Source organism: Nicotiana sylvestris, chromosome 4, assembly GCF_000393655.2.
Source record: "Nicotiana sylvestris chromosome 4, ASM39365v2, whole genome shotgun sequence".
Lineage (NCBI taxonomy): Eukaryota > Viridiplantae > Streptophyta > Magnoliopsida > Solanales > Solanaceae > Nicotiana > Nicotiana sylvestris.
Genome location: NC_091060.1, coordinates 156228304 through 156300392, shown reverse-complemented (window position 1 = coordinate 156300392; position 72089 = coordinate 156228304). Strand labels below are relative to the sequence as shown.

General features: G+C 36.8%; 2 protein-coding genes and 1 long non-coding RNA gene across 3 annotated transcripts; all 3 read left to right on the top strand.

Annotated features, from left to right (window-relative positions):
* The first annotated feature begins 25874 nt into the window (after positions 1–25874).
* On the top strand, positions 25875–26539 carry LOC104215901 (protein MAIN-LIKE 2-like). The gene is made up of 2 exons (XM_009765836.1): positions 25875–26264; positions 26369–26539. The coding sequence occupies exons 1-2, from the start codon at positions 25875–25877 to the stop codon at positions 26537–26539; spliced, it is 561 nt and encodes a 186-aa protein (XP_009764138.1).
* A 20303-nt stretch (positions 26540–46842) lies between these two features.
* LOC104242374 (transcription factor MYB44-like) lies at positions 46843–48410 on the top strand. The gene has a single exon (XM_009797417.2). It carries the CDS (start codon positions 46993–46995, stop codon positions 47989–47991), a length of 999 nt encoding a protein of 332 aa, XP_009795719.1. The 5' UTR covers positions 46843–46992; the 3' UTR covers positions 47992–48410.
* Positions 48411–61033: 12623 nt separating this feature from the next.
* On the top strand, positions 61034–66914 carry LOC138889074 (uncharacterized). The gene is made up of 2 exons (XR_011406640.1): positions 61034–61804; positions 66619–66914. It is a non-coding gene; the product is annotated as an uncharacterized lncRNA (long non-coding RNA).
* The last annotated feature ends 5175 nt before the right edge of the window (positions 66915–72089 follow it).

The following is a 72089-nucleotide window of genomic DNA, read 5'->3' as shown; positions in this document are numbered from 1 at the left end:
CAAGAAGAGGGGAGCTGGAGGAAAAGACGAATTGTTAATGGCTTACTTCAGTCAGAGTTTGAGTGGATCAGCATTGGAATGGTATACCCGCCAAGACCATGGGAGATGGTACACAAGGGATGATCTGGCGCAAGCATTTGCTTGTGACTTCCAATATAATCTTGAGATCATTCCAGATCGACTGTCCTTGACTAAACTTAAGAAGAAGCACAGTGAAAGCTTCAGAGAATATAGTTTTCGATGGAGGGAGCAAGCAGCAAGAGTAGACCCCCCAATGAAGGAAAGTGAGATGGTAGATTACTTCCTACAGGCTTTGGAACCTACTTACTATGGCCATTTGGTCTCAGCTGTGGGAAAGTCATTCAACGAAGTAGTAAAGATGGGGGGCATGGTAGAAGAAGGCCTCAAGTTGAATAAAATCATGAGCTATTCGGCTATCAAAGCGACTACTCAGGCTATTCAGGGCGGCATAGGAGGGATTGGGAATAAGAAAAGAGAGGAAGCGGCAATGTTTGATTCAGGAACTTGGTCCGAATCCAGAGGTTCACCTTACCACTATAATCAACCTCGACCCCACCAACAAACTTATCACCACAATCCACCCCAACACTACTATCCCCCACCAGAACCTCATTTTTCCATCCACTATGCACAAGCATACAACGAACCTCCTGCCCATGTTCAATGGCGTGCTCATGTCATACCAAATACTTATCCACATCCACGAGCCTACCAAAATACTCCCGGACCAAGTTTCAGGCCGAGTCAAGCACTCAAAAGTGAAAGGTTGCAGAAAAAGAAAACCTTTACTCCGTTGGGAGAATCATACACTAGTCTGTTCCATAGGCTAAAACAGCTAGATATACTAAGGCCGATACAGTCCAAACTGCCAAATCCTCCTCCAAAGAATCTTGACTATACTGTCAGCTATGAGTATTGTTCTGGTACTCCGGGTCATGATACAGAAAGGTGCTGGCACTTGAAAAATATGATACATAAGCTTATTGATACCAATAGAATTGAAGTTCAAGCACCCGAGGCGCCCAATATTAACAAGAATCCAATGCCAACCCACCAGAAGGCAAATATGATCGAAATAGTGCATGCGGAGGGAGAACCCAAGAATCCATCACAGACCGTCATGATGATTCGGTCTAGTGGAGTCAAGATAGATGAACAATAAGCAGATGAGAAGTTGGTGCTCAAGCAGAGCAAAAAGAGTGTTGAGCCATATGTGGCAGTAGAGAAGGGGTCTTTAAAAAAAGTTGCAACGAAACAGGAAGGGGTAAAGGTGATTGTACCGGGGGCGGCCAGCAAACCCATCATAATCGTAGAAGGAGCCCGCGCAGATCGGGTTATTATTAAGCCAGTAACCCAGTTACCAGTAATCAACAGCAAGGCTATTCCATGGAATTACGAACGGGTAACGGTGATGTACAAAGGGAAGGAAGTCAAAGAAGAAATCTGTGAAGTACAAGGTTTGACTCGCTCGGGAAGGTGTTTTACTCCCGAGGAGTTAAGAAGAGCTAAAAATAATCCAGCACTAATAAAGAAAGTCGTAACTGGAGAAGAAGCAGAAGAATTCTTGAGGAAGATGAAGTTGCATGACTACTCTATCGTGGAACAATTAAGAAAGACGCCCGCTCAAATTTCCCAATTGTCATTATTGATCCATTCAGACAAGCACCGTCAAGCTTTAATGAAGATCTTGAATGAGGCGCACGTTCCCGATAAGATCTCCGGGAACCACTTGGAAAAAATAGCCAACAAAATCTTTGAAGTAAACAGAGTCACATTTTCCGATGATGAATTGTCTATAGAAGTTACTGAGCACAACAGAGCTCTTTACCTCACATTAAAATGTGAAAACTTTGTGGTGACCCGGGTATTGGTTGACAACGGGTCAAGCGCAAACATCTGTCCTCTCTCCACTCTAAGCAAGTTGAAAATAGAAGATGAGAGGATCCATAAGAACAGTATTTGTGTGCGAGGATTTGACGGCGGAGGTAAAGATTTGGTTGGGGACATAATGTTGGAGTTGACGATAGGGCCAGTCGAGTTCACAATGGAGTTTCAGGTGCTAGATATAGTTGTTTCCTATAACTTACTGTTGGGTTGACCATGGATCCACGCCGCTAAAGCAGTCCCATCAACACTACACCAGGTAGTCAAATTTGAATGGGATAGACAAGAAATAGTTGTGCATGGGGAAGACAGTTTATGTGCTTGCAGCAATGCCATTGTACCAGTCATTGAAGTGGAAGATGAACAGGGACCGTGGGTCTAACAGGTTTCGGACACGATGTTGGTAGAGAAAGTTCCGGAGGGGAAATACATTCCAAATCCAAAGATAACTGCCACATCAGTTATGGTAGCCTATGAGATGTTGAAGAATGGTTTTGTACTAGGTAAAGGTTTGGGCTCATTTTTGCAAGGCATCATACAACCGGTGTCTCTTCCCGAAAACTTGGGAATATTTGGTTTGGGATTCAAGCCCACTGCCGCAGACATAAGAAAGGCCAAAAAGCTAAAACAGAAGCCATGGGTCCTTCCAAATCCAGTCCCACATCTTTCCAAATCATTTGTCAAGTCCGGTACCAAAAGTCGCCCGGTAACAACAATTCCAAGTTCTATGATTAATCCTGACGAGGAGTTAATTGAAAATTTTGAAAAGTTATTTGATGGTGTGAACATGGTGGAAAGTGGTGAAGGTCCTAGCAACGCAGAAATTCAATTCGTTGGGCCAGAAACAAAGCTTAATAATTGGAAAGTCACTCCTCTCCCCATTCGAAAGGAGTCTTGTTCTTTTTTACGCTGGCTCTAGTGATATGGCATGCATGAGAAATCCTCAGCCCAGTCTTAAAAATCAATCTGATTCCGAAATAATAGTTCAAGAAGTAGGTTGTGATTACGAATCAGAATACGATGAGGATGAGGCCTTCGAAGAGATTAGTAAGGAGTTAATTCACTTCGAAGAAAAACACAAACCCAACCTGAATGATACAGAAGCCGTCAATTTAGGAGACACAGATAATATCCGAGAGACTAAAATAAGTGTCCATCTCGAGCCAAAGATCCAGGAAGAGTTAATCAAAGCACTCATCGAATTCAAAGATGTTTTTGCATGGTCATATGACGACATGCCGGGCTTGAGCACTAATATAGTGGTCCACAAATTGCCCACCGATCCAGTATTTCCTCCCGTCAAGCAAAAGTTGAGGAAATTCAAAACTAATATGAGTGTGAAGATTAAAGAAGAAATCACCAAACGGTTAGATGCAAAGGTCATTCGGGTCACTCGATATCCTATTTGGTTGGCTAATGTCGTACCTGTGCCAAAGAAGGACGGCAAGATCAGAGTATGCGTCGATTACCGCAATCTCAACAAAGCTAGTTCGAAGGACAACTTCCCACTACCAAATATCCACATTTTGATCGATAATTGTGCCAAACATGAGATAGGATATTTTGTGGATTGCTATGCCGGGTATCATTAGATTCTAATGGATGAAGAAGATGCAGAAAAGACGGCATTCATCACACCGTGGGGAACTTATTGCTACTGGGTAATGCCATTTAGTTTGAAGAACGTCCGGGCAACTTACATGAGAGCAATAACTACGGTGTTTCATGATATGATACATAAGGATATTGAGGTATACGTGGATGATGTAATCATAAAATCAAAGCATCAGGCTGACCACATTGGAGATTTGAGGAAATTCTTCTTGAGACTTCGCAGGTACAACCTCAAGCTTAACCCTGCCAAGTGCGCATTTGGTGTTCCATACGGAAAGCTGTTAGGATTCATAGTAAGCCGGCAAGGCATAGAGTTGGACCTATCAAAGATCAAAGCCATCCAAGAATTGCCACCTCCGAGGAACAAGACTGAAGTGATGAGTCTGTTAGGGATGTTGAACTACATCAGCAGGTTTATTGCTCAGTCCACGACAACTTATGAGCCTATCTTCAAATTGCTGAAGAAGGATGTTGCGGCAAGTGGACTGATGAGTGTCAAGAAGCATTTGATAAGATAAAAGGATACTTGTCAAACCCACCCGTGCTGGTTCCGCCAGAACCAGGAAGACCTTTGATTTTTTACTTGACAGTCTTGGAAAATTCATTTGGCTGTGTACTGGGGCAGCATGACATCACCGGTAGAAAGGAACAGGCCATCTATTATCTTAGCAAGAAGTTCACGGCTTATGAGGTTAAGTACACTCATCTGGAAAGGACATGTTGTGCCCTAACTTGGGTGGCTCAGAAATTGAAACATTATTTGTCATCCTCCACTACTTACCTCATTTCGCGCTTGGATCCATTGAAGTATATCTTTCAAAAGCCTATGCCGACAGGGAGAGTTGCGAAGTGGCAGATATTGCTCACAGAGTTTGACATCATCTATGTAACTCAGACTGCGATAAAAGCCCAAGCATTGGCCGATCATTTGGCCGAAAACCCGGTCGATGAAGATTACGAGCCATTGAGAACTTATTTTCCCGATGAAGAAGTGATGCATATCGATGAACTGGAGCAAATTGAAAAACCAGGATGGAAACTTTTCTTTGATAGGGCTGCCAACATGAAAGGAGTCGGGATAGGAGGTATGATTATTTCTGAAACAGGGCATCACTATCCTGTTACGGCTCAGCTTCAGTTTTATTGCACCAACAATATGGCTGAGTATGAAGCCTGTACTTTGGGTCTAAGGCTAGCTGCAGACATGGATATCCAGGAAATCTTGGTCTTGGGAGACTCGGATCTTCTGGTACATCAAATTCAAGGAGAATGGGAAACGCGAGACTTGAAGCTCATACCGTACCGACAATGTTTACACGATCTTTGTAAACGGTTTCGATCAGTGGAGTTCAGGCATATTCCAAGGGTCCATAATGAGGTCGTCGATGCTTTGGCTACCCTGGCATCAATGTTGCACCATCCGAACAAAGCTTATGTCGATCCTCTGCATATTCAAGTCCGAGATCAGCATGCTTACTGTAACATGATTGAAGAAGAACTTGATGGTGAACCATGGTTCCACGATATCAAGGAGTACATCAGAATGGGGATATTCCAGTGCAAGCCACGGGGGATCAAAAGAGAACAATTCAACGGTTGGCAAATGGATTCTTCTTAAGTGGAGGAGTTTTGTATAAGAGAACACCAGATCTTGGATTATTAAGATGCATAGATGCTAGCCAAGCTACGGATGTCATGTCCGAAGTACATTCAGGAGTCTGCGGATCACATATGAGCGGATATGTGTTGGCAAAGAAAATTCTCCGAGCAGGCTACTATTGGATTACCATGGAGTGAGATTGTATCAATTTTGTGCGCAAATGTCATTAGTGCCAGATACACGGAGATTTGATTCATTCTCCACCATCTGAATTGCACAATGCACAACTGACGGCACCATGGCCCTTCGTTGCATGGGGCATGGATGTCATTGGACCAATTGAGCCAGCAGCATCCAACGGGCACAGGTTCATTCTGGTAGCCATTGATTATTTTACCAAGTGGGTTAAGGCCAAAACTTTCAAATCGGTGACCAAGAAAGCAGTGGTCGGTTTTGTTCACTCACATATCATCTATCTATTCGGAATCCCAAAGGTAATCATCACAGATAATGGTTCTAATCTTAACAGTAACTTGATGGAAGAGGTATGTCAATAGTTTAAGATTACACATCGCAATTCTACCCCATATCGTCCCAAGGCGAATAGAGCAGTCGAGGCAGCCAACAAAAACATAAAGAAGATACTTCGAAAAATGGTAGAAGGTTCGAGGCAATGGCACGAAAAATTACCATTTGTGTTGTTGGATATCGCACTACTGTTCGTACTTCGGTAGGTGCAACTCCTTATTTATTAGTATATGGCACTGAATCAGTAATACCTGCAGAAGTTGAAATCTCTTCCCTTCAGATTGTCGCTGAGGCTAAGATTGATGATGATGAGTGGGTCAAAACCCGTTTGGAGCAGTTGAACTTGATTGATGAAAAAAGATTAGCAGCAGTATGTCATGGCCAGTTATATCAAAAGAGAATGGCAAGAGCATACAACAAAAGGGTGCGTCCTCGAAAGTTTGAAGTGGGTCAGCAAGTGTTGAAACGTATCCTTCCACATCAGGTTGAAGCAAAAGGCAAGTTCGCCCCGAATTGGCAAGGGCCATTTATTGTAACCAGAGTATTGTCCAATGGTGCTCTATGTTTAACAGATATCGAAGGAAAATGCATAGACATGACCATCAATTCCGATGCAGTCAAGAGATATTATGTATGATTTCTTTGTTATAATTGTTGATTGTTTGTACCGGGCATTGTTTCGAAGATTGAAATAACGAAGGCAATTCGTTCTGCTATCTAAACACTTTACCGTTTGTTCCCCCTTTTGATCTTTATTTATTTCTTTCATACCCCTCTTTTGGAATCAATAACGAAAAAGAAAGAGAAGAAAGAAAAAGAGAAAAGAAAAGAAGTGAAAAGAGAAAGTATAACAACAAGGAAATTCAAGTGTGAACTACGTTTGACTTGATTCCTGTTAAGGATACGTAGGCAGCCTCATGGCTCGGTCATAGTAAAATAAAATATCAAAAGATCCCCAAGCAAGAAACTGGGGCAGAAGTTGTACTTGTAATAAGAAATGTGATTCCAAGAGTTGTAACTTTAAACCCATGTCAAATTGTTTTGAGCCTTTGATACCCTTTCTTTCTAACCCCATCCAAAAAGCCCACATTACGGTCCAAAGAAAGACCTTTCGATCAGTCTTCGAGAGATGCCAAGTTGAGCAAATAGAGGTGATTCATATCAGGATAACACTCTGGTCCAAGCAGGAAAAGTAATGAAAATGAGAAAAGCTTATTGGTGAAAACCCTCATGGGCACCATGAGGCGACGAAAGCTGAGAGAAAGTAAAAATGAGAGAGTCTTATTGGTGAAAACACTCATGGGCACCATGAGGCGAAAGCTGAGAGAAAGTAAATATGAGAGAGTCTTATCGATGAAAACCTTTACGGGCACCATGAGGCGACGAAAGCTGAGAGAAAGTAAAAATAAGAGAGTTTTATCGGTGAAAACCTTCACAGGCACCACAAGGCAACAAGGAATTGAGGAACAAACGAATGAGAGAGGTTTGTCGGTAAAAACCCTTCAGGGCACTGCAAGTCAAACAAGGTCCGTAAGTTGGCGGAAAGTAAAATTGGGTTGTGGAAATCTTGGAGAACAAAGTAAAATAATTGGAAAGGAGATTGGTTAAATAGACTGGGCTGATTAATCCAAAATGCATACCATGATCATTGGTACCAGTGACTCCACTCAGATAAGTTCCTTTTTCCTATCTCCTACAGTCATCCAAATTTGGATTTTCTTCTTAATTCTCAAAATCGTCGCATTTCATTGCTGTTAATCTTTACTCCTCTAAAGCTCTTCCAAGGTTAGCCTTGTTCCAACAAATAAGAAGGAATGTCAAATGGTACTACCAGATTCAAAATTGCACAAAGCAAAATACGGTTAAAACATGCTGAAGATAATATGACGAAAAATGAGACATAGGGTGTAAGCAAAAGTTGAATCGGTGGAATGGTTCAGTAATGTCATGGGATATATACGAGTTCAGACAGAAGGGTCAGAAGTGAAAACAACAATTGGGGATCCTGCAGTTGAGGATCAGTCATGAGGTCAGAACAGTCCTTTCGACCAGTTCAAGGCAGTCTGTTGAAACAAAGCAGGGCAAAGAGAAAACCCTCCCCAGCAGGAATGCCACAACTAACTACCACATTTTAAGCTGACAAGATTTTCTTTGATTTGAAATAGGGGAAAAGATGGCATTTGTTTCAGGAAGCACCCTGTGAGGGAAGCAAGTACCATGCAGGTTTGATTGTATAAATTTTCAGGACCCTCCTGGAAAATGGGACACAGTTTAAAAATCAAAACAATCATAAGTAGCAAAATCTAGCATAAATATACCCCAAGGAATATAAGTTGATTTCAAAGTTTGCATGTTTAAGATAAAATTCAATTAGAAGTTTTCAGGACCCTCCTGAATAATGGGACCTAGCTTTAAGATTTTCATTAGATAACAAGATTTAGCATAAGTTCTGTTATAGGGTAATATAATTTAGCCTTTAAATTATCGTTAATTAAGAGTTGTCAGGACCCTCCTAGATAATGGGACATAGTTTAAAACTGGCTTAGATAACAAGATTTAGCAGAAGTCATGCCTTTAAAAGATATAGCTTAGATTTAAAATTGTCGTTTAGTTAAGAGTTGTCAGGACCCCTGGATAATGGGACTTAGCTTTCAAATTCTTATCAATATTTGGTAATATGCTTCAGTTTAACACTCACAAATGCGCCAAGCTACCAAACTGGTGCAGAAATTTTCTTTTGTTTTGGCTATTTTGTTGAAATCAGGCGTCCACCTGGAGAACAAGGAACAACAGTTGAAGTATCAGCAATCAGGCGTCCACCTGGAGAACAAGGAAGAACTGTTGAAGTATCAGCAATCAGGCATCCACTTGGAGAACAAGGAACAATCGTTAAAGATTCAGTAATCAGTCGTCCACCTGAAGAACAAGGAACAACAATTCAAGTTTTAGCAATCAGGCGCCCACCTGGAGAACAAGGGAGTACAATTCAAGTTTCCGCTTTCAAGTTCTTACTGATGTTTGGTAACATGATTTAGTTTACACTCATATATATACCCAGCTACCAAACTGGGGCAGAAATGTTCTTTGCTTTTGTCTATTTTGTTGAAATCAGGAGCCCACCTGGAGAACAAGGGAATACAGCTCAAGTTTCAACAATCCGGAGCCCACCTGGAGAACAAGGGAATATATTTCGAATCTCAGCAATCAGGAGCCCACCTGGAGAACAAGGGAGTACAATTCAAATTTGAAGTAGTCAGGAGCCCGCCTGGAGAACGAAGGGAGGAAGCAATTCAAATTTCAAATAATCAGGAGCCCGCCTGGAGAACAGAGGAAAGGAAATAATAGTCAAAGGAAGACATTTAAAGGGGTTCAGCAGTCAGGTGCCCGCCTGGAGAAGAAGGGAAAGCATTTCAAAGAATACCATTCAAGTCAGCCACAAAGGAACTTCTGAGGAAAATACAAGTCAACGAGGCAACATCAGTCACAAGATCAAGTTTGAAAATAAATCTTTGTAAACATAGATTATAGCTTAGTCTAGCTTCTTCATTTTTGTCATGGTGTAACAAGGAGGTCAGTAGGCAGTATCAGCAACAGCAATAGCAGTAACAGTAAAACCGCAGCTTCATAGTAATCCCAGCTACCAAACTTCCCGAACTACATTGACCTGATTCCTTTATAGCCAAGGATATGTATGAAACCTTTGAAGCAGAGGTTCGGTCAAATCTTTCAAAAAAATGCTTCCCACGGAGTGTTCAAACAGGCAAAAATCGCTCGTATCCGCTCACTTTATCTTTGCACGAAAACTCTTCGTGTTTCCGGACAAAGAGGGCAGCTGTGAGCACGTGATTTTTGCCTCACACAAATTACTCCAAAAGAATTCCCAAAATTAGGTCTTTTCTTTAATTATATGTTATTCTAGGAATTACTGTGTGATTTCCTGATTGTTTGCATGTTTTTATGTGTATGCTTAATTTTATTAATGCATTAAAAATATACAAAAATATAGCATATGCACTTAGGATTTGATTTTTTATATTTTTCGGGTTAATTTAGTAAATTGTTGTTTTACAAAATGAAAAATCACAAAAAATAACGTATTTTTGCATTTTAGTGTTTAATGTCAAAATTTTGTGATTTTCTTTTAGTTTGGTATTTAATTATTTGTGATAATTACTACTTAGAGTTAGTTAGTATTTTTAGGATAATTTGGGAATTGAACATCAATGAATGAATAGGGGCTACTAACAAATCATAGTGGTGCACTAGCTATTTAGATAAAAGCACTAAATTAATGGACAATTAAAGAATGGAAAGGATAAGTTGGTAGTGGAAATAACACTAATTAGTGCCCTTTAAAGGGCTGATCATCAGAGCTTAAAAGGGGGGACATGCGTTTAAAAAAAAATCGCTCCTTGCTCCACCAGTCGCTGGAGCCTTTGCTAATTTTGCTACTTCTCTATTGCTGAATGCTAGCTCCTTCCGTTGCTTCATTTTCCTTATCTTCACATACCAGGTACAACTCAACCTAAAAAATTGTAATCTAGACATGGATTATTGCAAATTAGTGGTGGAATGTTTGTTTGCGTGAAATAAAAAATGATCCTATGTTTTCTTTTATATATTTTATTTTTCATGTCTTGCAAACTCACGGATTCTGTCACCTTAAGGCTAAAATTCTTGGCTGGAAATTACAGTAATGGTGCACGTTTTTTTAAGTTAATTGTCGTATGGATATAGTATCGCGTTTGATATTTTAGCCTTAACCTTTAGAGTTAGTGTTTGGGAGTTGTTTATGTTCTGGTCCTTGGGATCGAGTTCACTGTTTCTTCTATAAGCCCGTAAAAAAAAATTTAACATAGCAAATCCCGTTTCTCTATACTGAGGGGTGATAATGATACAAACTGATTTTGTGTAGTTAATTTGATTTTACATGTTAGTTCGTACTCTCTGTAATGCGTGGATTAATTGGAGGTTGAGTGTAATTATTTTGTTGAAGGATTTAGATCATGGCATCGTCTTCTTTTTAATTTAATTGTTATAGTGTCCATTTGGTTAGTCTTTGTCATATTAATAGTGAACACTTAATTACTAATGTGCAAAATATAGAATTTAGTGATTGCAAGATGTTGAGACATTCATTGATTTTTGGTTGTATAATGAGAGTTACTATTCCCAGATATGATTTGTTTATTTTCTCGTCTTTATATAAGCTCTATCCCTTGAATCAGTAGATTTACTTAATTGAACTCATGTGAAAAATATTTGTTCTTATCATTTTTTCCACAAATCAATGTTCATAAGTTAGGGCCTCTCAATAATCTTAAAGTAGTTTAGGAGACAATCTTGAATAGTCGTGGTTTGTTTTAGTCGAGCAAAGCCCTTTAGAATAATTTCAGGCATGCCATGCCAAACAAAATTTATAATTCATGGCACTCGTAAGATTAGATTAAGAACTAACACTTATAAAAAATATTTGAGGTGTGTCATAAATAAATTAAATCATCCATGGACCTCACAAATATTGCTTTTAAAAATTTGAACAATCGTAATTTGCTTTAGGCCCGATTTAGATTAGTATTGCGATTATATATACTTTCGCGTAATATGATTGCAAATTTAACTCTTAAAAGACTTGAGGGATGCGTTCGCGCACCTTCAACCAAATTTTCCTAATGAATCAATGAAGCGTTATTAATTGTGGACACGTTCGCGTGACATGATTTTTGACGTGCCAAAGGAAAAGAGTATACGTACGCGTAACTCAATTCTTTAATTATGAATAAATCAAGTAATTTAAATGTGGTAAAAAGATAATTGCACATAGGTTCTAAAATAAGTAATTAGACAATTTAAGTCGAGTATAAATTGGTAAGCGACCGTGCTAGAACCACGGAACCCGGGAATGCCTAACACCTTCTCCCGGGTTAATAGAATTCATTACTTAGAATTTCTGGTTCGCAGACTTCAAAAAGGAAAGTTGAAATTTCCTCGATTTGGGATTTAAAATAAACCGGTGACTTGGGACACCATTTAAAATATTCCAAGTAGCGACTCTAGAATTAATAAATAATCTCATTTTAAATAATGTCACTTAAATTGGAAAAACTCCCTTATACCCCTCAGGTGTGTAAAAAGGAGGTGTGACACTCACCTGTAAGAGGCTTGCATCCATATTTCTCATAGAAGGACGACCATGTGCGGACCCCCAACGTATGAGGAAGGATGGCGTTCACCCACTCGCAGATACCATCAACAGGTGCAAGGGGTAGTTTCGTGGCTGTAAAAATATAAACAGTTTAGTACTACCCAAAGGAAAGCAATCGGACACCATTCCGACCAAAAGTATAGAAACTTACGTGCGAAGTTCTTTTTCTTAGGGAACCTCGTAGGATCCGCCACAAGGTGCTCGGTCTGCACATAAAAGTAATTCTTGTAGAAGCGACGGTTGGCTCTATCGTCCATCTTTACCACTAGGCTCTTTGACCCTTGATAGAGCATGTGAATCATCGTGCCATGAATGAGTTGAGGGGCGAAGATATTGTGCATGTGCCCCAAAGTGATCTCACGACCGGCAAGCTCCGCAAACTTGAGCAGCATGAGGAACAATTTATACAGGTACGGTGAAAGTTGATCCTGACATACCTCGTAAAAGTGGCAAAAATCTACTACCAAGAAAGGTAGAGGAAACATGTACCCAACAATAAAAGGGGTAGGCGTAGAACGCGCAATACCCTGGGCGGTCAAAATGGACTATGTCGTTCCCCACCGCGGGCAGCATATCAACGTAGTAAGGGATTCCCCACCTTGCCTTCAATTATGCGATCCCCTCCTCATTTATGATAGAGGAAGTAGGTTTCGGCTCCTCCCCGGCGGGGCGAGGCAAGATCTCAGCCACCAACGAGACCTCCTCATCTTCTACCACTTCTACTCCTCCAGTGGCAAGAACATCGCTTTTCAGCACCGGAATTATGGCAGGAAGGTCAGCGCGAGAAGAATCACTGGCCATTTGTATCAATTTGGTAAAGCAAAAGGATAAAGAAAAGGAAAGACGAAAGTTCCTGGCTAATCGGAGAAAAATCAAAAATCCGAAGTATCAGGAGAAAAGAAGATTCGCAAAGTTCTTTCAAGTAAAGGCAAGGAAGTGTGTTAATCGAATGGTGCATTCATTCTATTTATAAGAGACATAAATTCCCCAAGCACGAAATCCAAGAGTCGCCAATCGCAGTTGATGAGGCATGAAATGATTCAATCCCCTAGGAATGTGTGTAATAATAGCGGCAACCACGAACAACGTTTCAAGTTAAACGATGTTTCGGTTCCAAAACAGCCGCAACGATTCAAGGATATCAAAAGGGCGTCGTTATGTTACTTGAATCTAAATATTATACCCAAGGGGTAGGTATTTAGATTTCTCTTAGATATGTAACAATCATAATCCGTCTACCAGGCCCGACAAGAGACGACCCCGGCAAACAGAGGGACTAACTGTACTGGTCAAAATCTGACAGTTGCGGTCGACCCAACTGAGATCTCGTCCAAGCGACGAGATAGTGGAAGATGACATGATTCGTTCCAAATCCTGTACTCACAATACCCACCAAGTCAAAGAACAATACTCAGGGAACGACGAAAGCGGATGTGGTATGAAAGTGCATTGACCCAAGAACATAGTAAGGATTCCATAACTATATATAGGGAGGGAACCTTCCTAGAAAGGGGGCTTTTCTCTCTTTTTCCTCTCCTTTGTAATCTTCTTCGCAGAGAAGAAAAGAAACAAGTATCTCCATCGATTGGTAAGAGAAAAAATGAAAAACTTCAATAAGATTGATCGCCCTTATTTCATCTTATGCATCATTTTGTGATTTATTTATAGATCTGGAGTTTATTATGTTTGACAAAGATTTACCTCTTCATCTTCATTAATTGATTTAATAAAAAAGGTTTCAATATTCTTTTGGTCAAACAGTACGAATAAGAACACAATAAATTTGGCTTGAAAAAACATGAACGAAGAACACAAAATGAAGGCTTAAAACACGTGTAAAACGCTTGCTTAAAAGCAATATTTGCTTCCTTTTTTTCCTTCATGAGATTGCTTTAATTTTCTATGCAAGTAGCTTTACTGTATATGACAAGTCTTTCATATTTCTTCACTAAACAAGTAGTAAAGAAATTCATATTAGAAAAGCAAGAACTTGAACTTTGTTTTGGAGAATGGCTGTAAATAAAGAAACTTTCTTTATAAAAGGGATGTCTAAAATTAAAAGAAGTTGAATACAAATAATAAATTGTTACGTGCTCACTGAAGAACACAATTAGTGCAGTCCTAAAGGATTGGGGATGATGAACAATCCTTGAATATATATGCACAATCGAACTGAGGAATAAGAATTGACGAAGAAGAATATGACTTATTGGTAGAACACACAATTTCTCTGAGATGATTACAATCAATGCCCCCTTCCTATATTTAACCTCTGATCCCCTTCTCTAACTAATGCTAACAGATTAGCAAGCTGACTCCTAACAACTTTAACAACTATAACCGACTATTAATTACATTTATAGTGAAAAGACTACTATGCTCTTAGGCTAATACCCCTACAGCTATAGCTCATAACAAATTACCCCCACTGAAAGAGTCCTTGTCCTCAAGGACAGAAATGAGGGAACTGCTGAGAGAGTGAATGAGTATCCATCCAAGTATTGTCTTCCTCTGGACAATTGAACCATTTGATCAATACTTGGTCAACTTGTTTCCTTCTAGATTGGACTGATCTCCTATTTAGAATAGTTTCAGGCTCCAAGGGCCATGAGTTGATAATGAGACTGGTAAGTCTAGAACAGCAGGCACGTTCCCAATGTATTTTTTTAGGTGTGACACATGGAAAATATGGTGGATTTTGGCCTGGGGTGGAAGTTCCAATTGACAGACAATTATGACCACTTTCTGCAGAACTTTGAATGGTCCAATGTATTTAAGATTGAGCTTGTGATAAGAGTGTCCTTTTAGGGATATTTGCATGTAAAGTTGTAGTTTGAATAAGACCAAATCCCTTATCTCAAAAGTTTTTTGGGAGATCTCTTCTTGTCAACCTGGGATTTCATCCTACATTGTGCTAGTTGCAGGTGATGCTTGAGCAGCCTGATAGTCGATTCTCTAGCTTGCAAACTCCTATCCACTTGATCAGCCATGGAATGATGAGCTACATAGGGTAAGTAAAGTGGTGGTTTTTGTCCATACACTACTTCAAATGGAGTCATTTTGATAGCAGTATGATAGTTGGTATTATAGCACTATTTCGCAAGGGATAACCATTGTACCCGCTCCTTTGCCCTTTCACTGCACTTACACTTGAGATAACCTTCTAGGCATTTGTTCACAACTTCTATTTCCCCATCTGATTGAGGGTGATAGGTAGTGGAATGATGTAGTTGAACTCTTTGCTCTTCAAATTAGGCTTGACAAAACTTGCTTAGGAATATAACATCCTGATAACTGACTATAGTTTGAGGTAGACCATGGAGTTTATAGACATTGTCTAAGTAAGCTTGAGCCACTATATGGGCTTTATATGGGTGTACCGATGCAATAAAATGAGCATATTTGCTCAACCTGTCTATTACTACCAAGATCACAGATTTGTTATGTGCCTTGGGAAGGCCTTCTATAAATCCAAACTAATGTCTTGCCAAATTGTTTTAGGAATAGAGAGTGGATGTAGTAGGCATGGGTATTTAACATTCTCCTATTGCACTTTTGACAAGTTTCACAACTCTTGATATGATTATAAATGTCCTGCTTCATCTTCTTCCTATAGTATAGTTGACCAACCTTGAAGATAGTGGCAGTTATACCTGAATGACTCCAAACCGCTAAGTTATGCAAATATTGTAGAACCTCATCCTTGAGAATAGGGTCAGGACCAATGACAATCCTTCCCTTCCTGTACAAGACCCCAGCATGTAATAGGTATATTGGATTAGACAAAGGCTATGCTTGTTGTTGAGTTAGCAGCTTCTGTATATGGGGATCCATGTATATGACTGTTTGACCCTTAGAAAAAAATCAGAAGTAATAGTAGTTAGCATCTGCAGCTGAACTTGTACAACAGAGCATCTTGGTAAGTCATCAACTGCTATGTTGTCCTTCCTTTTTTTTTTATAAAGTATAGTATAGTCATACCCCATTAGCTTGGCCGACCAATGTTGGCTAGAGTTGAAATCCTTTATTCTAATAAGTATTTGAGGCTCTGATTATTTGTCCTGATGACAAAATGCCTCCCAATTAAGTAAGGCCTCCATTTGTCAATGACAGTTATAATGACCAGCATTTCCTTTTCATAGACTGATAGTTGTTGAGGTTTTGGACTCAAAGCTTTGCTCATGTAAGTTAAGGGATGTTCGGCCTGCATTAACACTGGCCCAATACCCATCCCACATGCATCAGTCTCAATCACAAACTCAAGAGAAAAGTCTGGCATTGCAGGGCAATACTCATAGCTTGTTTCAATTTCTGGAAAGCTTTAGCAGCTTCTTCTGGCCAACCAAACTTATTTTTCTTTAGCAATTTAGTTAGAGGTTTGTCCTGTATTCCATAGCTCTTGACAAATCTCCTATAATAACCCGTTAGCCCTAAGAACCCCCTGAGTTCCTTAAGGTTTTGTGGGATAGGCCAGTCCCTCATCACCTGTACCTTGCCAGGATCAACGGTCACTCCCTGCTGTGTGATAATGTGACCCAAATACTCCATCCCAGGTTTTTTGAAGGAACACTTACCGAGCTTCATAAATAGGTTATGTTCTTGCAGGACATCAAAGGCGTTTTGTAGATGAACTAAGTGTTCAGACCATGAGGGACTATAAATGAGAATATCATCAAAGAATACTAAGATGAACGTTCTTAGATAGGAATGAAAGTTCTTATTCATAAGGCTTTGGAAGGTTGAAGGAGCATTACTGAGGCCAAATGGCACTATTACAAACTCATAATGGCCATTATGGGATCTAAAGGTTGTCTTCTTAATATCCCTCTCATCCATTCTAATTAGATGATAGCCAGATCTAAGATCCCATTTTGAAAAATATTCTGATCCCTCTAACTCATCTAGCAGTTCTTCTATCACTGGAATAGGGAACTTATCTTTTACTATGCAGTCATTTAACTTTCTATAATCAATACAAAGCCTCTATGTACCATCTTTCTTTTTAACCATAATAATAGGAGAAGAGACTGGGCTTACATTGGGTCTGATGATACCAGATTCCAGCATCTCAGCCATCATCTTCTCAATTTCATCCTTTTGGCTTGCAAGGTATCTATATGTCTTCACATTGATGGGTGAGACTCCTTCCATCAAAATAATCTTGTGGTCATGAGCTCGATGGGGTGGCAGAACTATTGGGTTCACAAAAAGGGGTGCATATTGTTGAAACACCTTCTGCAGATCCTCTGAACTCTGCACTTCTTGAGAATTTGATGTTACCCTTGCTTCTTGCACTGGATTTACTTCCTGAGAGGGTTAAATAAACACCATCGACATCATGTGAATTTGACTAGGCTTATTAAGTACCTTTTACATTCGAATATCAGCTACTACTTAAAGCTCCAGGTTGACTACCTCTCAATGACACTTTCCTTCCTCCAATCTGGAACTTCATCTTCAACTGTTTGAAGTTCCACCTTATATCTCCTAAAGTGATGAGATATTGAATGCTTAATACTACATCAGCTCCTCCCAATGTAATAACCAACATATTAGCTTTGAAATCCACTCCTTGCATCTTCCAAGTGACCCATGTAGTCATCACAGAACTGTAAACCTTACTGCCAACTGCTACAAATATAGAAAGGAAGGGAATGGTTTTCAGTCTACAAACTAACTTTTTGGCTACTGCAAGGTCCATGAAATTATGTGTGGACCTTGAATAGATTAGAACATGAACCATTTTTCCTTTAACAACTCCCTTTACTCTCATTGTTCTATAGTCACTAGTTCCATCAAGGTCATGAATAGAAACTTGAGGATTTAAGGTTGATTCCTCAGAGTTTTCATTCTTCTCTAGCTCATCTTACCAAAGAGACTCCTCTATTTCCTCATCCAATTCTAGGATAAAGAATTGCTTCCTTCGACTAAAATTGTGCTCTGGTGTATACTTTTCATTGCAGTAATAACAAAGGCCATTTGCTCTTTTATCATCTATCTCCTTAGCTGATAACCTCTTTGATCCTTGAAATGCTGGTTTACTGTCAATCTTGTTGAATTTTCTAGGCCCTGAAGTCCTACTTCCTTCACGACTTTGATTAAAATTGGAACCTCTAGAACTTGACCCCACGTACTGCTAGGTGTAGTCAGCAATGACCTTGAATTTCTCACTAATGCTTGGGTATGACCATGCTGTAATTTTAAAGATTGTTCTGCCAATATTGCTTGGATATAAGCTTTCATCAATGTTCTTGTTCCCAACATCCTTACTTGGACCTCAACATCATGTTTTAAATTGGCTAAAAAAATGCTGATGGAGTGCTCTTCCGTCAGCTCCACTTGGGATCAGTAATTCATCGAATTTGTCAAGAAATTCTTGAACACTCCTATTCTATTTGAAAGCCACCAATTCAGCCATGGGATCTGCATGTTCAACATCTCCAAATCTCAAATACACTGCCCTAATATAAGCTTCCTAATTTGGGAATCTCCCCATTCTGGCTTCATGTACATCTTGTGCCATTGAAGGGTCTTGCCTTCCATGTTGATAGAAGTAGTTTGAACCCTATTTTCCTTCAGAATACGCTCGTAATCAAAGAATTGCTCTACCTTATACAACCAATCATTAATATCTTCCACATTAAATTTGGAAAAATCGGACCTTTGATATCGATCCGCCTGATTAGGGTTTTGACCTCGAACATGGTTTTCCCTAATTTCAGTTGTTTCTGGAGCCGCTTGGACCGCCGGAGCTCCGTTGTAAGTCGTCATTGCAATTAATATTTTTTTAATTACCCCCAACGCATCACCTTGAATATGCACTTGTTCGCGTAACTCCTCCATTTCGCGCCTCACCTCTCCGTTTATGGTGTTAGATTCCGACACAATTTCCGGCCTAGAATCGTCTCGCTCTAATACCAATATTACGTGCTCACTGAAGAACACAATTAGTGCAGTCCTAAAGGATCGGAGATGATGAACAATCCTTGAACAGATATGCACAATCAAAATGAGGAATAAGAATTGAAGAAGAAGAAGAATATGATTTATTGGTAGAATACACAATTTCTCTAAGATGATTACAATCAATGCCTCATTCCTGTATTTAACCTCCTATCCCCTTCTCTAACTAATGCTAACTGATTAACAAGCTCACTCCTAACAACTTCAACAATTATAACCGACTATTAACTACTTTTATAGTGAAAAGACTACTATGCCCTTAGGCTAATACCCCTATAGCTATAGCTCATAACATAAACTATTTATAATTTCATACAAGAAAATAATGAAAAGACTCCCTTTCAATTAAAAAAAACACCTTCTATTTAAATATATCTAATTTTATTTAAACAACTAGTGAATTTGACCGCGCTTCGCGCGGTAATAAAAGACCTTAATAGATTTAATATTAATTTTTAAATAGTATTGGAGTAATACAAATATTTTATAATTTAAACATTTGAAATACTATTTTCAATTCAAATAAATTAGATTAACAGTTAATTTGTGTTTTTCTCAATTTTGATTTTTGTATAATAGTATAGGTGAAGCTAATTTTTTCTTAAAAATCATATATGTGAATATATAAATTTCAATTAAAATTGATCTCTATATGGGTAATGTGTAAATTTTACATGTCTATAAGTATTTAACTTTTTCTTTTCCATTATAGAGTCAAATTTTATTATTTTCATAATTTTCTCCATGTTTAAAATCAAGAAGAAAAAATAAGAAAGATGAATTAAAGGAAGGGAAACTATCACAAATCTACGAAAATCAAATGAATTTCTTTCCTCCCCGTTATTTCTATTTTAACGTTTTTCCTTTTGTATTTTCTTCTTTTCCAACTTTCATACTTTTCTGCCCATTTATTTTCAATAAAAAAAATGTCCATACTCTACTTCATTTTTCTTATCATTTTCGTAACATCCCAAAATCAATCACTCTTACATTATAGTATTATGTCTTTTTACCCTCAATACCATCAAATTATTTCAGATTGTGCAAAATTAAAAAAAAAATATGTTCTTTTTTATTGAAAGTTCTCCTATAAATTCAATATAGAACTTCATAAAAATGGAATGGTCAGGAAAAAGGAATCCACAAGAGCTTAAACTGAAAATCCAACCACTGGTCTCTTCTAAAAACAAATGAAAGGGTTATACATGAGAAAGTGAGGAAATGTAGATTCTGCGTGAGTTACATTTTTGAATAATTTGTATCCTATGCATAAGTTATATTTGTGAATAATTTGTATTCTATGTCCATATAAGTTGTTTGTGAATAATTAATATCCTATATTCATATAAAATGAGTTTTTACTCTCTATGGTTCCAGTGGCTAAAGAAAAAGGTTTTGTTGGCTGTGCATCTACATTAAAGGAGAAAAATGTCCAAAAATGAGAAAGAAATACCCGATCTCATTTGAAAATCCTTAAAAGAGCAAGCAAAATAGTAAAGAAATATTGAAGCCTACAAGCAACACTTGCATCAATTTCTCATTGCAAGTCTGCTTTTTGCTAAGAACTTTCATACAATCATATAAACCTTTACTTCTAATTATAAATAAATTCTGAAAAGAAAAAGTTGCAAGAGAAATAAAAGACATCATGCAAAATTTTACCTAGCCTTATAATCATTAACTAAACCTTTTACAATACCATATTAAGAGTAATGAAATTTGCTTAATATCCTGATCCGGGCTTCCTTCTTGTCCTCATGTGTTTAACCTGAAGTTTTATGGTGTATCTGTAATTAAAGAAATAGTAAAATAGTTAGTACAAATACGAAAAATACTAATCATATTGATTCTCTTTTGTTGCAAACTTTTCTATTCACAACAACAGAAAATGGGATAATTTAAACTCAACATGAGAATATTATGTAAATATAATTTCTTGTCCAACAATATAGCTTTAAGTTAGATAGAACTACCACCTAAAAAAATCTCTCGTAATTTATTAACATCTCTTATGCTAATAAACCAAGTCAAATGTGGACATAGGCAAGAATGATGCACTGAGACGTAAAATACTAAATCCAAACAAAGATTGAAATGGAAGAAGACGAACAAAGAAAAAGAAAGTGAAAACAACATGTACACTTTAAAATGTATCGATGATAGAGTAGGGTCTTTAAATATTTCAATGCCTTTTCTATACAAAACGTAACCTCTGTAGAAGAAGAGAAAGAGTGGGAGGTATAATTAGAAAAATTTAATTAGAGAATAGAAACGGCTTTAGACTCCTCTAATACCACATTGAAAGCATAAAAGAATATGAAATTGGAAAAGAATAAGTAAAATTCAAAAAAAGAATAAAATAGATAAATAGGATCATTGGCCAAAAAGAAGTGTCAACTCATCTTTTATTTTCCCTACGTTATATATATAGAGAGAGATATCTAACAGCCAATTAGATAATTTTAGGCATCCAATGATGTGGTATAGCTATAGATGAGCTCTAATAATCTCTACAAGTGCCAAATATGATTATTGGTACAGATGCCTACAAACAATTTGCGATCCAAATCATGATATTTTGTCCACAGTGATTCCTTGTGGTCCAAACGGTACATTGATCACATTTGAGTATTTAATAAGAATTCTGTCCAGGGTATTATTATATGGAATGAGTGTACTTTAGGGGAAGAAAAGTATCTCCCCCCTTATCTTTTGCTTTATTACTATTATTATTATGGAGTTGCTATGTCCTAGTTGACATCAATTTAAGAGAATCTTTTTGTTTTCAAATTCTTGTTATACGTTACTAGAAATTTTTATTGAATTTTTCTTTCGGCAAAATCCATAAATTGGGAATAGGACACATCCTTGGTTCCTTCTTGCAGTACTGAGTAATTTAATTCTGAGAAATCATTTAATTTTGGGGACAAAGGACGACCACCCAATTAATGAGTGTGTTCTTGCTAGTCCAGTAAAAAAAAAAAATCTGAGGCGTTTGTTTGAAATTGCAAAAATTCGGAATATAGTGGCCAATAAAATATGGATTTCAGTATGAACATAAGAATAGAAGGGAACCTTGGAGCAATGGTAAAATTATCTCCATGTGACCTATAAGTCAATAGTTCGAGTCGTGGAAGCAGCCACCAATATAAGCATTAGGTTAGGCTATCTACATCACATTCTCTTATGGTGCGACCCTTCCCCGAATCCTGCGTGAACACGGGTCTAAGAATGTCTCAGTTGTCTCCATGTGACTTATAAGTCAGGGGTTCAAGCCGTGGAAGTAGCTACCGGTGCAAGCATTAGGGTAGGTTGTCTATATCACACCCCTTAATCCTTCTGATGCGTCACTTTCCCCGATCCTGTATGAATGCGGGATGCCTTGTACACCGAACTGCATTTTTTGTAAATCTAAGAATGTCTTAGTGTTTTCAAATAAATATTACTCATATATATTTTGAAATTTCAGTGAAGTGTATTTTCTTCATATTATAATTGAAAACACTTAAAGTCGTAATTAAAACTTACTTATTTCGTCAAATAAAAATAACTACATATAATACTCCGGGAAAGTATATTTATTTAAAATGAGCTAGGAGTAGTTTGTTTTTGTTTCATGACTTTTGAAGTTGAAAGAGATGGTATTGTGGAAAATTGTTCCTTTCTTGTGGTACGGGGCTAAAAGCAGAGCCAATTGGCAGGTTAAAAGCGAGACGCCTAACTTGCTTGAGCGTTACAGTTAGGATGCAGAGGATAGAGACCTACTTTTCAAGTTTTTATTAAAGTAGGAATCAACACTTTGGTCGCACAAAAGTTACACATTCCTCAAGCAAAGCATGCCGAATCTGAAACTTAAATAGTGCCCTTTTGGGCAAAAATTATTTTTCTACTATTAATAAAAAAGTTACATAAGTACATAAAACGCAATATAATACTGTGTTTTACTTTAACGAAAGCTTAGTCGTTAAAGTTAAACGCATTACTATACTGTGATTTATTATAAAAAATAATTTTTTTTAAGGAAAACGCAGTACAATATTGCGTTTCCCTTAAACACAGTATTGTACTGCGTTTCCCTAATAAAATTGGGCGCACCTTATAACTCTGCCATAAATGCCTATATTTAATTAAAGAAAAACGCAGTACAATACTGCATTTAAGGGAAACGCAGTATCGTACTGCGTTTAAGGAAAACGCACTATTGTACTGCGTTTTTCTTTAATAAAATATAGGGCCTCTTCTTCTTCCCCAAGACAACGACTCCATTAAAAAACTCCCCCCTCCTCACTGCTGGTCCCTCCCCCCCTCAAATTAAAAATAAAATAAAATTTGGGCTCCACCCCTCACCCAAAAAGCAAAGAGTGTAGGTCCCGGACACAACACAAGCTTTGGATTCCTTCTTTCGGGTTCAAAAATTCAATTTGAATCTATTTCAAAAAACTTAAATCGAGATATTTCGATTTTGTTTATGTCGAAACTCATATAGTACATGCATATTTGTATTGTTGAATGTGTTTCCATGTTAATTTGTGTTATGTTTGTGTTTAAATTTGTATCTTATTTATACCCGGATTGATTTATTAGCTTTGGGACAAAAAATAGTTAAAACTTGATAAATAATTTTTATTGTTAATGCTATGTTTTTATTTGCTTAAATAATAAATAAATATTATTTATTTAGTTTGTTGTTCATATGTATGTTATGTTTGTTGTTTTTATATGTAATAGTGGCCTTTTAGCGGTAGTAAATATAGAGCCTTTTAGCGTAGTAAAATATAGAGTTTTTTAGCGTAGTAAAATATATAACCTTTTAGCGTAGTAAAATATAGAGCTTTTTAGCGTAGAATCTTTGTAGTTTAAGTATGTAGTAACTGGAACTCATAGATAATTACTCAGTCCAATTCAATAATTAATTATTTAATTTATTAAATTAACAAAATTGTAAAAATGTTGAAATTGACACGCATAATAATTAAGGATAACTTGGTGCTACCGGGCCTCAAATATCGAGCCTGGAACCCATACATAATTATTCAGTCCAATTCAATAATTTTTAATTTAATTCCTTAAACTAACAAAATTTTAAAAATGTTGAAATTGACACGCATAATAATTATGGATAACTTAGTGCTACCGGACCTCAAATATCGAGCCTGGAACCCATAGATAATTACTCAGTCCAATTTTAAAAATAATTATTTAATTTATTAAACTAACAAAATTCTAAAAATGTTGAAATTGACACACATAATAATTAAGGATAACTTGGTGCTACCGGACCTCAAATATCGAGCCTGGAACCCATAGATAATTACTCAGTCCAATTTTAAAAATAATTATTTAATTTATTAAACTAACAAAATTCTAAAAATGTTAAAATTGACACACATAATAATTAAGGATAACTTGGTGCTACCGGGCCTCAAATATCGAGCTTGGAACCCATAGATAATTACTCAGTCCAATTTTAAAAATAATTATTTAATTTATTAAACTAACAAAATTCTAAAAATGTTGAAATTGACACACATAATAATTAAGGATAACTTGGTGCTACCGGGCTTCAAATATCGAGCTTGGAACCCATAGATAATTACTCAGTCCAATTTTAAATATAATTATTTAATTTATTAAACTAACAAAATTCTAAAAATGTTGAAATTGACACACATAATAATTAAGGATAACTTAGTGCTACCGGACCTCAAATATCGAGCCTTAGACCCATAGATAATTACTCAGTCCAACTTTAAAAATAATTATTTAATTTATTAAACTAACAAAATTCTAAAAATGTTGAAATTGACACACATAATAATTAAGGATAATTTAGTGCTACCGGGCCTCAAATATCGAGCCTGGAACCCATAGATAATTACTCGGTTCAATTTTAAAAATAATTATTTAATTTATTAAACTAACAAAATTCTAAAAATGTTGAAATTGACACACATAATAATTAAGGATAACTTATTGCTACTGGGCTTCAAATATCGAGCTTGGAACCCATAGATAATTATTCAGTCCAATTTTAAATATAATTATTTAATTTATTAAACTAACAAAATTCTAAAAATGTTGAAATTGACACACATAATAATTAAGGATAACTTGGTGCTACCGGGCCTCAAATATCGAGCCTGGAACCCATAGATAATTACTCAGTCCAACTTTAAAAATAATTATTTAATTTAATTAACTAACAAAATTCTAAAAATGTTGAAATTGACACACATAATAATTAAGGATAATTTGGTGCTACCGGGACTCAAATATCGAGCCTGGAACCCATAGATAATTACTTGGTTCAATTTTAAAAATAATTATTTAATTTATTAAACTAACAAAATTCTAAAAATATTGAAATTGACACACATAATAATTAAGGATAAATTGGTGTTACCGGGCCTCAAATATCGAGCCTGGAACCCATAGATAATTACTCAGTCCAATTTTAAAAATAATTCTTTAATTTATTAAACTAACAAAATTCTAAAAATGTTGAAATTGACACACATAATAATTAAGGATAACTTGGTGCTACCGGACCTCAAATATCGAGCCTGGAACCCATAGATAATTACTCAGTCCAATTTTAAAAATAATTATTTAATTTATTAAACTAACACACACAATTAATCTTCTTTAAATTGTAGTAGACGACATGGACTTTCCGTCTGCGCATCTTGGACCAGCCGAGGATCAGCTATTAGTGTTGCAGGGCGACCATAGGTCCTCCTTTGTATGGGAGGGACATCTATCGGATCAACCTCTCCGCGCCAGGAGACCTGACGATTTGTGGGACTTCATGGCGCAGCATCATTTCCATGCCCGCGTAGTCGAGCGCCTACAGGCTACGGGCTTCTATACGATTTTTTGGTTTGGGTGGATGCAGCTTGATTGGTCTCTCATCACGACCTTGGTAAAGCGGTGGCGACCGGAGACGCACACTTTTCACTTGCCCACTAGAGAGGCTACCATTACGCTGGAGGATGTTCAGGTTTTGTACGGGCTGCGATAGATGGACGGACCGTTGCACTGCCCCAGTACATTAGATCCATGACGCGTCGACAGTATTTAGATATGATGGGGCAGTATACTGGTTACAGACCTCAGGGTGACGCTGTAAAGAGAGGGGGCAGTCGCATTGCTTTGTCAACCATCAGAGATCATATGGCATTTTTGCACCCAGACATTACCAGCGAGACGGAGGATCTCCATATTGAGTGGTACATGAGGTTGGCGCTGCTCCTTCTTTTCGGGGGTGTCTTGTTCCCGAACACTTCGGGAAGTCTAGTGAGTATACGCTTTCTCCATCATCTGCGGCAGCTACATGATTTACCCCTATACAGCTGGGGTGCTGCTGTTCTCGCATACCTGTATAGGAGCATGTGCCGGGCGAGCATGCTTTGCCAGGTGGACATATGTGGTTTTCTTCCCCTTCTACAGGTAACAACATTTTTGAATACTTTGTTCATTACTCCGAATTCTATATGGTCGAAATGACTCTTAAATTTTACGTCATCCTTTTATCTTACGTTTGGGCCTGGCAGCGGATCATGTCGTTGCAGCCACCTCTACCACCACTAGATACCGGTGAGGCTCATCCGTTTCTCCCTCTAGCTTCTAGGTGGGTTCTCCGGCGTTGGAACTACCGATGGACTGATGCTCATCATAATCTCCCCCTTGTCAGGGATGTGTTAGATATGTTGGTGGCCGGATAGGTAAATATGTACCTATACTTACTTGTTATAAATTGAGTTGTGTTGCGCATACTCACTTTATTGTTATTATTAGGTAGTTCATCTGGACGCCATACAACGATGAGTTGCTAGCTCAGCTGCCCGATTATTGCTCAGTCGACCGATTGCTTTGGAGCACCTCCGTCCCAATGATCTTCTTCGATATGGTTGAGTATCATGCCACAGAGCGTGTGCTTTGCCAGTTTCACCATCCCCAGCCTATATCGGGGGAGCCTGCATGGGTGCCTACACACTATCAGCGGGATGACCGTACTAGGGTGGACGATAGATTTATGGGATGGCTAGAACAGCAGGTCCATATTTGGGAGCAGCGAGGTGACCGTATTCCGCCACCACCTTCATTTACCCAGGAGGCCACTATTCAGCTGTATACGTCATGGTACCGCCATCACACCCGACTGATGATTGGGAACCCCATTCATGTACTTGGCGAGCGCTAAAAACTATACGCCTGGAGGCACGAGGCACCGGTATATTTTTGTGGCTTATTAATATCTTATATTTGTGATATAGCATTATTTAATTAATATCTTAAGTGTTTCACAGGCTATTGGGCATCACCTGGTCTACCAGTTGGGATAGGAGATGCAGCAGCATGCCGACAGTGCTGCACTCGTTGAGTATGGCCGGTGGGTGGCAGATCTGGCTCGTCGGATCCTGTTTCAAGAGAGAGATGGCGCGAGGTTGGATCACGAGGCTCAGTATGCGGTGCTAGAGGAATACCATCGGGGTAGGGTTGTCCCACGAGGTAGGGGTAGGGCACGAGGAAGGGGTGCCCCACGGGATCGTGGGGGATGGCGAGGAGGTGGTCCCCAGCAAGGGGGCGTTGAGGCACCTGTCAACCCACCTGTTGAGGGACATGATGAGGATTTTGGAGATGAGGATCTTGGAGATGATCAGCCGAGTTATATACCTCTAGTAGATGAGCCTTCCGGCAGCATGCTGTCGTACAGCCTTCAGCTATCTCTGCCAGCATCGCAGGTCACCCCGTTAGGAGCATTGTTGATCACGGTCACATTCGACGGGGATGTAGACCTGTACTTTGCAGTCCCATATACCACAGCTGAGGATCGGCTGACCTGGGACGTGGATGGAGGGCGGTTATGCCTCATCCCCGGCGGTTGATGCGAATCTACCACAGGCGCATGTATGTTTGTATTACTGTAAAATTTCAATTTATTTTTTTTTCCTTAATGAGCTGCCATTAATTAATTTTTAACTTTCTTATGAAGGCTTCGTCCCAGCCCATCTTTGAGGCCACTACATGCTTTGATGAGGACACCACGGATGCATATACTCAGGAGGTCGATGAGAACACGGTGAGAAAATGCTTTTTGACTTAACACATACAATACTAATATACTTTTTCACATGCTAAGCTTAGTACTTGTTTTGTAGGTTTCTGACGGCCCGACGGCCTTTACTACCGATCCTGCCAGTTGTGGTGTTGATGCTGCTGCACATCCTCACATAAAGAGGCGGCTTGAAGATGATGATCCAGATAGTGTACCCGAGCGACAGGGGATGCGACTCAGACCAGCAGCAGCACTGAAGCACACAGGCTGCAGGACACATTGATTTACTTATGTTTTTACTTTGTGTAAATAGTACATTATGTAAATAATGGTAACAATTATGTTTTAGAAACAATTTTATTTTAACTGCGTTTGAACAACAATTTTACTTTAACAGTATAACACAAACACAAACCTTGCAAACCTAACACAAAAACAAACAGTAGAACTAATGAAAACACTTGACAAAGGAAATATAAAGATACACTACACCGCTCAACATGTACATGCCATTGTTTAGTCACTACCGCCTAGTATTCTCTGCTCCAACCACTTGAGCTGGTCTTCCAGCTTTTTTTATCTTCTTCCACCTCCTTGAGTTTCGCCTTCAACTCCGCAATTTCTTGCTTAGATTGGCGCTCTCTGTCCCACTGCCCCGTACACACATTATGAATATGATACAACTTGTCTTTGTAGTATTCCTGCTCACATGGTTCATCAATCCACACCTTAAAATTGCATGTGGGTACGTCAGGTTGCCTATAAAACTTGTTCATACACGCCCAGTAGCGACGTCCAGCTTCTTCCCAACAATCGTACATCATGCTTTTGGTTCCGCAGTCGCACCTTAGGCAATAAAGAGGTTGTTGAGACATTTCTTAAAGAGAAACTTTGGTTTTATGGAAATATTTGCTATAGGTTGTTGTTAAGCACAGAAATAACTAGAATGTGCCCGTTATTTATGAGCAAGATTTCACATAAAACGTAGTATTATACCACGATTTTCTTATTAAATTTCTCTGAAACGAAACTGCTTTTTCACATGGTTTTCAGCTTTTTCAGAACGACAAGACAATTCAATACAACGTAGTATTATACCGCGCTTTACATATTAAATTTTTCTGCAAGAAAACTGCTTTTTCATATGGTTTTCAGCTTTTTCAGAATGACAAGATAGCTAAAAAAATGTAGTATTATATCGCGCTTTACATATTAAATTTATTTTTTAATATTAATTTTTTTGTATTTTTTAAAAACACCAATAAGTTTAATATTTGAACAACTATATCAAAAGGTCATGTTAAAAAATAAGATGTACCAAGATTATGAAACATAATTTTATTTGATAGATATTGCAACATACACAAGTACAGACACATATTACAAAAAATAATACGAAAACAAAAGACTAGGGGTATCCTTGATAGTTGGGTACATTCGACGAACTTGCACCAGGAGCTGGATTAGCACCGCCACGCACACCACCTAAAGGACATTTACGATGGTCGTGTCCTGTTTGCGAGCATATGCCACATTTACGCGCATAAACGGTGTCACCAACATCCATTTGGTTCCGTATACGCGTTCTCTTTTGCACTTGCAGCTTGCGCAAATAGTCCTTGTTACATACTGTCACACCTCCTTTTTTCGCCCCCGCAAGGGGTGAAGGAGTTTTTCCAATTAAAGGACAATCGAAACGGGATTTGTTTATTTATTTCAGAGTCGCCACTTGGGAGATTTAGGGTGTCCCAAGTCACCAATTTAATCCCGAATCGAGGAAAAGAATGACTCTGTATTACAGTCCGCGAACCAGAAATCCGGATAAGGAATTCTGTTAACCCGGGAGAAGGTGTTAGGCATTCCCGAGTTCCGTGGTTCTAGCACGGTCGCTCAACTGTCATATTCGGCTTGTTTATCTGATTTTATACAATTATGAGCTCATGTGCAAATTTTACCCTTCAGCCGCTTTTATTATTTTTATTTATTGTTATTATTTTATGGAGAATTGCAACATTGTGAAAACGTATTTCAAACCACGTCACAATCAATGCACCCGTGGTTATCGACACCTTTTGACTCCGTTGAGATTTGGATTTGGGTTACATAAATGCACACCCATATTTAAGAAAATAATTTGTTAAAGACGCGCCTAGAGCGACTAGCGTATTGTTGTTTTGGGAAAGGCCGTAGAATTTCACTAGACGGCCAACTCCGATGTTCTAAATAATTAATACATACATTTGTGAGGGCCCCGCAATCTATACATTTTACTAGGCGAGGCTCATCTCATTTATTTTAAATGGACAAATCTTAAAGCGACTGCATTTTTCTATTAAAATTAGTCTCTAAAATAAAGAAAGAAAATCCTAATTAATTACGAGCTTTTTTTTATTTTATTTTAAGAAAGCATGGCATACTAATTGCTAGATTAATACAAATATTGATGAAAAGGAATTTCACTTAAAAATTTCGAAATTATAAATAAAATAAAAATTCGACAACTAATATTCAAAAGAATCAAATATAGCTAAATTAAAACTCGCATTGTTATAAAAAAAAACTATTGAGATTAATTATTCACAACTATTTGAAACTAGATTTAACCATAATTACTAAAGCTTATTAGAAAGTTTATTAAACTTAAACGGTCTTCTAATCTTGTTCGAACTCAAATCATGCCTTAATGCCTAATTCACGAAATTTAGTTTAAATTCATGCCTTAGCTAAATTTAGCTACTTGTTCACGATTAACCTACTGTTGATAATCTTAAAACCTTCATAACTAGTGAATTAACCCGTTTTGCCAAACCTATTCATTAAAGACTAACTTATGTTATTTTCTCTTATTCCAATTATTATTCAGTAATACATGAAATAGCCTAAATACAATCAATAAAAGGAACAAAGAAAAAGCGAAATTAGCACTTCAAAATTCCTTTCTTCATATGTATTCATGCTTCCACATTATTAGCTTGCAATAGCTAGTATTACAGTCGTGTACCTGATATTGGAAGCAAAAAAAAGGGAGATCAGCAAAAATTCAGTAGCATAAAACAACAGCAACACCCAGCAGCTAGTAACAACCAGCAATGAGAAACCAGTGACAGATTTTGAAATCAAGATAAAAATCCAGAAACCGACAACAATCAACGGACAGAAGCCAAGGGAATCTTTTCAGATTTGAAAGACTAATTAATGTTCAACCCTTAATTTCTGAATCCGTATATCAGAATATTTAAATTGTATATCAGGTGTATACTACTCACTCTTTTAATTTCCAGAATGTTTTTATTTGTATTTTTTGGAAGTTTTAATATTTTCGGAATTTTTCTCTCTCTTCAATATTCAGCTCTCTCTTTTTCTCTATCTCCTCTTCTCTCTGTCCTTTTTTCTGTCCTCTCTCTCTTCTGATCAAGTCTCTCTATTTATCTTCAATCCCAAACCCTTTAATCAATTAATAAAACAACTACTTTCTCTTACCAAACTCACTACTACATAAAAAATACAATTATTACTTATTTAAACAACTTTTCTTGAGCCCAGCAATCCCACTATGTCTTGTTCCTCACTTTTGATTAAACAAGTACATTATCCTCCACCATTATATCTTGTCCCCCCATTATTGATTATTTTAATATTATTTTAATTTTAATGGACAGAGCACTCAAAATAAATAATTGTTCAGAATTTTACTTCCAAAAATACCCCTCTGACCTTACTGAAATTACCATTTTGACCCTGAAAATATTGTAATTTACCAATCTACCATGTCAGCTATAACAAGTTCAACTAATCAATTCTAACCAAAATATAGCAGCTATAACCAATTCCTAATCAGATTTTATGAACAAACTCAAACTATATGATGAACAATAAAGAAACAACTGGAATTATTTTGATTGAACAATCTTTAAACAACAAATCTACTTTCAGATTCAATAACAATAACAAATAAGTATATTCAAATCATGAGCTCAAATTCAAATTAAACTTTAAACAAAATAAATAAACAGATTCAAACTCTAAACTCAAATAATCAATTGATCTTCAAATTAAATCCAACAAAATACAACAAAGATACATGATTCAAACTAAATCAAAAAATTAAAAACCAAAACATAAACTCACATTAAATCACTGAATTAAAAACGAACTTCAAACAAAATGAACACGAATTAAATCTATATTAAACAACAAATATGACGGATTCAAATGATTTAAACTAACACTTTTCTATATTAAAACTAAATCCTTTTAAATTAATAAAACAAACTGAAGAAATAATTAATTGGACTTCAATTTAAATCTAACAATATTATAATTAAACTAACAATTTCTTCCTAAAAATAAATAAGAAAAATGAATGAAACAAACTGAAAGATAAAAAAAACGATGAACATGAAATTAATATCAAACATATTTGATTTCAAATCCGAAAAATATCAAACAAATTACGGACAGAAACGAAATTTAAACCAACTAACCGGATCGGAACGACGAAGAACTTTAAATGAAAATAAATCTGTCCGGAAACGATTATCGCACCAAAACAATTCGACGAAGAAGACGATCCGAATAAGAAGCAACTGAAGGAGGTCATTGGGTGTTATTTGAAAACGAAGCAGAAGGCAGCATGTTTGGATGGTGAAACAGCATCGAGGGCAGCCATGGAATGGCGATGTCGTTCATGATGGTTCGACGTGAAGGAGGAGAAGCAGCAACGGGCAGCAATGGTGGCGGAGCAGCACGACGGACAGCAGCACCATGGACACGGCAGCAACTTGACGGAGAAGAAGCAGCAACACAGCAATGAAGCTAGAAGAAGAAGGAGACGCGGCCATGGCAGAAGGAAGAGAAGCAGCAGCGTCGGGGTGGAGCTGCAACGTCGAGCAGCAGCACCATGGACACGGCCATGGCAGCAACAACTTGACGGAGAAGAAGCAGCAACACGACGGGGACGGGGGGGCTGGACTCGGAGCAGCTGCTCGACGAACTTGAAGACGCAGCCATGGCAGCGAGGGGACGTCGTGGGGGGTGAGGGTGGTTGTGTTTTGTGTGTGTGGTGTGTTTTGAAAGTGAAGGACGGGGGGGAAGGGCAACAACCATGGGAAGCCATGGGAGGGGAGCTTGGGGTGTTTTTTGGAGAAGAAGAAGAAGAGGAAGGGGGGCGGATGGTTGGTGTTAGGGTTTTTGGGTTTGGTTATTTGGGTGCAGGGTAACTGAAAAGGGGATGGTCCTTTTGGTGTAGTGCTGGACCGGGTCGGGGCGTTTTGGGCTGGGTAAGGGGTAATTTGGTTTGGGCTTGGGGGTTTAAAATTGGAGGAAGGGCCCAATCCGATTTTCTTCTTCTTGTTTGTTCCCTTTTCTTTTACTTATTAATAAAACTAAAAATGCTAAAATTATAAAAACCAAAATTATTTTAAAATACTAATTATCCCCCTAATAATAATTATCACCCAAAATTAAACATCAATACAAATAAAATCACACAATTTGGACATTAAAATGCTAGAAATGCAAAAGATGCATATTTTTGTAGTTTTCATTCTGGTAAAACAAACTTAATTATTCCTAATTGTAGAATTAAATCCTAAATGCAAATGCGACATATTTTATATTATTATTAATTTAAACAAATAAACATGCACAGACAAAAATACAAATAATTATACAAAAATACCACAAAAATACAAAAATTGAACACAAAAGGAAAATTGTTTTATTTTGAATATTTTGGGAGTAATTCTTTCACAGGGCAAAAATCACGTGCTTACACATACCATTTTAAAAGGTTCCGGTCGCCAATAATGCTCAGCACCTAATGGCTGCAACTACCCACTATACGTGTCTACATATGCAGCAACACTGTATTGCCTATCAATATAGTTGGTTGCCCCAAAACCAACTTGTTGAAAGTACTTCAACGCATGTGCGCACAACATGTGGTAGATGGTCCATATCCCACATGAACACAACCTTTTGGCTTCATTCACCGTCTGTAGATTATTCTCACGGTGTCCACGGATAGCGGTCTTAACTTCAAAAACACCCCGGTCATGATCGCACTGTAGAAATGAATGCCAATGTGCTCGCCTCCCGTACCTTTCAAATCTTCTCATGGGTATTGGCATACATTGAACACCCTTGTCCATCAATGCCGATGTAGCTCCATGCCTTTCAACTAACCTCTTCGCACTCTGTTTGAATGTCATGCGGACCATGGTAGTGAAAGGCATCCACGGGCAGACTTCAACAAGCCGTTGAATGACTCCGACATATTTATAGTAAGGGCTTCCCATCTTCAGCCGCCATCAGCATGCAATGTCCACATGTGAAGCTCATGTCCCATCAGCCAAATATAGGCTCGTGGATCTAGCTGCCGGATTGCTTCCATGCGCCTCATGAATTTGCACTGCTGGTGCTCAGTTGCAGCCATCCACATTAAGTCATGCAAGGCCTTGTCAGGATATTTCTTCTGGAAATTGGCCTTCAGGTGCCTCACACAGTAACGGTGGTACGCATAGGGTTCCTGCCATTCAGGAAAGTACCGTACAGAACTTAAAATACCACCATGTCGATCAGATATTAGACAAATACCTAAATGCTATTTGACAACGTGCTGCTTCAAGTGGTTCAAGAAAAGTGTCCACGTCTCTTCGCTTTCGTTGGCACAAATGGCAAAAGCTAGTGGAAATATTTGTCTGTTGGCATCTACTACAATTGCAATCAAAAGCTTAATATCATACTTTCTATAGACATGAATACCGTCTATGGAAATTACAGGACGACAATGCACAAAACCATCAATTGCTGGTTTAAATGACCAAAACATATAGTTGAAAATATATTTCGGTCTGTCCGGACTCCGCTTAAGCCTCCATTCAACAACAGTCCCGGGGTTAAACTGTTGCAGTGCGGCCATGTACCTGGGCAACAATTAAAAAGACTTATCCCAGTCACCATAAATAAGTTCAAAGGCACGTTTGCGACCGAGATATGCCTTTCTTTTGGTTATAGTACAACCATACTCCTGGTGGACGGCTGTAATACACTCTTTAATCTTGAACCTAATGGACACTTCCAAATATGGAATCAAGACAAGAGAAATCAAGTTTACATCCAGGTTGAAATGATTCTCGTTAAATGTGTCTATTTCACATCTGTGGGTGCTAATAAATTTACCCACTTTCCACAAACCTGATTTTTTCTTGCTGGCACGCAACATCCAGTGACAACCCATAAAGTCTCTACGGCATACAGCCTTGTATACCTTCGTAGTTGAATCCCTTACCGTCATCTCACGACACTCTCTTACACTGTAGATTTTTACAACCTCAATTAGGCGAGCTTTATCGGGAAAATACATGCCCTTTGTCAGAACCGCTGGTCTAGACTCATCCCACATCGCTGACCGAATTTCATCATCATCCCTTGTGAGGGCATCCACGTTCGGCATACTTGGCAAATTATCAAGGTATGGAATATTGCGCTCATGAAATGGCACGTGGGACTCGTATACTCTTTGTCTAGCGGGAGGTGGAGGAACATGCTCCCTCGTCAGCTCGGGTTCAACATTCATTTCCTCCTCCTCATCACCCTCATCAGGGAAGGGTGTGTCATCTCCAAACTCATCCGCATTGTTGTCATAATCACTATCATCTTCCTGACTCTGCGCATCTACCAAATCACGAGTCAATACGTCATCTATGGGCAACTGTGTGAGGTCAGGAACATCAAGAAGCTCGTTTTCACTGCACAAAAAGAACAACATGATAAGTTACCCAACTAGATAAATACTTTACATATAGCTATATCACTTTACTTACAAGTCGTACTGTTTTGACGTTTAATGATGGATATTTTCTTGTTGGTGACGACTTCCGGATGGACCACCGTGGTCCAATACGCCAGAACTACGCATATTCCAACTAGGGGCAGGGTCATAACTTGTAAAATTCATATCCGAACGGTACACCCTATGAAAAATATGAGTGTTAATACAAATCAAATTAAAACATAAAATAAACAATGCTAAAGCGTAGAAAATTGAAGTTTACCAGTCGTCTTGTGGATTATATAAAGTCGAAAAATTATTTTGTGGCTGCTCATTCGCCGGTGGTGACAAGTTTAAATCAAGGCAAGCTCTTTCATTAGCAATCTGTCCGGCAAAAACTGCTCCAGAATAACCACCCAATGATTGGGGGTTATCCCTACTATGCACGCCCTCATTATTGGGAACGTCTTCAATCTTGACGTATATTTCCAACAATTTTATTACAATAAATTCCCTTTATTCATCCGGAATCCGCAAAAAATCTCTAAGAGTTTCATCATCATCGATGTTAAACTCAGAATAATAAGCAAACCCCTGCGGAGTCACTGAATACGGAAATCTACCGGTTACTTTAAGGTTAACCGAACGCTTCCTCACACTCATCTTTTTACGTAACAACGATACTAATTTATCGTACTCCATTGTAAGCGCCAATTTAACATGACACTGTGGAGGTGAGCTATACCTCACAGAGTTATTCTCCAGCACAACCTCACCCCCCCCCCCCAATATAATGAAACTCTTATTTTTGGCTCTTCAGACATTATAAAAAATGATTGATAAGAAGAAGATAGAAGTATGAACGGAAGTTTGAAGAAAGTATTGAATGGATTTTCATAAAATTGAAACGCCTTTAAATAAGGCAAGTCCGAGCCTGGGATGCAGAATTTTTTTATGTAAAATACAGTACAATACCACGTTTTATGTATTTGAATTATTGTTATGTCAGTTATCCGCAGAACACTTATTGGTGGGCCCAAAAATCAGAGTAAAATACAGTATAATAGTACGTTTCAGTGTAAAATGCAGTATAATACTACGTTTTACACTAAAAATTAATTCTCTGCAGTCCTGCAAAAGTGGGCCCAAATATTATAGGGAAACACAGTACAATACTGCGTTTAAGTTAAACGCAGTATTGTACTGCGTTTTCCTGAAAAAAATAATTTTTTAATAAAACGCAGTATAGTACTGCGTTTAACTTTAACGGCTAACTTTCCGTTAAAGTAAAACACAGTATTATACTGTATTTTATGTATTTAGGTAAAAAAAAAATTAACAGTAGAAACGTATTTTGTGCCAATTTTGGCACTATTTAAGTTTCGGCACCAAAGCATGCCTAATTTCTTCTCCTTTAGCATCATCAACAATATGGCCATAACTGTTGCTGCATTTATTTTTTATGCATCTCAAATATTCTACAATATACTATCATTTCATTTTTTATGCATCTCAAATATTCTTTTTTTTAAACCTTTAATTTTGACAAATAGAACTAGTGCATAGCATTTGACAATTTAATGCGCTGTACGCCTGATAGCAATTCCGCAGATTAGCAGGAAAGGACAAACATGAGACGAACTATTACCTTTTGACTACTTTAACATGGATATTCCGTTGGGTTCTTAAATATCAAATATACCAGATTCTAGTAAAATAAGGTAGTAATAGATTTATTCAATATATGTACTGGTAGTGGCGGAACAACGGAAGTCCAAATATAAAAAAATAAATACATGAAGAAAGTTAAGAAAATTCAACATATAATATATATACATAAATTTTTTTTTAATTATTTGTACATTGGAAATTTTTAGTGAAGGAGTTATAATTGCTTCGACAAAAGTAATTGTACCATTTTATATTGGTAAAAGATAACAAATAACCAAAAAATAATTTAAGTGCGTACAAATTTATTCGAACACCGTCATCCAAAAAAAAAATGACGTACTTGCCAGACCGGCCAAGATAATACATTATTAAAGAGGCATAGAAATATTGAAATTTGAAATACAAAAAGGGTGTGTTTCTAATTTAATTAATTTAGTCTACAAAGAAATTGGAGAATGAGAGGGGAAAATGTGCACTCGTGGTTTAAGACACGTGAGGAAGTGGCCTAGGGGAGGAGGGGAGTACGGGCAAAGGACAGAAGAAGTAGGTGAGGGTGGCATGTGCGAGCTGCATATTTTTGTGGCACACCCTGCACCTCCACATTTAGATATTTTACAACAGCTGTCTTCCCTTCGCGTGACTTTGTACTAACTCTTCTTTTGCAACACACAACTACTCTTTTTTGTTTCTTCCCCGCTGGTCTTCGTATGAGTTTGAGGTTAGGTTAATTTCATATCGGTCCTTAAGTAATTTCATATCCAAGTTTCAAACCATCGACTACGAATGGATAATAATTTATCATCCTAGCTATCATAACTATTGTGGGTTATTGTTTGACTCAAAAGATATCAAAACTTTTTTGAACAAATCAATCAAAGAAGATGGAGGGTAAATCCTAGTTAAGGATAATTAACTCTAGATCCGAGATGAATAATATTAATAGAAGAAAACATAGGTGAGTATAAATGTTAGCAGTGATTATATCAATATTTAATAGCATAAAGAAAGATGCATTAAGTAACATTAAACGGCAATAAAATGTAAATAAAGGAAAGGATTCACCCAATTCTTGAGTGAGACGGATCCTCTTTTATTTGATAAAGATGAATGATAGACAAATACAAGAGCCTTAGGACCCTTTTTGGATCCAATGAAAGAATGAGATCACAGATCCTCCACAGATGTGTGTTTACATATTTTTTTAGAGAGAGGGAGAGGGAGATGGGAAGTCCTCCCCTCCTATTTATCAATAGAAAACTTAAAAAAAGATACAATTTAGAGGGAATATTCGGTTAAATATTCCTTTTGAGTACTCCAAAGCAAACTAGCTGTTTTATCACTGCCCGACCTCGGCCTGTCCGTCCTCGGCCTTTCCGACCTCAGCCTTAATTATGACTGTCCGACCTCGGTCAATTGGTGACTGTCCGACCACGACCTGTCCGACCTCGGCATTATATCTCCGCGTGCCGAATTTCTCTGATCTAATTTTGACCCATACAGTTAACACTATGTATTCCCCTTAATTGTTGTCCTAAATTTTGTTTTTTCTGTAAAAGCAATGTACTCTAGTATAATTATTGTATGTAAAAAGTAGACATTGTAAATTATATAGTAACATATAGGAGAAAAAAAAAATAAAGTAGACATTGTAAATTATATAGTAACATATAGGAGAAAAAAAAATAAAGGAAAACTGGAGAAGCAAACTGAACAGAATTAATTTACTAATTTATTGCGTTATCATGATATTTAGAATGAGGCTAAAAAAAAGTAGAGGTTAATGGTTATATTAAACGAGGATGTTATTCCCTCCGCTCCACAATAAGTGATTAATTTGCTTTTTTATTTTGATCCAAAATATGTGTCCATTTATATAATCAAGAAAAAATTCAATTTATTTTTCTAAAATTACCCTTATGTACGTATTCCTAAAAAGTCATTTACTCCTCGCATTTGAGAAGAGAACTAAGTGCTACTATAACTATGTTGCAACATTTAATTAAAGGTAATTTTGTCACACTAACTATTTTTGTCTAGAATTTAGTATTTCCTTAATGGGTGTCCCCAAAGCAAATTGATAACTTATTGTGGACCAAAGAGAATAATTAAGGATTAGTTACCTCCTATAGCAAAGGTTGATACCTTATTTATTTTAAATAAATACCCTTTTAAAAAATTATATTCTATAGCTACCTTTTAATTTTTTATAGCCAAATATCTATTTATGGTCACCTCCTACCTTTAAGCCATAAAATAAGTTTTGTATTATTTTTCTCTTTCCACTTAAATTTCTCCTATCCCTTCAAATTTCTTGTATCCCCTACCCCATATCTATTCGCCATCTCTCTCATCTTCCACCTTCATCTTACTACCAGAACTCTCGGGCATGGAGGTGAATCAATCGTACCGTCCGTCTGCACTTGAATATGTCCTTCCTCATATATTTTCTCCACCGAATGAAATGGTTTACGTAATGACCTGTTTTGTGTATTTGGGTTTTGGGCCCAATTCCATTTCCAGAAGAGAATGACTTCATTACGCCTTCGTCAACATCCCCGTTGCTACCATCCTTTTCTGTCCTTTCCCATATGGCATTCTCCCTTCCTCCTTATTTGACAATTCTACCCTTTTTTTTTTATACCAAGTACTATTCAGTGCTTAGATCTTGATGAGATTTCTACTCCTTTAGAGAAAATGGCTTTGACGTTGTTTTTTGCCATTGAAGGCACTATCGCCGGACCAAGGCAGCGCGTTTTCATTACCGGCTTCCGGTGAACGGCGGATTCGCCGGAAATTAGGGTTTATTCTTGAACAAAAACGACGGAGTTTGGGGCAGAGCAACTTGATTTTATGTTAATATATTTCAATGTATTTTCATGTATTTCATTGCATTCATTGTCTTTTTTTTCATTATAATTCAATGTATTTCGTTGTATTCCATGTATTTCATTATATTCACTGTTTTTTTACAATGTATCCTGTTATATTCTATGTATTTCATTGTATTCACTTTCTCGCTATATGCCATGAATGTATTCATATGTTTTTTTAATTAATATAATTTATGTATTCAGATGTATTATATAATTTCTCTAAAGATTGCTATATTTTTGGGGTATTTTTCGGTTGAGAATCTTTTTTGTAACTGAAAATACAAAATTTGTGTGTTATAATTGAGTTTGTTGAGTTATATTAGGAGTCTATTATGTTAATTGATTCATTTTCCGTTTTAAAAACAGTGTAATCCCTTATTTAACGTCGTGAATACAGTCGAATACAATAATCTGTCCAGCTGTAATCCACATTTCAACTTCATGAATACAGTTGAATACACTCGAATACAACAACTGATTAGCTGAACTTCCCTGATTCACGCCTATTTTTGCTACTGTATTCATGAATACAATAACTTAAATATATCAAATACATCTTATAACCACAAAAAGGGTATTTATAATCCGTAATATAGCAAATGATATCTATAGATGACTAATTACTACTAAAAGATGGTGCTTTATGAAAATTTCTCAATAATTAAGTAGGTCTTGAGTTACAAAATATGAAGCAATGTTTAAGCATTGGCTAGACTGAAAAGCACAATCAAGATTCAAGTGATACTAACTAATACGTAGTTCAGAGTGATATTATGCAACTTGTCTAACTCTTTTGTTTCCCAATTTTTTATTTTTTTTTATAAAACTTTATTTAGGACTGATAAATACCTGTAAATAACACAAAAACTATGTAGAAACAAAAAATACAAGTTAACATTTAACGAAAGACAGAGACCCCAGGGTCGAATCTAGAGTGTAATACATGAGTTCTCAGGAACTCAGTAACTTTTGCATAGATCCTGTATTTTTGTTAATTTCTTTTATAAATATCTATTTGTGAACCCAGTTAATATTGTAAATTAATTTAAAATTACGACAAGAACCCATATATTTAAAATCCTGGATCCGCCTCTGCCCCAACCCCACCCTCTCTCCCCAACACATAAAAAAAGACCCTTGCACCAAAGAAATTAGTTGAATATAAACGAGAATAAAATAGCACTATCAAATATAAAAGCCAGTTATACTAACAATTGACAGCAGAGGGATTTAAGCATTTATATTCCAACACAACAATTATGAGAAAATAAGTTAGTTATTAGTCTACGGTTATAGACTTTGTTAGTAGCATTTGAAAGAAGCTGGTAAACATTACTATCAAGGAAAACACGGGAGAAATTCAAAAATAACCAAATTTATAACTGGCCGTTCAAAAATAGCTCAGTTTCAAAAATAATCGAAATTTAGTCACTTTTTATGTAAAGATAAATCTGAGCGAAAACACTGTTCAAAATCCGAAAAATATGTCAGTATATTATACTGGAGTTCCAGGATAAGTATGTTGGAACTCCAGCATAATATGATGGACTTCCAGCATAAGTACACTAGAACTCCAACATAATATACTGGAGTTTTAGCAAGTATAATTGTCCAGTATCATATACTGGAGTTTGGAGCACCGGTGCTCCAGTCTCCAGTATATTATACTGGAGTCAGCAAAGTATACCGGTCCAACATAATATACTGGAGTTCGATGCACCGGTCTCTGTTGCAGCAAAATAGTGGCTATTTTTCATTGACTTCGTAAACGCTGGCTATTTTTGAATGACCAATCCGAAAACTAACTATACCGTGCTATTTTTACGGAAAACACTTTACCAAACAAGTAAGTCCCGTGATGAGTTTTTACTACACCTAGACTTGTATTACTTATAATTATGGTTAATTCAACCGTCTTGACACATGATGACAATTAAAAATAAAATACTAACTTATGTTTATGCTCAAAGTAACATAACATAGTATTTCTATAAAACAAATTAAATCTCTTAGTACTATCATAGTTAAGGGAGAAGAATTGAAAACTGATTTAACTCCTCCCAATTTTGAGTAGTGCTGTTTTAAAATTAGATTAACCAAACATAACGTAAACATTGGACGAGGATAAATGTCATTAGATTAACCTTCCCATAGAATTTCATTCGGAGGAGAAGCCTTATAAAAATCGTATTAATTCTTATATAAAAAAAAAGACATGATTAACCGAAACTGTTCAAACAAGCATAGCCAAGCCAAATGTAAATATTTGGAGGACAATAACAGTTCTTTTTACCTAGTATAAATAGGGGCAGAGCTACAACTTTTTAGAACTCAATAAATTACCTTTTTCTAGAACTTAAAATTTCTAGTTCTGCGTTTGAGTCTAAATTTGATTTCAATGCTTATTCAGACATATTTAGCCTAAAAGAGAAGTTTCTTCCAAATAATAGCGCAAGAATAAGAAAAGAGATAATTGCATTATTTGTTTCGTTGTTGTGGTTATTTATACTAGGGTAGCAGGATAAGTAAAGTATTTAATTACATATCCAAACACTTGGCAGACAGATATTTGGCAAAGGTACATCTCGGAAACGACAACACACAGCCCATTCATTGCATGAAGCTGAAATGAGTGCCCATCAATTTGTGGTTTTCCATGATTGAAGATATTACATTCGCGCATTTAAAACACGTTAGTAACAGTGGTGGTTACTTGAGACCACTAAACACAAATTTTATAGGAACGATATTTATTAATTTGCATAAATTTCGATCAATCCACAACAAAAAGACTGGCTATTTCCTACTGATAATTGGGAATAGGGAGTCATATATTATCATAATGTTATTTAACTCAGAGGCAAAATGTGTATTAAAAAAAAGAGAGAGGTTAAAATCAATAATTTTATCCATACGATAGTTATGTGTGTTAACAAAGACCTTTACTCATCCGTTTGGTTTTTTCTTCTTCTTTCATTAGTTTAAACAATTATATAACCTAACCTAACTTATGAAGTTGAATAAAATGTGTTTTTATTTATCAATTTTTATTGGCAAATAACAATAACTAAATAAAATTAAGTTTTGATGAATACATCACACTCCTAGAGGTGCGATCTTTTCTCGAACCTTACGTGAATACGAAATATCCAGATCATTTGTTTTGTCAAAGACTATTAGTTCAGCCCGATTATTAACATTCACTACTAAAAAGCTGTCAAATTTCGTCCACCAAAATCGACCGAAATCGGTTAGAATTAAAGAAAAAGCGACTGATTTCCGACCGCTTTTAATTTGTCGGAAAAATAATGGTCACTAAAGTGTTGCGACCGCCTCCGACCGAAGTTGGTCGGTTAGTTCAAAGCTTTGACTGACAACAAAAAATAATTATATCGACCGAAGTCGATCGATATTATTTAAATTATTTTTTATTTATCTGTCAAAATAGCGACCGACATCGGTCGAAATTATAAATATACAATAATTTTGTATTTCTTTGTAAATTGTAACAAACCGACCGAAATCGGTCGGTATAATAAAAAATAAATAAATAAAAAAGTAATTTCTGACCGACATCGGTGAGAAATTTTGAATTTTTGGGAAATAATATGAGATTTCCTATCGGAATCAGCCGGTTTTCTAGGTAAAAACCTGGTAGAATATGCATGCTTTTAAGCTACACCATCTGCCAATTACAACCAACATCCATCCTATAATAACAGCATTACATTGCTACCATTCAACCACAATTAACCAACAACAACCGCAACAACAACAACAATTAACCAACAACAAGCACAACAACAATTAACCAACAATAAAGCTAATAACAACCACAACCACAACGCTAATGGAACTCATTGCTGCATACAACATCTTTAATATAGCAATAAGATGTAAATAATGCATCGACTTCACAACAATATTCTTTCCGTTGGAAACCCAATTAAAACGAGGTTTTTCACAAAATTTATAACTTTCTAAATCTGCATCACCCTTATAGTACAACATACAACCATCTTCACAACAATCGATTCTCATAGACGAGAATCCTAACTTAGAAACCAATCTTTTAGCCTTGTAGAAATCCGGGTATGTTGAAAGTTGGTTCAACTAATTCACTCATAAGGCCAATGAAAGAATCCATTCCCGCTTGAGAAATATTGGTATCTGATTTGATACTTAATAATCTAACCGCAACAGACAACTGAGAATGCATACTCCCTTCGCTTAGTGGACGACTAGCGACTTCTAGCTGTTCATAAAATATTTTGCCTCTTTGTTAGGAGGTTGTTCAACACTTTCATGGGTTTCAAAATCGAAATGCATCCCAAAAGCATCCGCAAAAAATACTAGGATCATCAACCTACTATATGGTATCTAGGATGCTAAGTGCTATTCTCCATCAACCTACTACTTTTACCAACAACTACGTTATGAAATACACCATCAATATCATCAATCTCTCCATGACTAGTCCATACAAAATAATTATCCATAAATGCCTTTCTATAAAGATGAGTCGTAACATCCTCCGAACCCAAAAAAATACAAACACTTGCACTTCGTACAAGGACACCTAATCATCTCTCCAATCCAAAACGGTTCAAGTGACATTGCATGCCTAATAAATTCTTTAACCCCTTTCTATTAAATTGTATTCAATTATATTAAATTGTATTCCATTATATTAAGTTGTATCCAATTATATTGAGTTGTATCTAATTATATTAAGTGGTATTAATACAATTTAATTCAATTATAGTAAGGTTTAATCGAATATAATTAAATTTTTAATTGAACCACGAATGAAGTATCCGAGCAAAGTACTAATAAGGTGATCGAGAATAAAATATTCATGACTGTGTCGATTGTACACATCCTGGAGCATCTAGTCAGTCATTATACTGGAGTATCTAGTCACTTAAACTCTGAGATTTGTTTTCTTATTTAGTCATCAATCATGCATTCGAGTATGAACAATTCAGATTAAATCATCAACACTAGTCATATGTATGTAAGCGTAAATTATCATAAATGAAATAAAATCATAAACTCTATTAGAATCTATTACACGTATACGGATATTAAGTGTAATTTATACAAAAGCACACAAATGATAAATATATATATATATATATATATATATATATATATATATATATATATATGAGAGAGAGAGAGAGAGAGAGAGAGAGAGAGAGAGAGAGATTATAAATAACAATAATTTATAAGTGGTTGACTATTTTTGACCATTAATACTGATCAAAATTGGTCGGTATGTTCATAATAATTTTAAAAACATATTTTTGTTATGGGAAAAACATAATTGAGCCTGGGCGAGAAAATTAAATCAAAATTTCCGACCGACTTCGGTCGGTATACTTGAATATTTTTAATTAAACTTTCTTTTGATAGATAATATGCAAAGTCTATTAAGGTATTGTCAAATATTGACCAATTTTCAACCGACATCGGTCGAAATTGTTATATATATCAGACAATAACTGTTTCTTTATTGTGTGACCCTTGGAAAGTGGTCGGAATTTTTTAGTCAAAATTTTTATTTGACTTTTGCGACCAATCAAGATTTTTTCTGATTGATTTCGGTCAGTTTCCGCTTCCGACCGATTTCGATCGGTATGGTTTGGACGGACAGATTTCTAAGTAGTTAATGGAAGAAAAACTTAGGATATTTAAATTTCAAAATCCCTTAAAAAGCGAGGCAATCTCATTATTTTCCAAAACTACGATTGAAGAAATAAATGTTATATTGGAGTCGAAGGCATGGATTGGTTCCTAATTCGTTCACGATAAGTATGGTAGATTACCATCTCATTTGATTAAGATCGCGCTTTTGAAACATTTAAGTTGAAACTTCATCTATAAATCCGCTCATTGATTAAGAGAAGTGGAGAAACAACCTTTCAGTTACCATATAAGTTGCGTGACATGTTTTTTCCTAAATCTAGGTAGCAACAGTAGTTAATTAATTAATTAATTGTTCAAAATCTAATCTGATCTCATTAATTAAACCAAGGAAAACGTTAAAGTCGGTTACGGCAGTTCAATGTGGCCGCGTGTGACTGGCACGTGGAGGTAGGCACGAAGGCCGTTATGATGGGTCAGGTTTTACAGCCTGGCTTCCTCAGAGTATTAGTACCTTCGTCCTACGATTCTACTACGGTTATTTGTCGTTTAGTGCCAGCTCATCACCACCCAAATTTAAAAATAAATTGAAAAAATAACTAAAAATAGGAAAATATCAAAGCCCATGAAAATGCTCTCCAGCCTGGCTTTAGTCAAAGCCCATCCACTCATCTTCCCTTAACCGTACGTACACTTCAAAATAAAATTATTATTAACTTCCAAAACGGTCGGTGATTTAATTTATTTTTTCCATAATAATCTCTACCCAAAATTTAAAACCAACTACTCCTTAATTAAATAAATTCAAAATTCCCGAGATTTTCGTAATGTGATATATATAGGTGTCTATTTGAACCCTTCATCTTTTGACGCGTGTCTTTTGCCAGCCTGTATAGTAGTAACTGCCTTTGGTTCTCTCTAACCGGTCATTTCCACCTCCTCAACCGGTCATCCCTATCCTCTTTGCCTCTTGTAGTATATAAAACCCCCTCTCTCCCCCACAAGTCTTCGTTCAGTAAAGGCGAGGCTCCGCCTCCCACCACCGTGAAATTGTAAATATTTTCTTCACTGTCCGCTAGTCACCGGAAATCTCTCGATTCCCGTTTGTCATAATCTATCTTAATTACCTTTTTCTGACGGTTACCGGTTTCGATGGCGGCGATTACACAACGAAAAGATTCGGATCGGATTAAGGGTCCATGGAGTCCCGAAGAGGACGAGCTATTGCAGAGTCTAGTGGAGAAACATGGGCCCAGAAACTGGTCTTTAATAAGCAAATCGGTTCCGGGTCGATCCGGAAAATCCTGCCGGCTCCGATGGTGTAACCAGCTTTCCCCTCAAGTGGAGCACCGTGCTTTCACTCCAGAGGAGGATGAAACCATCATCAGAGCCCACGCCAAATTCGGTAACAAATGGGCTACTATTGCCCGTTTACTATCGGGTCGGACCGATAACGCTATTAAGAACCACTGGAACTCTACTCTTAAACGTAAGTGTTGTTCCATGTCTGAAGATTTAAGTTTTGAAACTCCTCAACAACCTTTGAAAAGATCGTCTAGTGTAGGTCCTAGTACCAACTTTTCGTCTCATATGAATCCGGGTAGTCCTTCCGGATCCGACTTGAGTGATTCGAGTCTTTCGGGTTTTCCCCAGCCTCTTGTTTATAGACCTGTCCCCCGAACCGGCGGGTTGTTCCCTCTTCCTCCTCCAGTTCAACAGATCGAAACTTCTCCATTTATACCCGACCCACCCACTTCTCTTTGCCTCTCACTACCCGGATCCGGAACCCGTGAAACCTCGAATCAGACTGCACAACCAACCCAGCAAACTCAGCCTCCTCAATCACCACCACTACCTCCATCTCCTCCTTTGGCTTTGCCGCCGGTTGATAAACCGGTACCGCCACCAAAGGCTGCTTTCATGCCTCAGGTTCCTCAAACTAAGCAAAGTTATGATTTTTGTGCAGCAGCTTTACCCAAATCAGGAGAGAAACAGTTCTTTACTCCAGAGTTTTTGGGAGTTCTACAAGATATGATAAGAAAGGAAGTAAGGAATTACATGTCTGGTGTTGAACACAATGGGATTTGCATGCAAACTGATGCAATAAGAAATGCAGTAGTTAAGCGTATTGGGATTAGCAAGATTGAGTGACGATTATGTGAGATTACTGTTGGGAAATGTTCATATAACAACGGCGGCAGCTCAGCGAAATGATGTTGAAATGAGGCGGAGGAAACAATGCAAGATCGTAGTCGTCTTTTTTTTTTTTTTGCTTAAATCTTTTTTATGCCCTTCGTAGAATTCCAATCTCGGGTCTACAAGAAAATAATTTTGCAGTAATGTACAGATGAGAGGGAGAGGAGAGGAGAAAAGTAATTGAAAAAAAGTATATCTATTGTTCTGATCAGGAAAATGCTTTGAAAAATCCATTCTATCAACCTAGATAATTAAGAAGAAAAAAATATTGAGAATCTGAAGTCCCGTTTCGACTAATGAAACTGCTGCCTTAAATTAATATTTGACTAATATTGTGAACAAGAAATCAATTGCAAATTTAAATATTTTAAACAGCTGACGAGCATTTCTGATTGCCAAAATATCTTATTTCATTAATTTAAAAAAAGGGTATTTTGCACGTACTTCGTCAAACTACTTAATTTTTCTTTTTGTCGAATTTATGTGAACTGAACGGGATGATAATACAAAATTCATATTGTTGAGGCTTTTATTAGTAGTTTTGGATTAAAAAATAGTTTTGATTGATAGATTAAAAAATGTAAAGTGGGAAGTAATGAGAATATTGCTAGGATTCGTTCTTTGTATTATTCAGTTGGAAATGGGATTAGATTGGGTGAGAAACAAAGTAGGTCCGGTTTTAAAGTAAAGTAGATTTTCACTATTTAATTATGCACTGTGAGACAGTTCATAACTTGGAAGATTTTTGATAACTGAATTTGTTTATTCAGTTGCTGATATCCAGCTAATGGCAGCCTGTTAATGCGTTATTAGTCAAAGACATGCTAAGTTGCTTATTTTGTGATATGATGGTTTAAGGCACAAATGGTCGTCATAGTCGGTTAAAATTATCCTTTTTGTTTGTGGTGGTCGATGCACTATGTGTTCCACATGGTACAAGTTTTCAATAAAATATCAGGGGAACCTACTAATCTAGTTGTGGGTTAAAGGAACTTTGGCGAAAACCTGTTACTAATAAGCAAATTTTTTGTTATTTATGCTATGGTAACAAGACTTTAATTGTTTGGTTAGAAAAAATAAATCATGACTTCAATTATTGATTACTAATCTTATCTTTCATGCTTAATGGTACATGTTATTGGGCGCACCTAATTGGAGGATAGAGACCACAGAGCCCTATGGTATGGGATGAAATAATTAGGCATTGATAGTGTAGTCATGAATTTAAGCCTCCCAATTAAGTTGATGTAGGGATTATGACAGAATTCATCTAGGATTCTACAAAGCCTCTGAAATTTGAGTATCAACAATTAAATCGAATTTCCACTAGAACAAATTTTGTAAAGTGTAGATAGCAGAAAGAGAAGAAGATGAAAAACTGTTATTTTTCCGATGATTTTCGTTTTGGAGAGAGGAATGTGGTATTTATACACCCTTTTAGGTGTCTGTTAGAATTAACAGACTCAGCCTTTGTCAACATACGCTTTTTAAAACCAATAGTCACCTTTTTCAATTGAAAAGAAAATTGTTAAAAAGGTTTTTCTGAAATTTAATTAAAAAATATTTTTAATTAATTAATAAAATAATAGGTGACTAAAATATTAATTTCGGGCTACTTAATTGGCCGAGGTTCCCAATCTCGATTATTAATATTATAGTCAAATTCTAATTTTCCTCCAAAACATCCTAAAAAATATTCAAACTATATAGGACAAAGAAGTGCTTTTAAACGCCTCGTCCTTTCTTTCTTTTTCCAATGAGAGACAAAACAACCTCTTCTCAAATACTCCCATCAAACACTAATTAATCTAACAAGACATATGTGAGCATCTAATTTTTGAAATTTTTCACCACCTTTAGTATTCAAATAGCTTTTACGTTTAATTAATATTTTAGATCTTATTTTACTTTTTAGTATACCTTACTAGATAAATTGAAAACAACAAAAATAGCCGCAATCTTACATTTTAATTGTGTTCCCATTTTCAGAAGAAAGAAAAGTTCCAAAAAATATATTTAACGAGTCTACTCTATTTTTAAGTTAATGATTTTAATAAATGAATTTTGAGTAGTTAGCATTTTTATCCTTTTATATTAATCAAGTAGGAGTAATACTTTATTTTTATTAACTAAAAAGAAAAAAAAAGATAATCAACAAAAAAAGAAAGAACCAATTGAAAAAACGTCACTTGGCAAAGATTCCTTTCTAACAAACTCACATGCTCTCCCTCAAAACTCACCTGCACATACACACTCATGGATTTCTTGCCCAACAATTTTCCATATATACCTTACTCATATAATACCTAAGGGGGAGAAAAAAACAGGAATAAAAAACGAAAAAGAGCATTGTTTTTTGGTCGCCATTCATAGCTCGCAGTTTTCGCCATAAAAGTCGCTTCTTACTCTACCGAGCTCATCTTTCATCCACCAAAACATCCATTACCATGGAATCTTCAAAAAAGGCAACTGAAAAAAGCCGCTAATCAATCCATTAACACCAGCTGAAAGACAGTTGCTCAAACAGCTAAAAATGTTACCCAAAACCACTCCAGAACGAGTTAAAAAATGGTCCTAAACACAGCTGAAATCCCCATCTAAACATCCTCCCATGAATTCCACCAAACAGCCATGAAAGCTAGCTACAAAAGCTCCGAAACAACTACCAAAAACCAGTCTCAATTAGGGGCGGACCTAGTACATAGACTACGAGTTTCCGAAAATCCATTACTCTTGCATAGACCCTGTATTTATATTAAGAAATTCACTAAATATTGATAAATATATCACTGTGAACCCAATTATTATTGCATATTAATTTGAAATTACGATAGGAACCCATAAGCCTCAAATCCTTGATCCGCCTCAGGTCTCAATACCTGCAAAAACACAGAAGTAGCTCGATGAGAACCCAGCTGCGAAACCCCAGTTAAACCACGCCAAACGCTGCCCAAAAATAGCCCCAAATCAGCCCCCCCAAAACCTTCCTTAAACCAATTGTAAATCCCCTGTTTTATCAATGAAAAATCAGTAATAGTAGCTCCAAAAATCAGCCCAAAGCAGCCCTCAAATTTTTCCAAACACTAAAAAAAAACCATCGGCGAAAAAGGTTGGTCGGGTCGTCGAAATTTTTTTCGTTTGAGGTTTCACCTGTCATCTCTAGTCGCGGTTCATTCCGCACGTAGATCTGAAGGTTTCCTTTCTCCTATGTATTGAAGAAAATCTTCATCTATAAAAGGTTCATTCTTTTCTTAACCACTGTTTTCATTTGTTACACCTCATGTTTTCGTACGTGAAAGTACGCCATAAGTAAATTGATAAAAACTCGAAAATGAAATGTTACATCCCGTATTTTCGTATGTTAAAGTTTCGTCGTAAGTTAATCGACGTAAGCTCGGGAACAAGATTATTTTTGAGGTTATAAATATTATACTATTTCAAACAAGTGATAAGTAAATTCGTGAATTTGAGAGAGTAAGCAAATCGAAGAAAATGACTTTCGTCGAAGTTTGACATTTTGAAATAAAATATGATTCAAACTGTAATATGCTGTATTTATGGACTAGTACCATACAAAGTACCACATGACCATGATAGTAAGGTGTATAAAGTATGTTAAAAGTGAGTAGTATTTTAAGTAATTTGAGATAATTCTTAATTATGTAGATAGTTAGTTAATTATTGATTTGAGTAGGAAGTTAATAAATTAATTAGAAGTTTGTGGATAATTATTTAAGTGAGATCTTGGATAAGTATTAGGGGGCAATTCACGTGGGATTATGAGAATGTGACAGCCAAAGTGGTCTTGAATAATGAGTTTCAACTCATGTAACAAGGTGGTAAAATTAGAGCAATTCTTGTGGCTAAGTAATACATAAGTGGGGCCTACACCAACTAATACAAAAAGCCTCTCTTTAATTCACAAAATGGAGATGTTTTATATCTACTAAGTAACAGGTGAGGCTTCAGCAAAGAATTCATACGAGATTATCACGTAATAGCAACATGATTTGCAATTCTAAGGGAGCCCGGTACAATCTTTCTTAAGAATATCATACGGATTTTTTCTTACTTCGATCCGCCGTTACGTATTTTTCGCAAAAGACGTGTGTTAGAGGGGTTGTCAAGAGAATCGGCTCGGGTATGTTAAGGCTATCACTTCTTTCCTTTTGGCATGATCTATATGATACAAATGAAACGAGCAAATGCACAACTTTCATAAATGACTCTATTCATAGAAGTGCTAGGGGTGTCTATGTTTTTGATTCCCCATGTGTCTTATTATTATATCTTCTGTTCACGGGTCTTAGAAAAATACGTAGTTGATAAAGTTTATCCGAAAGGCATATTGATCTTATGACATTCCGAGAAATCTTATTAACACACTTTTTATGCATTTACACATGTACATTGACCCATGATCAGATGACGTTATATACACTTATATTATATGTATAAGAGATATGGGAAAAGGTTACGACGTTATATACGCACCACCACCTGATCAACTGGTATACGTTAATGATTTGCCACAGTGGCCGAGATGATATGATGGGATGCCCTCAGAGGATTGATGATGTTATATACTCATATACCTATGCATGATATAACATTTATACGCATATGCATGACATTATAAAAATTAAATGATTCACAGAGCTATTCAGACTTGAATGTCGAGACTTTTACTCCATGTTTCTCTCATGTCTATTATTTACTAATTTTCATTCCTTACATACTCCATACATTATTTGTACTGATGTCCCTTTTGCCTGGGGATGCTGCGTTTCATGCCCGCAGGTCCCGATAGACAGGTTGAGAGTCCTCCTAGTAGGCTATCAGCTCAGCGGAAGGTGTTGGTGTGCTCCATTTACTTCAAAGTTGCTTATTTGGTTAGTATGATTAGTACATGTATTGATTGGTAAGGTGGGGCCCTGTCTCGACCTTTTTGATATTATATACTCTTAAAGGCTTGTTGACATATGTCATATATACGGATACTTGTATGGCCTTGTCGGCCTATGTTTTGAGTATATAATGGATCATGCCGGCCTTATAGGCTCGTATGTCATATGTATAAGTCGGTATATCATGTTGGGTCATCCTATGTCAAGTATTCCCTCATGCTTTAGTCTAGTTATCTCATGACAGCCTTTTCGGCTAATTTACCTATGATAGTATGACACGTAAGATACATTATGTTGGTACTCGACTAAGTAAGGCATCGAATGTCTGTCGCAACCCATCGGTTTGGGTCGTGACACCATTATTTTTCTTTCACCTTGTTTTCTTTTGATTTATATATTATATTTTGGTTGTATACCTTCAATGATTCATTGTTCTGGGTTTTGTTTATTTGATTTGAGTGAGTACCGGTCGATGATTAATTATTCAGGCCATTTTGGCTCATGAAATTTGGAAAGTTGACCGAACAAATATGTTAGTGTAGATGATTTCAATACATTTTGTTAAATTAATGTCTTATCTATTGAGTTTGGCGTTGAGCTTTATTAAAGTGCAAGTTCAATTAGTAATGGGTTGTTATTGTTGTTTGAGAATTAGACGTGGATAGTACGATTGATCTTTAACTAGCCCAACATGATGAAATCCACAAGTTGGCCCATTTTTCTTTTACCACTATTAATTAGTAGATCTTGCCAAAAGTTTAATTACATCACTTCTCCCACAAAATTCACTATCCATAATCCTTAACCTCACAATAATATCAACTTAATTTAGGATAAACATCTTTAAACATTCGTAGCTTGCTTTAGGCGCGTTTAATAATAAATCATTGTGACTATGGGTACGGTTTTCATGGCATAGTCATGATACATTTAATCTCAAATTCGAGTGCACGCTTGCGTGACTTGACCCTACAACTTCAAACAACAATAAAAATAAATATGTTGTAAATAACGGGTACGTTTCACGTGGCGTGATTTGCAATATGTTCAAAACAACGAGTGCACGACATCGCGACTTGTTCAAATAATTTTCATAAATGGCTAAAAGATAAAAGCGTTATAAAAGCAACACGTCATAAAAGGTTTTAAACATGTAATAATTCAGATAATTAGGCCAATTATTAATAGTTGAGAGACCTTGCTAAAACCACGGAACTCGGGAGAGCCTCACACCTTCTCCTGGGTTAACAAAATTCTTTACCCGGTCTTCTATGTTTGCGGACCATAAATAGAGTTAATTTCTTCGATTTCGGATTTTAAAATAAACAGGTGACTTGAGACACCATAATAATTATTCCAAGTGGCGACTCTAGTTAAATAAGTAATTCCATTTTAAGTAATATCACTTTTATTGGAAAAACTCCCTATCTCTTAGAAAAAGGAGGTGTGATAGCTCTGGCGACTCTGCTGGGGATCGAACCCAGAATCTTTGGGTTAGTGTTCAGAATTCGAGCTTAAAATAACTGTTATACTTGCTTTCTTGTGATTATCTGATTTTACGTGTTTGATCCTAATGTTCTAATTGCCGCTCTTTATCGCTTTAATATTGCCGTGAACTGTATATAAACTGTTACGACACCCCTATTCTCTCCAAGTCTTTTAAATCTTCAAGGAAGCATGCGCTTCACGTGGCTTCTTTTCTGTTAGAGTCATACCCCTAATTTTAGAACGAGGATCAGACATGTTGCAAAGCCGATGATTCTTCTGTACTCCCGGTATGCTGCCCCTTCCCTCCCCCTAGCTCGAGTTATACGCTCAGGTAAGCCTGGTCTATAACTCCACACCTTAAGGTTTAAAATTAGAAGAACAAAGTCTCATGCCGGATCCCTAGTTGGTATGCTTATTTGCATCATGTGCATTTGACCTTTGCGTCTCAACACAGGGGTTGGATCCGTCTAGGACAGGTGTATCCCAAAATAACAAGAACAAAGCTCATGCCAGATTCCTAGTAGGTATGCTTGTTTGCATCACGTGCATTTGATTTTGGCGACTCAACAGAGGGGTTGGGTCCGTCTAGGACAGGTGTATCCCTAGTAATTATGTTTGTTTACATCACGTGTATTTGACTTTGGCGACTCAACACAGGGGTTGGGTCCGCCTAGGACAAATGTATCCCAAAATAAAAGATCATCTTGATGCATCTTACATGCTACTTTTGAATTTGTTTGATTTGGTTGACATGTTGAATGGCTTCTAAAATAGGGAAAGAAATCAAGAAAACCCAAGAAAAAAAAATTAAGAGTGAAATTCACCCGGTGCTCATAAAATCTTTATGTTCGAAATGTGTCAAAATTTTACTCAAAAGGTGTTGAAAAATAGACTGATATTTTAAATTATTCCCTTTTGAGCATGCATTATTTTCTTTAACCACCCTCTCTTGGAATCAAACTTAGAGTTAAAAGTCCAAAAAAATAGAAAAAATAAAAAGAAAAGTCCACACCCTAAGATTACAAACCCGGGCAACTCTTAAAAAGTTCAAGTGAAAAAAGAAGAAGTAAAGAATAGTCAAAGGCCCATGCCATAGAAAATAAAACTTGGGGCGATTTGTTTTGAAAACAAAAGAAAAAAAAGAAAGAAAAAAGAAAAAGAAAAAGAAAAAGAAGGAAAGACGAATTTTTTTAGTTAGGTTACATGTTTGAACTACGTTTGACCTGACTTCTTTAAAAATAGATATGTAGGCAGCCTTACACGGTTCGGTCCAACAAAAAAAAAACCAAAAAAATAATCCAGTATCTAAAACTGGGGCATGAGTTTGTTTTAATATTTCAAAGAGTCGATTCCAAGAGTTTATTTGAGTCTTTATGCCGTTTTTTCTTTCTAACCTTATCCAAAAGCCTTCCGAATAAAGACCTCCTGATTAGTTTTGAGAATGCCAAGGGAAATCTGCAATGAGTAATGGCTGCCATATGAGGGACATGATCATGGTTTCTCACTCAAGGAATCAAGAAAAAAAAGAAAAAAATAAGAGTCCTACTAGTAAAAACCCTCACGGGCACTGTAAGGCGATGACGAGTAGAGATAAATAAATGAGAGAGACTTGCTGGTGAAAATCCATGGAGGAACCACTAGTCGAAAGTGAGTCATGAAGCTGATGCAAAGAATTAACATAAACGAGCCCGGCTTCAAAGGTCATAAGAATGTTAAAGGAAAGATTGGATCATGAAGCTGACATGAGCATTTCTTGTTAAATATTGTTTCTTAGCATCACTATGTCCTTTTCTTTGAGTCATTCCTCATCAAAACAAGCAAGATATGATTTCAAAATATGCTACCAGCTTTTTAGTTGCACAAAGCAAATTCTGGCCAGAACATTAAACATAAAATTATTGGAGAAGTAACATGCACACTCAGTTGTTACATCCGACATGTCTTGATAATTTGTGCGGTACAAGGGTTCCCCTAAAAGATATTCCTGTCTGCCTACTTATCAAAAACAAGCAAAGAAAAGACAGCAAGATCGATTTCGGGTTCCCTGTAGTACTGAACAGAGACTGTGAAATATGAACATCATGCAAAAGGCGCGCATAGCTAGTTGCAATTCTCTCTAACAAAAAAATTTCTCAAAAAGCGAGAAACCATTCAAGATATTAAAAAAGGTCACCTAAGAAAAGATCTCCAGTTGGGATGATGCTGATTGAGCCGCAAATAAAAATGGTACTGGGTGTGAAACAATCAGGGTTGATACAAAGCAAAAGTCTCTTAAAAGTAACAATAAATTCTCCCAGTAGTGCAGCCAACTACCAATGCAGTCTGTTTTCTAAAGTTGAATGATCACAAAGCCAAGCCGCCAAAGATATCAAGGCCACAAATCGAATACCACTTTTGAAACTCACAAAAATTTTCTTTGTTTGAAATAATAACAAAGCAGTGCAAGGAAAGTGGTTAAAAAAAATGAAAAAAGGAAACAAAAAGAGATAAAAAGAGAAATATAAAAAAAGAGGATGAAAAAATGAAATAAAAAAAAGAAAGAAAAAGAAAAGAAAAAGAAAAAGAAAAGAAGAGAAGATCTGACAAAAGGGAAGTTTCTCAAATCTTTGCTTTTATTTGTCTTGCTAGTATACATAAAATTATGTCATTCCTCTTCGCATTTTCCTCCTAGGGCAATACTTCCTAGTCTGATAGATTCTCTGCCTCCCCAATAAAAATCATAGTTTGATGAATCTTTCTCCCAAGATAAGAAAATCTAGTCTGATGAATTTTTCTCTTAGGATAAACGTCTTAGTCTGATGATCTTTTTCCTAAAATATGAAATTCTAGTCTAATGAATTTTTATCCAAGGATAAAAGTCTTAGCCTTATGATTCTTTCTCCTAAAATATGTTTAATGAATTTTCTCCTAAGATAAGAAAACCTAGTCTGACGAATTTTCTCATAGAATAGAAGTCTTAGTCTGATGAATTTTCTCCTAAGATATAGATGTCTTAGTCAGATGAATCTTTCTCCTAAGATAAGAAACCCTAGTGTGATGAATCTTTCTTCTAGGATAAAAAATCTTAGTCTGATGAATCTTTCTCCTAAGATAAAAAAGGATAAAAATCCTAGTCCGATGAACTTTCTCCTAGGATAAAAAGTCTTAGTCTGACGAATTTTCTCCTAAGATAAAACAAGCTAGTCTGATGAATCTTTCTCCTAAGATAAAAACCTAGTCTGATTAGTTTTCTCTTAGGATAACACTCTTAGTCTGATGAAACTGTCACGACCCAAACCTGGGCCGCGATAGGTGCCTGAGTCCTACATGTCGAACATCCTTAAGCATGCGTCTAAGATATAAACATGAATAACATACGTGAGGGAAACCTGTCCAAAAGACATATATATATATTTACATGCGGAATATAGTGGGGCGAGCCAGCAAGGCTCCTATAGACAACTGTATACCCAAAACTGGAAGCCAACAAGGCCACATACTATCTAACTATACATAACTGTCTACAGACCTCTATTAGAATATACAAGTGTATAAGAACGCAATTGGGCCCCGTCATACCCATATATGCAAACATATCTTACCGAGGTCAAAAGAAGCTCTGGATCAAGTGGAGCACATCAACTTTTGCTGATCAAGGATCCTAAGGAGGAGGACCGTCAGCTTGTCTACCTGCATCTGTGGGCATAAAACGCAAGCCTCGGGAAATAGGGCGTCAGTACGAATAATGTACTGAGTATGTGAGGCATAAAAAAATTAGTACATAACAAACATAGATGAAACATGGAATAAGGAATTCCATCTGTAAGTCTAAATCACCTTGTAAATCCTGAAACATTTATAATGTCATACATGTGCGTATAAATGTCGTGTCACGCATGGGTATAGGTGTATATAATATCATCAAGCCTCTGAGGGCATCCCATCATATCATCTCAGCCAGTATGGGAAAAATCATCAACATATACCAGCTGATCAGGTGGTGGTGCGTATATAACACCGTAACATTTTTACATATATATAATACCATCTGATCATGGGTCAATGTAAATAAATGCAATGCATGAGAAGCACGTCAATAAAATCTTCCGAAGTGTCATAAGACCATTATGTCTTTGATTAATACCATGAAATATACTTTATCAACTTACGTATTTTCTGAGACCCATGAACAGACGATAGAATAATAAGATTTATGGGAAAACAAGAATCTACGCATCTCTAGCATTTCTATGAATAAAGTCATTTTTGGAAGTTGTGCATTGTTCGTTTCATTTGTGTCGTATAAATCATGCCAAAAGAAAGAAGGGATAACCTTATCATGCCTGAGCCGGTTCTCCGAACAATCCTTCTACCACACGACAATTGCGACAAAACGCGTGATGGAAAGACCGGAGTAGGGAAAAACCCGTATGATATTCTTGATAAAGATTGCACCGTACTCCCTTATAATTGCATGATCTCACGTTGCTTTGAATTGTTGAAGTCTTATCTTGCTTATGTGACTTACGTTTGTGACTTATGTTTGTAACATACAAACATTTAAGTTTGAATGCATATAAGAATGGATTTGTAACTTATGTTTCTTAAGAATGGATACGATTCACGTTATGTGTGTCTTTCCTTTATTAAAATGGAAATGACTCACATTCTTAAGACATAGCCACATAATATAGTGACTTATGAGTCACAATTCTTGGATTGGTTTGCTGCCGCGCGGGGATGTTTTTTCTCAACCATATTCTTTAATTAATCACCCACAATTTCTTAATTAACTAGGTAATGTTCCATTACCCAATAATTAATCAATTACCCACATAATTAAGAATTATCTCCACTTACTTAAAATACTATTCACTTTTAACATACCTTATACACCTTACTATTATGATCATGTAGTACCTTGTATGGCACTAGTTCATAAATATCAGGTATTATAGCTTGGATCGTATTTTATCCCAAATCGACAACCTTCAACGAAACTCATTTTTTTGATTCGTTTACCCTTTATACTTCACGACACTTATTGATCGCTTGTTATAAATAGCATAAATACGTATAACCTCAAGATAATCTCATCCCTGAGTCTACGTCGATTAACTGAAGACGAAACTTTAATATACAAAAATGCAAGATGTAACATCCTTCCCCTATAGAAACATTCGTCCACGAATGTTTAACTCCCTGTGATCTATATAAACTTTGGCAGAGTCGCCTTTGTAGCAATACTACTACTAACTCTTTCTGTAGAAACTAAATAATTCAATGCCACATAGAACCACAATCATCAATAACGACAATGGCCTCACACGACCAATGACAATAACTAACACAAAAATCCATGCAAGTATCTTAAGGTTGTCATATCTTGGTCGTACCCTTCTCTGGAAGAGGAAATAAGTGAGGATAACATCCTGTATGTCCTCTAGCCTCTTATCTATATGTGTGGTCCACAACACACCCATAAACAAGACTCTACTAGACATGGTCTGTAGACAACCCTAGGACAGAACTGCTCTGATAGTACTTTTGTCAAGCCCCAAACCGATGGGGCGCAACGAGTGCCCGTGTCCTACATGTCGAACATCCTTAAGCATGCGTCTAAGATATAAACATGAATAACATACGTGAGGGAAATCTGTCCAAACGACATATATACATATACATCCGGAATATAGTGGGGCGGCTGGCAAGGCTGCTATAGACAACTATATACCCAAAATTGGAAGAGGACAAGGCCACATACTATCCAACTATACAAAACTGCCTACAGACCTCCATTAGAATATACAACTGTACAAGGATGGGACTGGACCCCGTCATACCCATGTTTGTATGCAAACATATCGTACCAAGGTCAAAAGCAGCTCCGGATCAAGTAGAGCACACCAACTTTCGCTGATCAAGGATCCTAAGGAGGGGGACCGTCAGCTTGTCTACCTGCACTTGCGGGCATGAAACGCAAGCCCCGGAAAATAGGGCGTCAATACGAATAATGTACTTGTAGACATGTGATTTTTGATCCTCCCCAAGATTTTACATATTTTAGCTTGTAAATATTTAGTGTTAGCCTAATATAGTTATTTCAACTAATTTTGACTCTTTTTGCTTTATTTTATCACAAAAAATGAAAAACAAACTACAAAAAATATTTTTCCTTATCCTAGCTGGTTGATATTTTTAAAAAAAATATACAAAAATAGTTTTTGCATTTTATTTTCCAAAAAAAAAACGATAAGAAAAAAAAGTTCAAAAAATATTTTACATTTAGTATATATTGAGTAGTATTTAAATTTCATTAATATAGTAGTTATATGTCTTCTTTAAATATTTTTATTATCTTAAATGTACTAGTATCTTTATAAAGCTATTTTTAAAAGAAAATCTGAAAAAAAAATTAAAAGAACACGAGCTAATAAATTGTGCAACTTTCCAAAAGATGCTTTCTTATCCACTTCCCATAACTAACTCACATGCACATTTTATCCTAAAATAACAGAAATTTCACATGCACTCACGTTCTGAGGAGGGGAAAAGGGCTGGTGAATTTTCCTTTCACGCTATTTTCTCTTTCTATAAAACACATGCACACACAGAAGAAATAGGGGGAGGAAACCATAGAACAAAATAGAAGGCTCAGATCTAGGAACAAAAAATAAAGGGGAAAAAGGCTCAAAAGCTAGAGAAAGGAGAAAAGAAAAAAGCCTAGAACGTTAGGCATCAGAAAAAGCTGAATCACCATATTTCTCTATTCTTCCTTACTTCCTCATCATCAATCACTAATCTTTCTTCCATTTAAACCATGTAAAAAAGCTCCTTGAATCTCCATGAAAAATCATAGAAAAGTTGCTCAAAAGCTCCAAAATGGGAGCTGAAAATATGCCCAAAATGCAATCATGGACCTCTGTTTTCACCACCAAATCAGCAGCCTCAACACCATCCAAACACCTCTGTTTTCCTCCTCTCAAAACAGCCATGAAGGCTGGCCATTTTAGCAGCCTTTAACTACCAAAACGTCACCCTGTTTCAACTTGAAATTAGCTCCAAAATAGTCCCAAAAGTGCAACGAAACACTGCCAAAATTGCTGCCCTCAACCACCTCAAGCCAGCCCTCTTCTCCATCCCAAAAATGACTCCAAAACACCTCTGAAATCAGCCACGAGAATCAACCAAAAACAGCGACAACCTGAACCACAAACGGGCACAATCCATTTCTCTGTTTTTCGCTAGCTAGATTGTTCGTGTTTCTTTTTTTGGGTTTAATGTGTTCGTTAGCTACGTTTGATGTCGTCGTCATTGGTTGCGGTCATAGTCCTTGTCCTCGGCTAGATTATTGAGTCACATAAGTTTAAAGTTTGGATTCGGCGAATGTGAAGGTTCATTTTCTAATCCTAGCATTTGAATCTTATTTTGTGCTTTGCACAAGTGAATTCGTGTTATTTTTCATGAGATGATTTTGTTAAATATAGATTTGGATGTTCCTTATTTTATTTAGTACATGTTAACAAATTGGTGCTTTGTCGTAAAAATCTAAATCTTTCTCTTTTCTTTGAAGAAGTTTTATTTGATGAGAATTGCCCTTTTGATCATTGTTTGAATATTGTTTGGTTGAAATCATGTTGCAATAAGTTTACTCATTAGAGTAGTTCTTTCATATTCTGCAGTGGGAGTCATTAGAATTGATTTCTTAGGATTTAAGAATAGCAAGTGATGTTGGGCCTAAGTTAGTTTAGTAATGGGGCCTGCAGGAAATAATTTCAAACGAGAAGTTAAAGAAATTTGGCCCAATAGAATCATGCCTGACCCAATTCCTTAAACAAAATAAGCACAAGCTGGTTCATCTCTTTCGTATTGGATAATGTCAATCACATTCATATCTTGGCCTGTTAGCTTAATAATAAGTGCACATCTCTCCGAACAATGATTTCCACAAACTCTTGGTTTCACAATAATCTCAAAGTAGGAAAATAATTCAAATGCGCTAGTTGCTTTAGGCGCGCTATTTAAATTAATTTCCTTTATTTATTAAATTCGGGTGTGCATTTCATGTGACCCAATTTTAACAACGTTAAGTAAAATGTGTCGTGGACTGCGGGTGCATTTCATGTGGCGTGGTTCAAGGCATGTTTTAAATAACGTTGAATCTTTCTAAAATAATTAAAAGCGATTAATAAGCTAAAAATGCACCATAGGCTAAAACATATATTAAAATCAGATAATAGGCCAATTATAATAGTTTAAGCGACCGTGCTAGAACCACGGAACCCGGGAATGCCTAACACCTTCTCCCGGGTTAACAGAGTTCCTTACTTGGATTTTTGTATTCGCGGACTGTAAAACAGAGTCAAACTTCCTCGATTCAGGATTTAAACCGGTGACGTGGGACACCATAAATTATCCCAAGTGGCAACTCTGAATTTTAAATAAATAATACCGTTTCGATTGTCACTTAAATTTGAAAAACTCCCTTATATGCCCCCTCGGGTGGTTAAAAGGAGGTGTGATAGCTCTGGCGACTCTGCTGGAGACAAGAACTCAGAATCTCTGGTTCAGGGTTCAAGAATTCGAGCTTAGAATAACTGTTATAGTTGGCTTTATTTATTATCTGATTTTTACATGTTTGAGCCTAATGTGCTAAATGCCGCTTTTTACTGCTTTGATATTGTTTGGACTGTATATAAATTATTACGAAACCCTCTTCTCTCCGAGTCTTCTAAATCATCTGGGAAGTGTGCACTTCGAGTGACTTTTTTTTTGTTAGAGTCATATCCCAATTTTAGAACGAGGTTCAGACAAGTTGCAAAGTCGGTGAAGCTTTTGTATTCCCGGTATGCTTCCCCCCCTCGGCTCGAGCTGTCCACTTGGGTAAGCCAGGTCTAGAACAATACACCCAGGTTTTAAACCTAGAATAACATAGCCTCATGCCGAATCCCTAGTAGGAACGTTAGTTTGCATCATGTGCATTTGACTTTGGGGACTCAACACAGGGGTTGGGTCCGTCTAAGATAGGTGTACCCAAATTAAAAGACCATCCTGATGCATCTTACGTGCTACTTGCGTATCTGTTTGTTTTGGCTTGCATGTTGACTGGCTTCTAGAATAGGGAAAGAAAAAAAACCAAGAGTGAGAAGTAGATATTTGAATTCTGAAACTCTGTCGAAATTTTGAAAAAAAGAGAAAAGAAATAAGGCAATGTTTTCAAAAAGTCATATTTCCCTGTTCCGACAAAACTGGCGAACTACGCGGGTCTGATTCTCACCGGATGTGAGATACATAGGCAAACCTCATCGGTTCCGGCCCATAATTTTCAAAAAATCCAAAAAATATTTTCCATTACTTGCTTCTTTAGAAAGCCTTTCTTTTAGACCCTAATCGTTTTTAAAAAAAAACATATACAAAATATTTTCTTTAAATTTCTTCCAAAATTCAAAAATATTTTCATTCTCCTTTCAAAATTGAAAAGAAAATTCAAAATCCAAAATTTTTTTCTTTCTTCTTTAGAAGTTTCTCTTTCGAAATTTCCAGAAAAAAAAAGAAGAAAAAGAAGTTAAAATTCAAGAAAATATTTTTTTTCCTCTTCTTTAGACGTCTTACTTTTCAAAAAAATTCTTAAAAACAAAACAAATCGAAATCCAAAAAATATTTTCTTTCTTCTTTGTAAGTATTTCTTTCGAAAAAAAACAAATTTCAAAATCCAAAAAGAGTTAGTATATTTACTTTGTTTCTAATCTTCCCGAACTATGTAAGATCTGATTCATGTTCCCACATGATATGTAGGCAACCCACATCAAGTTCGATCGAATGATTTAAAAAAAGAGGAAAATGAAAAAGAGAAAAAAAAAAAGAAAAACCAAAAAAAGAGAGAGGAAAGAAACAAGAAAAAAAAAGGAAAAAAAAGAAAGAGTGTTTATTATAACATGGTTGTTGTTTTGAAATAAAAGCTAGTCAAAGGTGGTCGGTTTTTTGGTTTGCAATGGCGAGTCGCAAGTGTGAGCACGTGATTTTTGCCCTAAATATGATTATTCCCAAAATCCCAAACAAAATAATTTTTTCTTTATTTTTTACAATTTTTGTGCATTTTTGTGTCATTTTCTGATAATTGTTGCATTCTATTTGCGCATGTTAATTCTTATAAAATACAAAAATATGTATTTTTGCATTTAGGTTTTAGTTTTAGGTTTTTAGTATCAATTAAGGTTTAATTTGTTTAGAACAAAACATGAAAATCACAAAATTAGTGCATTTTTGCATTTTAATGATTTTTATTGGAAATTTGTCATGAAATAGTTTTTAAACAATTTTAGGAATTAATTAGTCTTTGTTTTGAAACAATCAGGATTTCATGTTAGTTTTACATCTTTATAAAAATTAGAAAAATTTTAAAATGAGAAAAAGAAAATAAAAAAGAAAATAAGAGTAGAAAAATTGGTCTTAATAAAAGACCCAAATTTGGGCCAAATCAGTAGAAATTCTCAGGCCCAAACACGTTTATATCTATGCCAACCAGTCCAGCCCAAATCCCCCAACCCGGTCCGGTCCCTAATAAGTCCAAACGACATCATTTCCCCAGCCTTCAATCACGACCGTTGGATCTCATCAATCCAACGGTCCGGATCTAACTAGGATGTTTGTATATAATTGTCCGAAAACCCCCCTACCCCATTTGCATCGTCTCCCTCACCCTCACAAACCCTAATCCACGCCGCCCCCAAATCCCTCGCCGGCGGTGAACGTCAACTACACCAACGGTCACCCAATTAACACCATCAACTCCCCTCTTCTACCTCTTTCCAGTCCTGTATTTGTTTTTGCTCAAATCCGGCCAGAACTCGTCGAATATTGATTTGAAGTTCTCCGGTCAGATCGCAGGTTTATCCAAACCAGCCCAAAATCACACCACACAATCCCCGGACTTCCCTCAACCCAAATCCATGATTATTTTCCTTCAAATCTCTGTGAAGCGGCTCGAATTTCAGATCTAAGAATTTCTGGCCAAAACCCTAAACCAAAATCTTTACGATTTCGAACCGTAATATCCTTAACCATGTGTTCTCTTGTAAGAACACATGGTTAGGGATGTTGCGTGTCAAAAATTGGAAAGGATTCGGACGTCAGTGACTGGCCGGAGTTTCTCGTGCTTCAGTGAGTTTTCCTGTTTCTTTTTACTTGCATGGTTGATGTTTTAGTTACAGTCTTGATTTCATTAAGTGTTCTGTTAATTTTACGATTTGTTTTTGTGTATTAGTATAGTTCTGTCAATTTTTGTTAGTTCTGAGTTTGATATTTGAATGGTCGATTGGGAGCTTATTGGTTAAGAATTAGTTTAATTTCATTTAATGGTGATCAGTAGGTTAAGCTTTGCTTTGATCGATCCTGGTTTCTGGTTTTTCCTAGTTTGTTTGAGTTGGTGTGATTGAACAATTGGGATTGGGTAGTTTGATTAGTTAATTTTTGAGTTCTAATTAATCAGTCTTAGTTAGTTTTGGATTACTTTAGGGGATTGGTTATAGCTGTTGAGAATGAGGGTAGAATCAGTAACTTTGAGAAGCCTTCAGGGGCAGTTTGGGCATGGAAAAGGGTAATTCTGATAGGAATAGTAATTTCAAAGTAATGAAAGGGCAGTATAGGTATTGCATGGGTAGAGGAATACCCTAGGGCCTTTTAGAATAGGATTTCAGTGCACATTTCAGCACAATAAGGGTGCTTACTTGAGTAACAAGTTAGAAACAAGAGGACTAAACTGAAAATAGGGGAGGGACTAAAAAGAAAACCCAAAATCTGATTAACCATTTTGGGGTTCATCTATAAAAGGGCATAAAGTTCCTTGAGGAGAGGAGAATTTTTCAGCCTAAAAATTCCACTAAACATATTCTGCAGTCTCCAGATCTGAAGTTCCATTAGTTGAGTCACAACACTTTTCCTGATTTAATTTCGAGTGGTTTTGAAAATCAAACAAATAAAACTGGGAATCATTTATCTAGGATTTTAAATGGTTGGTATGTTTGAATGTGTTTTGGGTTGATTCATTGAGTTTGCCCTGCATTTCAACTCATTTATGCTAAATTGATTGAATCTGGGTGGGCTGAAATGCTCCTTCACTGACTGTGACTGGGTTATTACCTTAGTTTCTGAGCTGCTGAACTGTTACTGCTGCTAATCTCCTCTTCTCTATTTACATTCCAATTTCCAGGTACATTTTCAAAATCCCCTTGATGTAATCGCAATTTGGGATGAAATGCAATCACTTTGGTCAATCTGTGTTCGTTGGATGCATATAGCTGTAATCAGTTGATTGATAAATGACTATATGTATTTGATTCGTTGGGATTGAGTTTTATTAATTCAGACCATGTCTAAACTGTTCAGATTGTGCATTCCATGTTTATGTAATTGTAGCTTTCAGTCTTTCTTAAGCTCCACAGTCTGCTGAAGTTAAATTTGCAAAGTTATAATTGATTTTGAGTTCAATACACGTGATTGCTTTCAATTTTGGTTTTAATCTGAATTGTATATTCAATAGCTTCGTACTGAGCCATGTTTCTTTTTTCATTTGGGCCTGGCGTATTAATAGGTAGCCCAGATCTGTTTTGGTTAGGTGATAAATTGAATTGGGGCCTAGGTGCATTAAAAACTTAAGCAATTAGTTAAATCAAAAGGTGCCCCAAGGGCTCGATCCCTGGGCTGTACAAATGCCTGTCATTGAGTTAAAATTTTGGCCTGCGTTAGGCCCAATGCTTGGAGCTATAGGAGTCTGCGCCCACAGCATGTGCAATTACATGATTTGGGCCTTATGGGCTCAAGACCCATTTTCTCTGCATTCTTTCCTGGATATTCAAATTCGGATTTGACAAAGTGTTGGCCTTAATCAATTAGGATCTTTAGAGACAAATTAAGTAGATAACAACAGAATTATTTCACTGTTTAGGTTTGGAAAGGTTGTTTAGTAAATTCCACCACCTTCCCCCCAAATAACAATACGTTAGAATCCTTAGGCACGATTTAATTGAAACACTTTTCTTAAATTCGGGTGTGCATTGATGCGGCCCAAATCTAAATCTCGATGAAATCGAAATGTGTTGACAATCACGGGCGCATTGATTGCGACGAGGTTCAAAACGCGTTTTCACAACATCATAATTCTTAAAAAATGAATGATGATAGAAAAGAGGTTCACAAGTTGGGACGAGCCTCATCGAACGAAAATAAATAAATGTGGGGCCCTCAAATAAATAGTTGTTAAAACCGATTGGAACTTGGTAGAGCCGTTTAACGAACTTCACGGCCTTCCCCAAAATAATATTACGTTAGAACCTTTAGGCGCGATTTAATTAAATTACTTCTTTAAACTCGGGTGCGCATTGATGCGACCCAAATCCAAATCTCGGCGAAGTCGAAATGTGTTGACGACCATGGGTGCATTGATGGCAATGTGGTTTGAAACGTATTTTCACGACGTTGCAATTCTTTTAAAATAAATAATGATAAAAAGTGGTTTACGAATAAAAGCACATAGTCTAGCATATATCAAAATCAGATAAAATTAATTACAACAGTTAAGCGACCGTGCTAGAACCACAGAGCCCGGGAATGCCTAACACCTTCTCCCGGGTTAACAGAATTCCTTACTCGAATTTCTGGTTCGCAGACTGTAACAGAGTCATATTTTTCCTCGGTTCGGAATTCAACCGGTGACTTAGGACACCATTAATATCCCAAGTGGCGACTCTGAATAATTAATAATTAAATCCCGTTCCGATTGTCCTTTAAATGGAAAAACTCCTTTACGCCCTTTGCGGGGTGTAGGTAGAAAAAGGAGGTGTGACAGCTCTGGCGACTCTGCTGATGACTCGAACCCAGAATCTATGGTTCAGGGTTCAGAATTCGAGCTTAGATAAATTGTTGTATTTAATTGTATCTGATTTTCCTACATGATTTATGCTAAATGTGCTGAATGTTACCGCTTTGATATTATCTGAACTGTATATAAACTATGTCGACACCCTTATCTCTTCACCTTCGGGGATATGCTTACTGGTTGTGACTCCCTATTCTGTTAGTGTCATACCTTGAAATAAGAAAGAGGCCGGACAAGTTACGAAGCCGGATGGCCTTTTGGTTCCCGGTAAGTTGCCCCCTCCTCGACTCGAGTTGTCTGCTCGGGTACATAGTCTAGAACACCGACCCAGGTTTTGAACATAGAATAACGTGACTTCATGCCGGATCCCTAGTAGGAATGCTTATTTGTATCACGTTGCATTTGACTTAGGGGACTCAACACAGGGGTTGGGTCCGTCTAGGACTAGCAACCTGAAATGAAAAGACCATCCTGATGCATCCTACTTGCTCTGTACATATATTTATTTCGAACTTGCATGTTGACCGGTTTCTGAATCTCGGTAATGTTGGAAAATTAAAAAAAAAAGAAGAGAAAAGAGGAAAAAAAGAGAAGAAGAAGAAAATATCAGTTAGGGAGTTAATTGATTATTTTAGAAATAAAAAATCAATGACCAATTACTGGCGAAACTTTGCCGAAATTTTGAGAAAATGAAAAAAAAAGGAAAATGTTTATAGAAAAAGAGTCTTTGTTTTAGTTTGAAAAACATAAGTTATTTCATTATTTTGTCGAAAAGGAAAGAAAAGAGTCTGTTATTTTTAGCTTGGAAAATAGGTTGTGTTATTTGTTGAAAAGGAAAAGAAAAAGAGTCTTGTTTCTAAAATAGTTTTTATTCGCTTATGCTAAAAATAAAAATGGAAAAGAGTCATGTTTTAAAATAGTTCGGTTAATTTGCCCGAACTACGCAGGGTTTGATTCTCATAGGGCGTGAGATACGTAGGCAACCCTCATCGGGTCCAACCTCCCCTTTGCAAAAATAACCAGAAAATATCAAAATTTTAATTTTGTCATAAATAAACCAGGTGATGCCGTTTTTGTCAAAAATAGCCAAATGTTCCCAAACGGAACGCCGGAAGGCTGACCTGGCATAGATAGCCACCTTTGGTCATGTGTTTTTCGACCCTCATAGCCTTAAGTTTTCGTCCTCGAGGCATTGAAAGGCCGTGTTGCAATACTGGGTATTTTTTTTATCTTAAAAAAAAAAGAGAAGTAAGAATTGTGAATAAGCTAAGTAGAGCCGTCTTGTCATAAATAGCCTTACAATCTTTGTTCCCAAAGTGCTGAAAGGCCATGTTTGAGAGTCAAGTTCTTCGCTTGAAAATATATAGGTAATTTTGAGTCGAAAATATAGATAGTTTTTTTTGAGTCGAATAAAAGTTTTCTTTTTTGCTTAAACGCTTTAATAAATGTGCAGGATGAGCACGATGATAAATGAGCCCTTTTCAATAATGACCAAAATCCCTTTTGAGCTGCAATTATGGTGGAATGATTTAGGCAAAGAGGGGCAAGACGAAGTGAAAAAATATTTGAAAGACCTTCCGGATTTATTAAACATTCAGCCTCGGGGGGATATCATCAGGGCATTGGTCGCCTATTGGGATTCGGCACATAATGTATTTCATTTCTCAGACTTTGAGCTCACCCCAACATTGGAAGAAATAGCGTGGTATATCGGAAGTGATCAAGCTCCATTGAGGTTCAAATACTTGATTGCTCCTAAGGCCATTACCATACACCGGTTCTTGGATTCCTTGAAAATACCCCGAACAATTCATCATCCAGATTTCGCAAAGGGTTTCTGCAGTTTTCGCTTCATATATGATAGATATGGCCACGTGGGTGGGTTCAATAATCCAAACTTTAAGCTATGCAGTAGAAGTAACCGACAAAAATGGGAGGGACACAGACGGGTGGCATTTATGATAGCTTTTTTGGGCCTCATAATATTCCCAAGGAAAGATGGTAATATTGATTTGAAAGTAGCGGGGGTCTTCAGTACCTTGCAAACCATGGGGAAAAGCACGTTAACACCTATGATCGTGGCTGACATCTTCCGGGCTCTCACTGCGTGCAAAGCTGGGGGCAAAATTTTTTGAGGGATGTAACTTATTGTTACAAATGTGGATGACTGAGCATTTGTGCCCTCACTCTCAGCTATTGAGTTATGGTTCGGTTGAGAAAACTTGTATAGGAGAATTTTACACAAGGGGCTAGTTTACCTGAAGGAGTCACGACCTGGACATCATTATTTCGGAGGCTCAATGCCAGCCAGATACAATGGGTGTTTGGATGGTTTCCTGTCGAAGAAGTCATATATATGCCAGCAGCCCGGCCGCATTTTTTGCTGATGGGACTCAAAAACATCTAGCCCTATGCACCATATCGGGTTCTGAGACAACTCGGGAGGTGTCAAGTAGTACCGAGAGATGAAGATCTGAGTACCCAAGTGGTCGAAATTAGTCCTGACGGTCGGTTCCCCGAGGAAGAGGTTCGCCAAATCTGGAGTGAGTGTCAACATTTGATGGCAAACACTTGTGTGTCTGATAGGGTTAAAGGGGAAGTTGCCCCAGTGTATCATGATTGGTTCAGAGGTGACGTGGCATGTGGGAGACCGGCTAAAAGACCTCATCTCGAAGATTTCGCCAAGTCATCCCAAGAGCAGTGGGATTGGTTAGCAAAGGAAGAAGGCTATCGAGTTGAGATTGGTAGACTAAAACATCAAGTTGAGAGTCTGAAATTCGAGAATAGTGTACAGGTTGCCGCAGATCAAGGTGAAAAGAATAGACTGGCTCGAGAAAATGAAGCACTTAGGGCCCAAATCCGGCAATTGAAGATAACCGTCGATAAGCAACCGAGGAGACGATCCGATGAGCAATTGATAAAAAGATTGGAAAACGAAGTCAGGGAATGACGGGATGAATTAGAAAAATCTGAGAATGTCATGGCAGAACTTAAAGCACAGTGGGCTACAAGAACAGAGGAGCGTCGCCAGTACTTGAATCAATTGAAAAGGGACCATGAGAAAATTGTTGCCAATTTAAAGAGAAAAGTGGTTGCCCAGGGTAAAGCGGTTAGGCAGGCTAAAGATTTTGAAATTGAAAACAGACATTGTTACGACTTGTTGGCCCAAATTGAGGTAGAAGTGCAGCGGTTGCAAGATCAACACCTGCAGGATTCTCGAGCTTTAAAGACGTGCAACGAACAGATAAGATGCTTGCTCATAGAAAAGAAGCAAACAAAAGACAGGATTCGAGCCATTGCTCATGCCATTTTCAGGAGATGCCGGGTTTGTGAAGACATGACCTATACTACTTTTATCTCAGCAGTAATGATCTATGTGAAGCGAACCATGAATGAATTAGAGCAGCTTGAAAGGGATTTGGATCCTAGGCCCGCGGCGAGGCCGAACGACGCCCCGCGGACACCTAAGTTTGAAGCACTAGAGTATGCATAGTCCGTGTCTTTAAGTTTCTACCATTTTGAGTCAGTCTTTCGTATGTCCGTTATCTTTCCAGGTCAAGTACGTCTGCAGTCTTAGAGTCTGTATTTACTTTTAATTTGTGTCTGTTAGTTTCATTCCAAAAAGTGTTGAGTTTGTAATAGTTTGTTTTAGTAATGAAAATTGAAAATTTCAAAAAAAAAAAAAATTTCTTATTTCCATCCTTAATTTTTGCATTTATTTTCATGAACTACGCTTGGTCTGATTCGTGCGGGGTCACGATACGTAGGCAATATCCATAGGATTCGACCGTAATCGTAAGAAAAAA

Bases quoted from the DNA above. Each gene is read 5' to 3' on its own strand.
- LOC104215901 (XM_009765836.1), top strand. From the start codon at position 25,875: ATGACGCGTCGACAGTATTTAGATATGATGGGGCAGTATACTGGTTAC. The intron at 26,265-26,368 runs GTAACAACATTT...TGGGCCTGGCAG, and splicing joins GTTTTCTTCCCCTTCTACAG to CGGATCATGTCGTTGCAGCC.
- LOC104242374 (XM_009797417.2), top strand. From the start codon at position 46,993: ATGGCGGCGATTACACAACGAAAAGATTCGGATCGGATTAAGGGTCCA.